Source organism: Eurytemora carolleeae, unplaced genomic scaffold (genome assembly GCF_000591075.1).
Source record: "Eurytemora carolleeae unplaced genomic scaffold, Eaff_2.0 scaffold768, whole genome shotgun sequence".
Lineage (NCBI taxonomy): Eukaryota > Metazoa > Arthropoda > Copepoda > Calanoida > Temoridae > Eurytemora > Eurytemora carolleeae.
The window spans coordinates 1-72,089 of record NW_019396673.1 but is presented as its reverse complement, the minus strand read 5'-3'; the positions used below and the strand labels follow the sequence as shown (position 1 = coordinate 72,089).

At 30.2% G+C, this 72,089-nt stretch overlaps 2 protein-coding genes and 1 long non-coding RNA gene across 3 annotated transcripts; all 3 read right to left on the bottom strand.

Annotated features, from left to right (window-relative positions):
- Nucleotides 1–8,779: 8,779 nt before the first annotated feature.
- LOC111707210 (glycoprotein 3-alpha-L-fucosyltransferase A) lies at nt 8,780–26,863 on the bottom strand. Its single transcript, XM_023480269.1, has 13 exons — nt 26,817–26,863; nt 25,631–25,829; nt 23,630–23,690; nt 22,697–22,753; nt 21,550–21,651; nt 20,573–20,682; nt 18,871–18,934; nt 18,287–18,350; nt 16,776–16,913; nt 15,823–15,900; nt 15,311–15,436; nt 11,214–11,379; nt 8,780–8,842 (listed from the first exon to the last, which is right to left on the bottom strand). Exons 1-13 carry the CDS (start codon nt 26,861–26,863, stop codon nt 8,780–8,782), a joined length of 1,275 nt encoding a protein of 424 aa, XP_023336037.1.
- A 1,069-nt stretch (nt 26,864–27,932) lies between these two features.
- Nucleotides 27,933–31,257, bottom strand: LOC111707211 (uncharacterized). The gene is made up of 3 exons (XR_002766393.1): nt 31,232–31,257; nt 30,712–30,762; nt 27,933–28,003 (listed from the first exon to the last, which is right to left on the bottom strand). It is a non-coding gene; the product is annotated as an uncharacterized LOC111707211 (long non-coding RNA).
- Nucleotides 31,258–38,328: 7,071 nt separating this feature from the next.
- LOC111707216 (uncharacterized) lies at nt 38,329–71,712 on the bottom strand (the record flags this gene model as incomplete). Its single annotated transcript, XM_023480272.1, is given in 39 exon segments — nt 38,329–38,670; nt 38,733–38,815; nt 39,368–39,427; nt 41,306–41,409; nt 42,413–42,557; nt 44,188–44,265; nt 44,546–44,601; nt 44,838–44,898; nt 45,682–45,741; nt 45,800–45,825; nt 46,692–46,766; nt 48,074–48,117; nt 48,174–48,250; nt 49,183–49,271; nt 49,875–49,920; nt 51,714–51,832; nt 52,626–52,717; nt 53,201–53,248; nt 53,362–53,421; nt 54,183–54,255; nt 54,728–54,772; nt 55,237–55,311; nt 56,787–56,854; nt 57,344–57,389; nt 57,443–57,496; nt 57,716–57,789; nt 58,369–58,432; nt 59,827–59,898; nt 61,891–61,948; nt 64,185–64,250; nt 65,863–65,961; nt 66,459–66,535; nt 66,592–66,674; nt 67,537–67,604; nt 68,498–68,586; nt 69,855–69,928; nt 70,477–70,580; nt 71,219–71,305; nt 71,686–71,712. Coding segments are annotated over 39 exon segments (2,772 nt in total), but the record flags the coding sequence as incomplete, so codon positions are not given.
- Between the last annotated feature and the right edge of the window lie 377 nt (nt 71,713–72,089).

The following is a 72,089-nucleotide window of genomic DNA, read 5'->3' as shown; positions in this document are numbered from 1 at the left end:
AAGTTGAATATATGAAGGTTGCTAGACAGGGGGAAAGCTGATAAAACACAGTATTTAATATACAGAGTTATAACTAAACGCTTTCCAATAATAAAATCGTACAATTGTGTCCGTGGGGGGGGGGGGGGTACATTATTAATCTGAGCAATCATATTTTTATCTGGAAAAGTTAAAACTGACAATTTCATTCTTTCTCTCTCTCTCTCTGCATTAATCTGTAATTCACCTTACAAAGAAAAATTTAATAGTTTTAAGATCGAAAAAGAGGTGTAACTCCATCAGTTAAGCTTAGAACAAAGTTTCAATAGTACCTTTGTCAATCGGACATGCCACTCTATATACGGAGTTTCATTTATAATCACTATACAACCCCTTTACAGGAAGGGGGGGCGCATGGAGATCTCCTTTATCTAGTTGTTCAAATTTTCCAATAAGTTCAATCTGTGTATAATTCTTTACGTTGTACATTTGTAAAAATATTTCTTATTTTGTTACTTTTCAGAAAATTATTGAAACGAAACCATTGATAAATAAAAATTGTACAATAATGCTAAAAAGTTTATCGCCTTGTCTTCAATAATAATAAATAATAATCAATAATAAATAAACTTTAGCCAAGGGAAATAGTTATGCATATAATAATTCATATACAATGCTTAAAAAGTTTTGTAAACATACCTTAACAAACGTTGAGTGGCACAAAAACATGTGAGGGATTTATAATTTAGTGTTTAATAGGAAAATTACTCTACATTGTTAATTCATAATTAATGACTAGAAAATGAAGGTTGTACTTTTCCAAAGGAATTAAGTCTTTGCTACAAACAAAAATTTTCAAATCCCTATATCTTAGTTAACTGCTTTGAGAGTAAACCTTTGATATCTCAAACTTAAATTATTTTGTCGACTAGAGTAAATAGTTTCAAATATCTAAGGGTTACGATATTGGATTGCAAAAATATAGGAATTAGAAAATCAGAGTTTGTGGCAAAGATTCAATTCCTTCCTAATTTTTCATATTTTATTGCAGAAATTTAAAAATGTAAGATTTTTTATTTCTTTTAGCGTCTGCCTTCTCCAAGGGAGTTTTGGTCTTCATCTGTTTCTCCTTTCTTGGGGATTTAATTTCTTGGTTTTCTAAGCGCTATTCTCTACTGAAGATTCGCCCACTGAATCTTGTGTTGTAAACCTTTGATGTTTCAAGCTAAAAGTGCATTGTCAGATCTAAAAACGGAAAGTTTAAAATATCAAAGGTTAACACTATACGGTTGCAAATATATAGGGATTCGGAAACTATATTTTGTGTTGAACAGAATTAGTTCTTTTTACAAGATTGAGAGAAATGGGAAGCTGGATGTTCAACTTGATAAATGAAAGTACAACTACAAGTTTGCATGATTTAGTGTTAACAGAAAATTCCTGACGTGGCCTTTTTAGTGATTCATAATTTATGAAAATATATATTTAGTAAAATAGATTAAAGCTTTCCATGGAAAAGTACATTCGTAAATAAATAATTATGTTTACCCAAATTTTTAATCATTTGCCAAATACATGTTTTAGGAACTAAAAATCAGTGATTATTGTATATGCATGTATATCCGTCTACTATTTCAACTTTTAATTGTGACTTTAGCTTTGAGCCTCTTTTCTTTGTACAGTAATAAAACAAAAAAGTTTGCGGACTTCATACTTTTTTCAGAATTTTCAATATTTTACACAAAAAAAACTTTTAAGCAAAAATTTCTGAAAATTCGATCATTCATAAACCTTCCATGGGGTTACACTGTCGAGGTACTACACAAAATTTGGGCCCAATCGGTTCAGCCGTTTTGACGATTATTGAATACAAACAAACACCCAGACAAGCAAAGTATAAATATAGGTGATATAGCTTGTCAGTGTATTTCTAATCTATATATATGTTGCCTATAGCAGGTCAAATTGTTGCACTTAAATCATTTTGGAGGCTATTTTATTTTGGAGGCCATTTTATTTTGGAGGCCATTTTATTTTGTTGATTGTAACAATCTCTAAAAATATTAAATACAAACCAGAATCTCTAATAATATATAAAAATGGTAGTTTAGCTAGTTTATGATAAACTAAAGTTAACATTTTAGCATTTTTCTCATCTAATTTTGTCCCTGCGGAGTAAAGTTTAATGAAAGCTGAACAAACTTAATTTGATTCCATTATATTTTAATTTGATTCCATTATATTTTAATTTGATTCCATTATATTTTAATTTGATTCCATTATATTTTAATTTGTTTTGACAGATTTTCCAAATCATTTCGATTACGACTTTTTCGCGATCAATATAATTATTTCTTTATATATTTGAGGATTGATATATGCTACAGTGGTTGGTGTTTATATCAATACAATGAAGACGACTTTTCTATCTAAGGTTAATTTCTTACAAGCTTTTTTTCAAATTACATGTTTATAAGTAGAAGGATTCATAACTCTGATTGGATAATGAGATAGATAGAAAGATAGATGTTACCTCCATACTATTTCTGTTGGTCCAGATTAGACAACAAACACATGACTGAACCCTGGTTGGATCAGGCGCTAATGGACTCGGCATACTGGAGTGAAACAGAATCTGTTAATTTACAGCTTTTTGAATCGTAATAAGGAAACCTTGTATTCAAAGTAAAGGGGTCAAATATTTAACCGAAATTTTTTATACTTTTTTGTAAAATTAATAACTTTCATTTTTTAAGATAAAATATGATAGTATCGAAAGAAATACCCATTTTTTTCAAAACTCAAAAATAATTGTTCTCACGAAAAACATAATTAATAATATAAAATATAATATAAGGTTTCTGTTTAAAATAAAACAAACGAACAGAGGCCGGATTTAAAGAATTTAAGCCTCGGCTTAAATTTGAGCCAGGGCTCAATTATGCATGGTTCCACTTAAAATTGTATTCAATTTTCCAAGATTGAAGCCGACGCTCAATTGAAACCGGTTTTTGAGGGATTTGAGACCCAGCTTAAATTCATTAAATTCGGCCACAGGGTTGTTAGATTACCTTCACACACAAAACACATATATATATTTATAATCTAATGCTCTTTTAATAAAGTTCTTGAAAAAAGAAGAAAAATTTAAACAATAGTAATCAAAAAGGAAAACTTAGAAATAACATATATGCATCTTTTTTAAATAGTGTTGAGTGGGAAGTACAGAAAGAGAAAAAAGAAAAGAAAAAATACCAAAACTTTGTAGAAACTAATATAAAGCTACAAGCTTATTTGTTCGGCTAAATTTAATAAAATAAAGCAAATGGGATTTTGGTACAGAAAAGTAATCATTTATCTCTCGGTTAACAACAAGAAAGATAAATTTTGCGAATCAATTCGTTCAATTTTTCAGGTTGATCACAATTACACAATTTTTATCCATTTCAAGGAACCGTCCGAAAAGGAATTGAGTCTTTGCCACAAACTAAAGTTTTCTCATTCCTTTATCTTTGAAACCTGATGTTTTAAGCCTTTGATATTTCATACTTATATTTCTCTAGATCCAACAGAATTCGTAGTTTGAAATATCTAAGGTCTACGGCATCATTGCAATTGGGTTGCGAAGATAATGTGGTTAAAAAATCTGAATTTGTGGAAAACACTCATTTCCTTTCAAAAATTATTTTAGCCCATGTTGGTTGTTAGACAGTGAGAATATTTTACCCCCTCTCAATATCTTAGTTTCTTTTAATCTTTTCTCCCATTTTATTTTCTTTAATTACTTTAATCGCTATTTCATGGTTGTTAAAGAAGAAGGGAGAAAAACATTATAACACTCCAGAATAGCTTTACACTGAAACTTAATATTTACATTTCTAAATATCTATTTATAATTTTATATATTTGAATTGTCTGTTTGTTTGTATATAAAAACAGCTGAACCGATTTTTGTGTGTCTTTCTCAGTCTAGAGTCACTATTAAAAACTCTTGACTCCAAAAAAATTGAGTAAATCCGTTAAAATAAAAGCAATAAAATTTTAGACATTTTTTATTTGATAATTTTTCAATTATACAGAAGATCAACAACTAAAAGCTAAGATAATACCTCGGACACAGGGATGCTGAGTGCATTGTGTAAATTAAGTACATATACATAATTTAAGTATTAATGAGACCGCAGCTTGATATTTGCACTATCATATATATATTATGCAAATATTTTGGAATAATTTAAACAAATGCAGTGCTTTGTGAAAGCAAGCAAACCAGTTAACTGCTATACAACTATACAATTGCAGATATTAACATTTAAACTATTTAGTGCAAAAATTGTAAAATTTCTAAAATCCGCTTATATGAACCATAAAACCATTCTTCGGAAAAAAGATTCTTAAAACTTTGATTTTACAATGTAAAAAGTTGGTATAAAACTCTACAGAATTCCAGTAAGCAGATATTATTTTTAATACGAGATTTGCATACAGAATTAAATAGAAATTAAAGGGACTGTAAGCATAATTTCAAGTGGCCCTCCATGTAAAGATTAAAATGCCGGATTTACAAAACCTAAAAGCTTTGTCCGATCAAGTATGAATAAGATGTGGCCATGTTTTTGTTTCTTTAAACTGTTTATTTTCATTTGCGGTTTCTCTGCAAAAGTGACTTGCGCATTTCTTGCTCATAAGAAGCAACGAAGAAATCAGACACTTTTCGAATCTAGAAAACGACGGAATCTTTCACACTTTTGATAAGATTTAGGTTCAAGGGTACCGTTGTAAATCGGGCATTGCCATCTTAACATGGAGGGTAACTTTAAAGTACATTTACAATCGATCTATTTAAACAAAATCATGGGCAAGTCGGTACAAAAAGTTGGTGTACGAAACGATTTCATGTATTATTGACAGCTTATAAGTCTTCTCATTATAGTAGAGTTTTCTAATTACAGGGTCTGTGTCACGTAATCTCTGGTGGTGACCCTCAATTTATAAAGTTTCTTGTACGAATCACATTCGTCTGGTGTATGCAACTTTTACAAAAAAATCAAATCACAAATAAACTAAAAAAAACAAAATTATCTTTTTAATTATTTTCTCAGACTGAGAAAGATAAAGTAGTGTTGTAAATATATCGTTTAATATAGAAACTATTTTCACATTCCCTTTATGGTAAAATATTGTTGTAAATAATCAGCTGTTTGGATGGATACAGATTTGTATTAATCCTCAACTCCTTTGTTTATTTGTTTGTTTGTTGATTTTAAAGTTTTAGTTTTTTAAATTGAACTCTTTTTTGTTTCATTTCAGGATTAAACTTTAAACAATGAGAACATAAAGAAAATAGTTTTAACAATTGTTTATTTAAACTTTTGTTTGAAAAGGAATAAATAAAAACTTTTTAACTTTTTACCACTCAGATAAAAATATTTACAGTTTAACCAGTAGACAGTTGACATTTTTTCTGCACTTTTTGAAAAAAAATTACAAATGGAGGTATAAAAAACAATTCTCAGAAATTAAAACAAGGACTTATGTGTTAAATACATTTATTGTAGACTTTCTTTTGAATAACCCCTTTTCTGTACATCCAGCGAGACAGAGCTCTAGAAAATGTTGAATATATAATGTGAGCTAAAGTTAGTTAGTTCTCTCTAGAATACACTTCTCTTCTATTTTTCTTAAACAAAGTTTCAAGATTTGAGTTTAGTTTCTTAGTTTCCTAATTTGGTAAGTATGTAAGTATTCAACTTTAATTTATTTTTTATTCTAAACAATGTCTAATGTAATTTGTAAAATAGGATGCAAGAAAAATGGTTTCATTACCCGTTGAAAGTTGTCTGTTTTTTTTTGATGTGGAGAATTCCTAATTTTTCTTTCTAAAAATTGACAATGGGGTCGCAACTACCGTGTATCCGTATATTTGATTCATGTTCCAATAAATGCATTTTATATATTTTATATAAATGCATTTAATAACAATTAAGGGGAACACTGATAAAAAATAACAATTAAAGAAACTTCATTTACTTTTATTATTATATGACATATCTAAACCTGCATCAAGTACACCTTTGATATTTCAGTTAATTAATTCTGAAGATCAAGTATTGAAGATGATAAGATAACGATAATTTCATGTCATCAGAATTTGGATAAAACTTTAAACTCTAAAGTTCAACAATGGTCGAACAGACCCGGAACTGAACCAGGAAGGATTGTCTCAGTACGAGCATATAAAGAAAGGGTTCACCCCGAACTAAACAGAGAGAGAAGCATTCGGTTTCTTTTATTTGAAATCAAATGTGTTTTTGTCAATATTTTTACAATCTTTAAACTTCTGGATTTGTTTATTTTATACTTTTTTATTCAAAATGTATATGCAAACAAAAAAAATTATTTAAAATTATGTATAAGGGGATAAATTATGATCGAAGGTCACAGCGTTCAGAAATATTGACAGAACCGCGATAAATCTACGTGGGTTGTGGAAATACACCTTGCGGGGCTTACTTTACTATACAATTAGCTCTATATGTTTTAGTATATATCATCTACAATAAAATATGCAATAGTATCTTTTGTTTAGTTTAGTATGCCAATCTTTTCAGATACTCACAATTCCTCAACTTTTTATGTCTGCACTGTCCACTCAACGCTTCTATATATTCACAATCTCAGATTTTCTTATCCGTATATTTTTGCTGCCAAAGGTTGTAGACCTTTGATATTTCAAACTATTAGTTCCGTTAGATCAGATAATCTAAGTTTGAAATATCAATTGTTTTGAAGAATTGTGATGTATATACATTGTATAATAATAATTTTAAAAGTGAATTTTTAGCTGCAAACGAGAAATACTTTAAAATCTTATTGTATCCAAAACTTAATTTACTTAATTGAACAAAAAAGATTTAGAAAATAAAAACCATAAATTTTATCAATTTTTATTCGACATAAAATGAACTTTTCTATACAATGTTCACAAAAAAATACAGTATTCAACAACAATGGAAATTTGGTGGAAAATTTAAAAGTAAAAATAAAAACAATGTTTGAAAAATTTCCACCAAATTTCCCTAAATCACAGATAAAAGCTTAATTACAGGGATCTTTGTTATATAATTAATGAGAGAAAAGAATAGAATGAATTATTACTGCAACCAGATTTTCTAGTTTTAGTGCTATTAAGCGGCCACATGTCTGCCTTGTTAAAACGCACATTATTTTGTGCAATTATTTAAAGTTTATTTTCTAAACCTACTTATTACAAATAACAAAATATAAAATTTGTAACAAATGCAAAAAAAGATCTAATTGTGTAAAAGGAAATTTTTCTAAATAAATAATTTTATATACATAATTATCATTCTAGTTTTTAATGTGGTTTCATTTGAATAGTATCACAAGTTGTAGGTATGACTAGAGAACGCTAAAAAACTAAAAGAACTCTTCTGCAAAACTGAAATTAGTTGACAAACAATGATACAGATAAATATTATAAAATTTTCTCAAAGATTGTTGTGAATCTCCATTTAAAAGTGCTAAAACCTGTTAAGGTTCCGGCCAGAACTAATTTTAAAATGTTTATCCAAGATTATGTTTATACCTATCGTAATTTATCTATCTATTAAATTTGCTGAAGGTCTTTCCGACATTTATCAATTTGTTTAAAACCCACAACATTTATTCTCTTCAATAGTTTACTAACTTTCTATCTATCAATCTATCATAAAAACGACCGGAATTGGTTTTTTTTTTGCATGGTTACACTGGCAACCATGAAACCTTACACCCCATGTAGTGCAAACAATGAAAAGTTTTGTTAAAAATCTAGAAAAGTTAAAAAATAAAAATTTTAACTTTACAACCAATCTAATTCCTGCGGTTTTTTCATTTTAAGGAACAATAAGTATAAAACACAACTTAAACTATTTACTTGTTGGTAGAGAGTTTAGACTAGGGATTCCAACGCAACAGATTTTACTTTCGAGCAATTGCAAGCCCTAAATAATTCCACGAAATTCCATTAAATTTCACACAATTCCAAACTGCGCGATTCCATGCAATGGAATTCCAGTGCTTTTAATATCTCTAGGACCAAATAAGATCGGGAAATAACGTATTGGAAAAAATATCGGCGCATGGAAAACCTATCATTGTAAAATCTATTAAATATAGACCTATGATCAAGCGGTACATTGTACAATCTATTTAATATAGACCTATGATCTAGCTGTACATTGTAAAGTCTATTTATTATAGACCTATGATCTAGCTGTACATTGTACAATCTATTTAATAGACCTATGATCTAGCTGTACATTGTACAATCTATTTATTATAGACCTATGATCTAGCTGTACATTGTACAATCTATTTAATATAGACCTATGATCTAGCTGTACATTGTACAATCTATTTAATATAGACCTATGATCTAGCTGTAAATTGTACAATCTATTTAATATAGACCTATGATCTAGCAGTACAGTGTACAGTGTACAATCTATTTAAAATGGAAAGATATTTTTTTGCTACGTCTCAGATTCTGAGCAGTCTTCTTTTGAAGATATTTTAATTCATGTCTTTTATTTTTCAGGGTCTTCATTCTTCGATGTCTCAATCAATTTCTAAAAGCAAAAATTGCAAATGAAAAATTTAATTTTTTTTAATTGAAGGTCTGTATTAGGGGCCGGTGGTGCGTATTATAACTACCTTCAGTAATTTTTTTACCCAAAGATTTTATTAAAAACGATTTTTCAAGACATTGTATTGAAAACAAATCTTTAAGTTGATATCATTGGTAGAAGTACACTCTGCAGAAGAATTTAGTATTTACAAACTCCCCTGTTCCCTTCCACTAAAATATTTTTTTAGGTTTTTTGAATATTCAAATCTTTATGTATTTTGCTTGGCTATTTGTTTGTTTGTTTTTAACTAATAAACGTCAAAAAGGCTGAACCGAAAGGGCCCAATTTTTTGCGGGACCCCACACAATCCCAGGGAATGTTCATGGGTTGTTAGAATTTAAAAAAAATGTTGCCTAAAAAAAAATTTCGATTTTTCAAATTCCACAAAAAAAGTGAAAAAGAGCAACAATTAAAAGTAAAAGATGGACGCAAAGCGCCCTGCAAGCATTGTAATTTAAAGTTCTCTGTATGAGAGTGACAAGTGCTTGCATTACACTGTAGGAGAGTGACAAATAGTTGCATTATACTGTATGGGAAAGTGACAAGTGCTTGCATTACACTGTAGGAGAGTGACAAGTGCTTACATTACACTGTAGGAGAGTTACAAGTGATTACATTACACTGTTTGAGAGTGACAAGTGCTTGTATGACACTGAAGGAGAGTGAAAAGTGCTTGCATTACACTGTAGGAGAGTGACAAGTGCTTGCATTACACTAAAGGAGAGTGACAAGTGCTTGAATTACACTATAGGAGAGTGACAAGTGCTAGCATTACACTGTAGGAGAGTGACAAGTGCTTGCATTACATTATAGGAGAGTGACAAGTGCTTGCATTATACTGAAGGAGAGTGACAAGTGCTTGAATTACATTAGGAGAGTGACAAGTGCTTGCATTAAACTGTAGGAGAGTGACAAGTGCTTCCATTACACTGTAGGAGAGTGACAAGTGCTTGAATTACACTGTAATCTGAAGATTATTCATTATTCATGAAAGATCTAGAAACGGGTTAACACATATCACTGGCCCGTTGGATGCTATTTGTAAACATGTTCTAAGAAATAATCTTCTCAGAACAACTTTTTTCCTTTGTTAATGTATGTACTACAAATCAGAGAAGATATTTGGGCGTACATCGAACCGCAGGTAACACTTTAAATGTGATTAAGTTAGGTATTCTGTGTGTGTGTGGCCCTTTCTGACTGACTCTGGGGCTAGTTTGCTTAGATTAATAAAATTTAGGACAACAATAACGTTTAAATTGGGAAAATTTTATGAAATGGAAGTTTTATTATTTTTTTCTTGTTATTCAGTTCATAAGGTTATGCATGATAATATTTATATATATATGCAAATATACATCTGATATGTAAAACACAGATTATTCTTTCATATGAAAATGTACAGATTTGTAATAAGGGACGACTGTACAGTGTACAGTATACTCCTAGATATATGATAGTATATATATGTAAGTGTAGACCACTGTACAGTGTAAATTATACTCCTAGATATATGATAGTATATATATTTTCTAAGTGGGGACCACTGTACAGTGTACAGTATACTTCTAGATATATGATAGTATATATATGTAAGGAGGATTGAGGACAAATACGGATCATTAACTATCCAATCAACAAGAGTCCTACAATACATACAATACATACAATAACAAGAGAACAAGAGAAATCAAGGAAAAGACCGGAAGTAAATTATGCAGAGAAACCCGGAAATGCAATGTACAGCCGATATCACGTTTTTGACAGTTCTTCTTCAACACTCAGGATAAATATAGAAGTAGATTTTGTTTAACGTTTAGTATGCAGTAAAGTAATAGTTCTGTAGAATCATCTAAAGAGGACTTGAAAGTGTAAATGTACACTAAAGGTAATGGTAGGTATGTATTTCCATTTTGATTTAAACATTTTTCATTTTTTAAGTGTGCTTCTTTGTCTCCATGCTGTTTTTGAGAAACTTTTTTCCGTAAGTTTTTGGATAAAAGCCCGAGTAGCCACTTAAAATGTTGTTGTGGAATTTTAATCTTAATATTATAGTTCACATTTTGTGTAAAATATTTGACTATTTGCGAGGAATTTTTATTAAAATTCTTTACAAAGAGTTTAGTCAACTGGTGGTATATGTCTGCATTGTGTGGAGTCGTTTACCATGTTCAAACTTTGCTCTTGGACTTGAAACTTAATACAGAGTATTAATATTAAACCCAGTTTCGGAAACCTGGCTTCTTTAAAGAAGTGAAGTAATTTTTTGTTAAACCAATATTTTCTATTAATAAATGGTACATTCACATTCAGGATTTGCTGACTATTATCTGTTTTATTTTATTGATATCCATACAAACTCAAAACTCAAAACAAACTAAAAGGTTTTGCTCATCGATACTCTTAAATTTCCCTGTATGGTGACGGGTAACAAATTATTTTAACACATGAAAGTATTACAATACACTGTGTGCTTTAAGCTACACTTAACTTCAAGGCAGCAGCTGAATATATTTACTAGGAGGGAAACTATTAATTCACCTGAAAGTATTCATTGTATTTGTCGTCGTCTTTGTCTAGTTGATGAAGGTACGCGGCAAGTGCTTCTGGATCCTTGAACTGATCCACGTGGAGAAATGATTTCTCTGGGGCAGCGCGCAAGTAGTCCTCGTACCGAGCTCCCATTGCAATAGGCAGCACATCATGCCTTTATAATAATACAGTACAGTGCATTACAGTGCGTAATTTATTCATAATTACAAATAGAATTATATAAAACTTGAAAGAGGCTAAGATTACAAATTTGTATAGTAAAAAATCAGTGTCTTTGTCCAAGGGCAGGGGGGTTGGGGATGGGGAGGGGGCAATCCTTACAGCTTTCCATGAGGGGGCTGACCCCAATCACCACCCTCTATATACACTTCTGCAAGGAAGATATTCTAAAAGCACAATATAGATGAAAAAGTTGCTAACTTGCTGGGCATTTTTTGGCAGCAAACAATTCCAGTAAAAGAGTAATACCAACGATTGACATTCAATATATTTCCTCTTTGCTTATTGCATTTTTGCTTTATGTATCTATTTTCATTTTCTGATTATTCTAATGCACTGAAGAGATCTTGAGTGCTTTTAGATTGAGCCTGGTGCTTGCTCGATTAGCTAGATAGATTTATCAAAAAGGAGTAATTTTTATTCACACTATTTTTAATATTATTCCTGTTGACAGAAATTACCTTATTTATCAAGGGAGAATTTGAATATAAATAGAATGTTGTAATATATGTATACAATATTGTTAAAATTAGTATTCTACGACCATATTGGGAAATAATATTAGATGTATTCTGAATACAGTATCTTGTTGCTAAATTTAAATACTTCTAAAATTCTAAACTTTAAACTATTTGTTCAAAATATTAGCAGCAGAGATTCGTGGGATCAGTAATACAAAATTTACAATTTACAATTTACAATTTACATCCAAGTAGAAGATGAAAGGCAAATTACTTTTACTAATTAACCAGCATAATAATCATAGAAAGTAATTATCTTAAAAAGGGGTTGTTCACTGTACAAACATAGAGGTCTTTATCTTTTCTATTTATCTGTATGCATGCTTTGTATGGCGGACATAAAAACGACTAAACCTGACGAGCCCAAATTTGTCATGGCAACTCACATAACCACGGCCAGGGAAGGTTTATGAACAGTCAAAATTGAAAATATTTGCGAGAGTGATAAAATAGGGACATTTAAAGACATTTAATTGCCAAGTTTTCTTGTAATGTCAGAAGATCTGAACTAAATTTTGTTTAGCAACACAAATATATTTGATTACACTTTAAATATTAAGAAAACTAATTTTACACATTGCAAAAATTCTATCTTTTTATCTTTTTAAAATTGATAATATTAAATCAATTTCAATTAATATTATCATTTTAAAAATTGTTTTTGTTGTTAATTATCCTTTTATATTTGCAAAGAAACTTGTATGCCCTAATAAATCCAAAGCGTTTAGTACATTTACTAGAGATAATCTTTTTTAATAAATAACCTTGCTTTATTTATAAATTCAAAATTGTTTTATTAATAAATAAAAAATCGATTTTTTTGTAAAAATTAGTCTTTTCTAGTTTCTGAGAGGGTTCACATCAAATATTCGTTGTTACAACATAAAAAGAGTGTTAAAAAAAAACACTTTACACTTTTCTCTTTCACAGGCTTATTTTTATCAGAATGAAATTAATATGACAATGTCTACAGGATGTTAGGACTACATGGTTTAAAAATTAATATTACAATGTCTACAGGATGTTAGGACTACATGGTTTAAAAATTAATATTACAATGTCTACAGGATGTTGGACTACATGGTTTAAAAATTAATATTACAATGTCTACAGGATGTTAGGACTACATGGTTTAAAAATTAATATTACAATGTCTACAGGATGTTAGGACTACATGGTTTAAAAATTAATATTACAATGTCTACAGGATGTTGGACTACATGGTTTAAAAATTAATATTACAATGCCTACAGGATGTTAGGACTACATGGTTTAAAAATTAATATTACAATGTCTACAGGATGTTAGGACTACATGGTTTAAAAATTAATATGACAATGTCTACAGGATGTTAGGACTACATGGTTTAAAAATTAATATTACAATGCCTACAGGATGTTGGACTACATGGTTTAAAAATTAATATTACAATGCCTACAGGATGTTAGGACTGCATGGTTTAAAAATTAATATGACAATGTCTACAGGATGTTAGGACTACATGGTTTAAAAATTAATATGACAATGTCTACAGGATGTTAGGACTACATGGTTTAAAAATTAATATTACAATGTCTACAGGATGTTGGACTACATGGTTTAAAAATTAATATTACAATGCCTACAGGATGTTAGGACTGCATGGTTTAAAAATTAATATGACAATGTCTACAGGATGTTAGGACTACATGGTTTAAAAATTAGCGGATTTGGTCAACACTGCAGATATTAATTTCATTATGATCATAGAATAATTAAGCCTGTGAGAGAAAAAAGTGTAAGGTTTTTTTTCATACCCTTTAGTTACAAAGATCTTGTATTAAATGCCCCTCTTCTTTTTAAATCCCTCACCCTAGCAAAGTGAGTATTGCAATAATGTAAAAGAAAATGATATTTATTATCTGCGTGATATAAGTATGTTGTTTTCAGATCAATAATGGGATATCCAATATACAATCCTTATACAAGGAAATAGAGAGTAGAGGTAATTAAACTTTTAGTCAATACAAGGGGAATTTAAAACTACATCATGCTCTAACCACTACATTGCTTTACTTCTAGTAAATACAGGAGAAATAGTTAAAAACTACATCATGGTCTAAACCCCTACATTGTTTTTACTTCTAGTAAATACAGGGGAAATAGTTAAAAACTACATCATGATCTAACCACTACATTGTTTTACTTCTAGTAAATACAGGGGAAATAGTTAAAAACTACATCATGATCTAACCACTACATTGCTTTACTTCTAGTAAATAAAGGGGAAATAGTTTAAAACTACATCATGATCTAAACCACTACATTGTTTTACTTCGAGTAAATACAGGGGAAATAGTTTAAAACTACATCATGATCTAACAACTACATTGCTTTACATCTAGTAAATACAGGGGAAATAGTTAAAAACAAGGAAATACAATAAAAAATGGAAAACACGTCCAACAAATTATATAGATTGTCACGTGTTACAGCTCTCCAATCGTGTATAAATATGCCTCAATGTTCGATAGTTTTAAAATATCTATTTTCTGAGGTTTCAGCTTGTTTCCAATATTCAATATTTATTATTTATTAAAGATATAAAGACTAGGGTTTATATGCAGGTATTAAGCTATCCTATAAAATTATCCATTTTCTAATGTCTTGACTGAGTTTGCAGGTTTAAGAAAATTAAATGAAAAAAAAACTTTTACAAATTAATTTTATGTTGCAATTAGAAATTCATAGGTTTATCATTCTACAATCTACATATTTTTTGATAAAGCATGAGTACTCAATTAAAATGGCTTAAATTTAATCCCTCATTGTTTTGACAAAAAAATGGCACCTGATTTAAAGAATTATTTGTACTGTATTTGATTCAAATCTATCTAGACGAGCAATCAACTCAAACTAATCTCTTCAAGGGGGTTTAAAGGTAAAATGAAAGGTAGTTTTGGGCTAAAGCCTCGACATTTTCTGAGAAATTATTACAAAACTGTATCCAAGTTATTCGAAAACTTTAATATACCTTAACAGCCCCTTTAAGTATTTTCTGGAGAGGCTAATATATATATATATTTTGTCTTTTTTTTAATATGTAATAAATAAACCATAAACTTTCTTTTATTGAATTTTCTCTGCAGCGACTATGGACCAGGAATTATATTGGATATTTAAGATTTGTGGTGAGTGAAGTAATTTATCCTTGAATATTTATGTTGTTTAAACATCGAAATTGTAATACTAAAAGTCCATTCATTTATAATTTGACAAATTTGTGGGAAAATGTTGGTTAAAGGGTACATATTGTCAATTATGCCTACAGTTCCTGTAAACTCTCTGATTTCCAAATTTCCTTACCCTAGTCCGTTGACGAAGAACTTCTCTGTGATGTAGTCCTTGCAGTTGCTGTTCTCGAATGCGAGGTAGAACTTGTAATCAGTGTTCAACATGTTAAAACATTTAGAGCTCTCAGCTCGGGGACATCTGCAATATTTATTCATTTATTTAATTTCGGATACAAAAGTTATGGCGTATATAGAGACCGAATTTAATGAACTGCCAAACGCCATTACACATTTTAAACACCGATTCAAACCTTAATTTGAATCGGTGATTCAAATTGGAATCGACAGTAGATGTTACGGCGCCCTATGTTCAATTATTGAATATTTTATAGGAAGTTATTTGTAAAGTTCTTTGCAGGCAACCTTTAACTTTAACAGAATTAGACTAAAGTGAATAAGTTTAAAAGAGAGAATGTATTAATTAGCTCTTTTAAAACGACTGAAACTAGTTTTATTTTAAAAACCTTGATAAATGTAAACATTTAAAAATGACTGGAAGGTTATCTGATTTTTCTTTAATTGTACCTTTCCGTTCCACAGGCTCCGTATATATCTACATTGATATATTTAGATAGTTCTCTGGCATACTGCAGTCTTTCATTCCTAAATTAGGCAAACATGAAGATAATTTAGAATCAGGGGCAATGCTTGTCCCTTCCCTTGATAGGGAAAGAATTGAACACCCTTCCCACAAACTCAAATTTTCTTATTTTCCTGTAATTGAAACGTAATTTCAAATACCTTTTATTAAATTAGAGTTTGTTTATGTTTTCGGTTACTTTGAACCATTTAAATATTCTACCAATCTAACATCGTTAATAATGACAATTAAATTTCCAACAAACATAAATTTTTCCATCTTTATTCCCAAACATGAGGAACATGTATTTGCAAATATTAGAAGTTTTCTATTGTATTATTCGTGCACTTGTTCTAACATTGTTCTAACATTGTTCACATTTAGTGCTTTGAACCGTGTCTGATATTCAATAAAAGTTTTATGAATTGTTCAAATATTTGGACTTTCATTTTATATTTTGCATATTTTGCATAGTTCACAGATTTCAGTTTTGAAGAGAAATAATATATATGTGATTGGTTTTCTGCTTATGTACAGTTATGTCTTTTTTAATGATTCTGGTGTATTGACAATAAATTAATCAAGGGTTGCCAAAAAATGACCTAAGGTTAAGCTTTGATTTTATCGAGGTTGACTTGAGGTTGACTTTTGATTGACCTGAGGTTGACCGTCGATTGACCTCAGGTTGACCTTTGATTGACCAGATGCAGGACTTTGATTGACCTGAGGTTTCCCAAAAATGAACCTAGACTTGCCTTTGATTTCATCGAGGTTAACTTAAATTGAACGAAGACTGACCGTCTAATGACCCAGGTTAACGTTTTATTGACCCGGCCACGTTTGACTTTCGATTGACCTTTGATTGACCCAAGTTTGACTATTGATTGATTGATTTTACCTGGCTCCGCAGTTTGAGACGAACCATGCAACTTGTTTAGTTTTATTGGCTGCATAGTTTCTTTTCTGCTCAATACTTTTCACATTACTGTTATAGTACTGCCATCTTTCATACGGTGCAACAACTGTACTATCAGACCTAATACAAATATAAAATATATATAATTAAATTATACATATTATAAAAGGTAGCAACTCTGTTCGTCTGTTTGTCTGTTTGGATGTCAGAACCATAACTCTGGAGCCCCTTGTCAGATTTGCATCAAATTTTAATTGTGGAATTGAGTAATACCACGGGAATGTTCTTAGGTTGGTTTGAAAATTCTAAGTTGAGAGGGTTGACTTTTATAAGGAAAGCTTATTTTCCAGGGAAAACTGGGTTCCCAAGCTAGTGGGGAAATATATTTGTCTGATAATAACTCATGAACCTCTTGTTCGATATGCCAGAAAATTTGACAGCTTGGGGACTCGTTTGTCAGAAGGAAATGTTCTTCCTTCTTAGCCTGGTTAAAACATTGAAGGGGTGTATTTTTATAAGGAAATTTGTATTTCCAGGCACGGCTGGGTTCTAATATAATATAAAGCAAACTATCTTGGGAACCCAGCTTTGCCCGGAAGGAAAAATTTCCAGATTAAAGTAAACCTGATCCGCTAAGAACCAAGCTAAAAAAAATTCCCCATGGTTCTACCGAGTTTACAACTCAAAAATGGTCAGAGATACAAACAAATTAACAAAAGCACCCAAACAGAGATTACTACATATATGTATATATAGATGAGATTTATATACAAAAAAGATATTCTCTAATATTGATATCAAAAAGAATACACTCAATTGTATGTATGCTTAGCTTACATCGCAAATACATTACTCAGTTATAAAACAATGACAAACATTGAATAAAATCAATTCGAAAACTTAAAGTTTTTATTCTTTGAATAATTTGTCAAACATGTCAAAAACAAGATTGTCAAAGTCCAATTATACATTTTATCTGCATCTATATAGCTATCGAATATATTGAGATGATAAGGCATACAAGTATTGTATTTTGTAATAGTAAACTCATTAAAGGGAGTGGCCGGCTATGTAAGGAAGTTGAACTGAGTATGCAGTGTTGTGGAAAACTTCTTTCGGATTCATTTGAGACATATTAAACTTTTTAAAGATCTGTAAATCCTGAGTTAGAGCGCAAATTCGACGTTCAAAACTCCTACTTTGGAGATGGATACGTTTTCAGAATTAGTTGTTTTACTCTGACTATCTGATCTAGCAAAGTTCTTTGTTTAAAATTATCAAAAAACTACTACATCAGGTTACGAACATGATTAAAAATAAGTACTTTTAAAACATGAAAAGTCTACTTTCAAGAAATTAATGATGAAATAAAGTAAGAGATACAGGAATCTCCCTGGATTTCTTGTGACATATCATTAATATGCAATCAATATACATAACAGTATGATAAATGAACTCCCTCACATGTATATTATAGTGTTAATTATATTTACCTGTAGGTGGCAGTCCAATTAAATATATCCTGTTCCCGAAATATTTGTGTGTGCAGGGGGCATTCTAAAATATATATTTGTAAGGTGGCATACTAAAATATATCTTTGTAAGGGGGCATTCTAAAATATACATTTGTAAGGGGCATTCTAAAATATATATTTGTAAGGAGGCATTCTAAGATATAAATATATATTTGTAAGGGCCCATTCTGAATATATATTTTTAAAGGGGCATTCTAAAATATATGGTTGTCAGGGGTTATTTTTAAATATATTATATTAAAACAAAATATTCACACTTTTTGAAATTTTTCCGATTTTTCGATATTATGGAAAAAATGTTAGAATTATCTTCTTTGAATTTTGAGGTAAATCTAACCTAGTAAGTACAGCATCCATATTTGGTTTGAGGTAAATCTAACCTAGTAAGTATAGTATTCATATTTGGTTTGAGGTAAATCTAACTTAGTAAGTACAACATCCATATTTGGTTTGAGGTAAATCTAACCTAGTAACATATTTGGTTTGAGGTAAATCTAACCTAGTAAGTAAAGCATCCATATTTGGTTTGAGGTAAATCTAACCTAGTAAGTACAACATCCATATTTGGTTTGAGGACCGAAGCATGCTTGGCGTTGAGAAATGATCCTAAATAACAAATTGTTAATAAAAGAAAATATAAAAAGAGATTGCTGAGAGCACAAATAATAAATTCAATTTACAATACAGTAAAAGCATTTTATTTTCTAGATCACTAAAAGCAATATCAATCTCCCACAAAATATTTCATCCAAATTTGGAATTAACAAAGAAATTATTTAAACCTTATATTTCAAACTATGAATACTGTTAGATTAAATAACATAAGTTTAAAAGGTTTACACCACCAGATTCCAAAGATATAGGGACTAAGAAACTTATATTGTGATTTCATTTCGTGATTTTAATTACGCTACAAAAGTAGTTATGACTAGAAAATGTTTACTAGGTAATTTTTATATATTTTTGGATTTAATAGATATGTTCGGCGGCCTTTTTAAAAAAGGTAAAATATTTAAGATTGAACTAATTTATTATTCTTTCAAAGCATAAAATATATTGAAGTTTGATTTAATTAGAAAAGTTGAGGAATCTCTAACAGAATTTATGATCTAAAAAAACACAATAATGGAAAGAACAGATAAAATATTTTTGGAACTTTCTAGAATACCACACGGGCAGCTGTAGTACATTTGAATTTCCGAGCCGGGTCAATTTTTCCGGTCCCAGTTTGTACCGTACCTAGCGCTATGGACAGGACTAGCCGGTGCAACAAGGTTGGCGCGGTCAGACTTTATGCTTCATATAGGTTGAATTTACATGTACTAAAGGGGCAGAGGTGCTTGACCAGAGTACACGGGTTCTATATAGTCTTCCAAAAGGGACTGTAAGAGTATATTCAAGTGCAATATCCATGCAAAGATGGCATTGGCATTACCTGATTTACAATGATACCCTTGAAACTGTAATATAATCTAAATTTGGAAGACTCGAAAAGCGTTTAATTCTGATAATCACCTCATTTTGTCTTATAAACAAGAAATGCTAAAGTCACTTACTTTTGCAGCGAAACCACAAATGAAAGAAAAAAAACTGTTTATAAACAAAAACACGGATCAGAAAAAGCTTTCAAGGATACTGTGGTAAATCGGTCAGTGTAATCTTTACATGGGGGGTCAATTGAAATTACGCTTACAGTCCCTTTAATTTCTTTTTAATTCTGTATTCAAATCTCGTATTAAAAATAATACCTGCTTACTGGAATTCTGTAGTGTTTTATACAAACTTTTTACATTGTATAATCAAAGTTTTAAGAATCTTTCTTCCGTAGAATGGTTTTATGGTTCAATAAAAATGGAAAATCTTAATCTTGAAACTCTGTTGTCGCATTTTGTAAAATCAAACTGACAGACTTTCAGAAATTCAAACTTTCTATTTTCCTCAAACATACAGAAAGGTACGACTTAGAGACCTCGTAGTTCCTTTAGTTTTAATTTTACATACAAGTATGAGAAAATGACCTGCAGGTTACATATAAAATTACAAAATATTCTTTAATAAGATGATTAAAACATCTTTTAAGCAATTTACTTTAGCTTGACATGGTTTAGAGACATTTTTGATAGCTATTTAAATTAAACTTCCTTTATAGTGAACTCCAAATCAGAATCAGAAGCTTAAGGTCCAATTTTTTTTCGCTGAATGAGTTTTCCCGCATTTAAAGTAATTAAGTGTTTTAATGTATACCTTGAAAAGTATGAGATCTGATGAATCTGCTTCAGCTCGATTAGAGGAAATAACACAGGAGGATACAGGACATTTCTCCTTCAAGAATACACCTCTTCCAGGTACTAAACCTAGGATATATGCATATATATATATATATACAGGAGGATACAGGACACTTCTCCTTCAAGAATACACCCCTTCCAGGTATATATATTTATATATATATATATACAGTCAAAACCAGGATAACCCGAAAATAATTGACAATTAACCAGACGACTTTACATATTTATCCTTGGTAATTTTAAACGCACAATAAAGGGAGATCACATTTTGGGATTGGCAGGAGTAGGGTTTTTATTATCGTTTCATTAATCATATTTATAAAGTTATATTGTAAAGTTGTCTGATTAATTATAAATTAATTCCGGATCTTTCTGAATATGACTGTTTATCTATAATTTATGGATATATATTTATGGGTGTGTGTGTGTATTTTTATTAATATATTTAGTGAAAAATTGGTTTAATTACATCTTTTATTTCCAGTCTGTTTTACTTCAACCATCCAATTATATTCTTTGATAACTTATTGCCTTTCTCTACGTTAAGGATATTTTCCAGAACAGAATAAAGACTTTGCAACAAACTCAATTTTTTATATTTCAATTAATATAACATAATGCGTAGTTAGAAATATCAGTTGAGAGATAGATATTAAATTTGTAGCAAAAACTTCATTTCTTTTCAAAACCTCCGATTGTTAAGGAATGGTTGCCCATTCCTACATTATTCGCTACAATCGATAAATTGCAAAATGGTTGAAAATGAAATATTTAACTGATAAATGTAAGCGAGATAATTATTATAATATTAGATAGATGAACATAGGGTTTACATTGAAAACTATGCTTGACTATTTCCCATTTCTGTACAAATATAATCTTTCCTTACAACCCTTCATTGTGCAATCTTGTAGTTTTTTTTATCCTTACCTCCCCAGGACGAGGCTCCGTTCCAGAGCAGTATTTTCTTTAACGGAGTCTCCGTCTCTTCCTGGTTTTCTGGAACGGAGCTTGGCACATACATCAGTTGTTCTAGATAAACATATATTCACAAAATTACAAGATTATGATGCTAAGAAATGTTTGCGATATTTTTGCACATTTTTAAACTTGTAAACAATTAGTAAACAACAGTAAACAATTAGTAAACGTCAGTAAACAATTAGTAAACATCAGTAAACAATTAGTAAACACCAGTAAACAATTAGTAAACATCAGTAAACAATTAGTAAACATCATCAGTAAACAATTAGTAAATATCAGTAAACAATTAGTAAACATCAGTAAACAATTAGTAAACATCAGTAAACAATTAGTAAACATAAGTAAAATTGTTGCGGTTCTAAAATAAATTATTCAGATTCTATATTAAATTTTTACATTAAAACAAGCTTTTAAAACTAAATCTAGGAAAGTTGACGGGTCTGTCTAATCATTATAATAAGAATTGAGCATCGCAAGTGATAAAAATATTAATTTTGAAATACAAAAATCATTAAATAAAACATATATCTTAAAATAATAATTCCTAAATACAACAATCCCTAAACATAACAATTCCTAAATACAACAATCCCTACACATAACAATACCTTAATACAACAATCCCTAAACATAACAATTCCTAAAACAACAATCCCTAAACATAACAATTCCTAATACAGCAATCTCTAAAGATAATGATTCTTAATACAACAATCCCTAAACATAACAATTCCTAATACAACAATCCCTAAACATAACAATTCCTTAATACAACAATCCCTAAACATAACAATTCCTAAATACAAAAATCCCTAAACATAACTATTCTTTAATAAAACAATCGCTAAAGATAACAATTCGTCAATACAACAATCCCTAAACATAACAATTCCTAAATACAACAATCCCTAAGCATAACAATTCCTTAATACAAAAATCTCTAAAGATAACAATTCCTAATACAACAATCCAAAAACATATTAATCCCTGAACATATCAATAACTAAACTTATCAGTGCTTAAACTTATCAATCTCTTAACATACAAATCCCTAAATATTAAAATCCTTTAACATATAAATCCCTAAAAATACCTGGGATTCTATCCTCAAAGGGTAGATTTTCGGGCCAAATAGGTGGATGGATTACATCTAGAATAAGGATTATTAATGGATGGATTACATCTATAATATGAATTATTAATGGATGGATAACATCTAGAATATGGATTATTAATGGATAGATTACATCTAGAATACGGATTATTAATAGATGAATCACATCTAGAATATGAATTATTAATGGATGGATTACATCTAGAATATGAATTATTAATGGATGGATTACATCTAGAATATGAATTATTAATGGATGGATTACATCTAGAATATGAATTATTAATGGATGGATTACATCTAGAATATGAATTATTAATGGATGGATTACATCTAGAATATTATTATTAATGGATGGATTACATCTAGAATATGGATTATTAATTGATGGATCACATCTAGAATATGAATTATTAATGGATGGGTTACATCTAAAATATGGATAATTAATAGATAGATTACATCTAAAATATAGATTATTAATAGATAGATTACATCTAGAATATAGATTATTAATAGATAGATTACAACTATAGATGATTAATGGATAAATGGTACGATGAATAAAAGGATAAATGGTGGAATGAATAAAAGGATGAATGGTAGGATGCATAAAAGGATGAATGGCGGAATGAATAAAAGGATGAATGGTGGAATGCATAAAAGGATGAATGGTGGAATGAAAAAAGGAGAAATGGTGGAATGAATAAAAGAATGATGGAATGAATAAAAGGATGAATGATGGAATGAAGAAAAGGATGAATGGTGGAATGAATAAAAGGATAAATGGTGGAATGAAGGAAAGGATAAATGGTGGAATGAAGGAAAGGATAAATGGTGGAATGAAGGAAAGGATAAATGGTGGAATGAAGGAAAGAACGTGAGGATGAATGGTTGAATAGTATTATTTACCTTCTCCAGGTTTAGTTTTCACAGGCAACAATTCCCCTTTCTTCATATACCAGGCTCTATCCTGTAATAGTAATCCAGGCTTTAAAATCAACCAAGACGGCACAAATGGATTATATATTTACATATACATATTATACATACATATTTATATATATTATATATACATATATATAGCCGAGTATACATATGGTTAACCAGACACACACTTTATTGTAGATTTACCTAGAGCCGTACATACTACATAAATTACATTTGTATACATAAAACATATATATACACGACATACATACACTCATATGTTTCCTATATCCTGATTAGTAATCTAAGCTATGAATGTTTATATATATATATCTGATGGTTCTTCAGAAGTAATACGATCAATAATGTTAATATCAAGATAGCATGATTAATTATGCAGCAAGATCTACATATCTTAATCTACACATTTCTCTTGGACTAGTAAACTCAGAAAATAGAACTAAAAATAGGATTTATGATTTATACAATCTTGTTCTTTTTTCTTGTAAAGAAAAGGAACTAACGAGAAGAAAACAATTTCTTTGTAGATTGTTCAGATTTCTTACAGGTTTAGAGAAACTAGAAAACTTGGTAATCTACTCAGTAAATTTTTTTTATTTAACTCGAGTTCTGTTAACTCATTTTCCAAATTCTCCTAGTTCTCCTAGCTTTCCTAGTTTTCCTAGTTCTCCTAGTTCTCCTAGTTCTCCTAGTTCTCCTAGTTTTCCTAGTTCTCATAGTTCTCATAGGTCTCCTAGTTCTCTTAGTTCTTCTATGTCCCAAGAATGTTCATGAAAGTATGAATGAGACCTGAGTTAAGGAACTGATTAGTGAGTTCTGTAGAATACAGGTTTCTATTCAGTATTAAATAATCAGCTAACAGATTAATATATTAATAACCACATGGACTTATACAAGCTTATTCTTGCCTTCATTCAGTTGTTTGTGTACATTTATTCATTCTTATTTTTCCTTTTCTTATTCCCCTTTTTGCAACATGGTGTAAATATTCCATATTTCTAATTTAGATTATTTCATGTAAACAAATCTTTAGTTTGAAATATCTAAGGTCTACAAATTTGGGGATACAAAGACAAAGGGATAAAAGAATAGAGCTTGGGTCCAGAACTCAACTCCTTGATTTGATTTTTGCCGTTTTTCCTCATTATTCTTGCTTTACATTTATTTCTTCTATTTCAACTTCATTTCTTGCTTAAACTTATCCTTTTCATGTTCGATTTTTCCTTCACTGTACAGCTAGAGTCGAAACTGTGTTTATATTTGCTTTTACAAGTACCCTGTACAGTGTACACATCATGCATGTTAATAATATAGTATTTCCCGTAATATTCCATATCGTTGTATATATTACTAGGCTTACAGAGCGCTGCGCCCCAATCTTCAATTTTAACTTTTAATTGTTGCTCTTTAATCGATTTTTTTCGTGGATTTTAAGAAGTCGATTTTTTTAGTCGTTCAATTCTAACCATTCATAAATCTTCACTAGAATCATCAAATGAGGTTCCATACAAAATTTGGGCCCGATCAGTTGAGACAAGCAAAGTATATATTTAGATGTAATTATGTACCTTCCAAAATCCACTAAACAAAACACAATGAACCATGTTAGAATGTAATGCCTAGTTTAAGTTTAAGTTTGAAAAAAAGTATTTTTTTCACCCGTTTATTTTGTGCACGTTAAAGTCGTCTGTTCTTGGTACTTATTTTTTGTAGCTATCAAATTATCAAAATTTTGTCTTTATTTCAATCTTATTATTTAAGAAATAAACTACATAGAAGATAAAAGTTATCTAGTTTAATACTTTTTAAAAACGTAACTAATACATCTTCACTTTAAGTTAAACTTCAATATGACACAACGGGAAAAGTTTGCGAGGATTTTGAAAAATACTCTTTCAAAAATGATCCTACAAACAAGTGCAATACACAGTTTTTTTGTTTAAGATTGTGGAGTTTTCTAACCTTGTATTCTGGTATATCCATGTCCTCTGGTTTCAGAGGACTCATCCTGTCCAGATGCAGTGGAGGTCGGGTATTCTCTGGAGGATGTTCATCAGGTCCTATATCTATTTTTGGCTGGTCAGCTGGTTCCTCAGGTCGAGGCCGACCTGGAGAAACTTGTTTTTCAGAACTCTCCTCGTCATCTGATAAAGATTCAACACTTCATTTTAAGTTTTTCTTCTATTTTCTACACTTTTTTACATTACCCCCTGGCCTCCCTCCCTCCCCCCGGACCTACTTCCTAAAAGAATTTCTGAGAAAAACAATACAATGAGTCTAAATTGTGTAAAATAATTGAGTTACTCTAGGGAATGAATTGAAAGAAGCAAAAAAGAAAAAAGAAGAAGATAAAACCAACATTTACTCTTGAAATCTTGTACACCGTCCAGGTAAACTTCAAATCTTGTACACCGTCCCAGTAAACTTCAAATCTTGTATACTGTCCCAGTAAACTTGAAATCTTGTACAGGATGTCCCAGTAAACTTAAAATCTTGTACAGGATGTCCCAGTAAACTTCAAATCTTGTACAGGATGTCCCAGTAGACTTCAAATCTTGTACAGGATGTCCCAGTAAACTTCAAATTTCTTACACCGTCCCAATAAACTATAAATCTTGTACAGGATGTCCCAGTAAACTTGAAATCTTGTACACCGTCCCATTAAACTTCAAATCTTGTACACCGTCCCAGTAAACTTCAAATCTTGTACACCGTCCCAGTAAACTTCAAATCTTGTACACCCTCCCAGTAAACTTGAAATCTTGTACAGGATATCCCAGTAAACAACCAAATTGTGTGACGATTTTATGCAAATTGTAAAGGCTGGAAAACTGTATGATGAGCCTGTTACATGTCTGCAAGATGAACAGTGAAGAAGGCAAGGTTGTATAGTAAGGTTAGATACTCTTCAATGTACTAGAAATGTCGTCTTCATAGTATAGGTACTTAAAATCCTCATTTGCCGTAACTGATCATTGGCGGGAAATGAAGTGAAAACGTTACTGGTAAGAGGGGGGAAGAATTTTCTTTTTACAGCTGACAAGCGGAGAAAGTACTTACACACTCACGCCATATGAGGATTTTGAGTGTCCGGATTGCTATGAAGATGACATTTCCAGATACAATGATCGTATTCAGCGTATCTAACCTTACTGTACCACCTTGGAAGAGGGACAACTGTAAATATTTTCTCATTTTTCTACAGAACAACTTAACAGAGTTCAATCAAAGCATATAATTAAATTTATTCTAAACTTCATGGTAAACGAATCATTATAATAATAATTATTCACTTTAATGAAAGTCCCATGGTTAAAGGAAACTTTCCTTGAAATAGATAAATTAAAAACAAGTGAAGTTTAAAAAATCAATAAGAAATTTAAAATATTTAGTTTTACAAAAGATTCAAAGAATTTTTCAATATTCCAAAAATCTAGCTACATTCCATAACCTTTTTTAATGTCGGGTTTTCAAAATAAATAAATTCTTCGGCATATACCACAATTTAACAAAAGAAAATGTATAGATTTTTTTCTGTTAAACATTTTTTAATCTTATTGGTTGCAACAATTTCGAACAGTTTTTAAATCTTATTACGTCAAGTTCTTTTCTGTTGAAGGACTGTAAATTTAATTTGATGCAACAGTTTAAAAAAAAACATTTAAACGTCACGATTTTATAGTTTCTAAAAAAAACTGATTTTAAAATGTTTGAAATTCGTTCTAAGATAAAATATCAATGAAAAACTAAACATTGTCAGAGATGCTAAGCTTTAAGAGAAGCAGCTGAACTGCAAAGACTACATAGACTAACTTGATCCGGCTCACAAGAGAATTTGTCTAACTTTGTCAAACGTAGTTCAACTACTCCTCATTGTTCATAAAATCTAATCCCTGGGTTTGATTGGCTTACTAAAGATTAAATCTGACTCCGGCAGAAATGGTGAAGTGGATTAAAGATATGAGATGTGAGTGTTGAATAACATCATCATCATCATCATCATCATCATCGTCATTATCATCATCATTGACATCATCGTCAACATCATCAACATCATCATCATCATTATTATCATCATCATCATCATCATTAACATCATCGTCAACATCATCAACATCATCATCATCATCATCATCATTATCATCATCATCATTATCATTATTATCATTATTTTATTATCATTCTTATTATTAATATCATTAACATCATCGTCAACATCATCAACATTTTTATAGTTTTTGTCATTATTATTATTATTTTAAAACCTGTGATGTTAAGTAGGAAATACCATTTTTTCAAATTGTATCATCTCATGTCACAGACTTCAGTCTAAAACTAAAATATTTGTTACAAAAGATAAATGTTTATACATTTTTTACATATACAGGGTATGTATTAATTGTTCTAAATGCCATTGCAATTAAAAAAAGATTTACGAAAAAAGATTTGTTTCTACCCCCCTCCCCCCACACATTTTTTTGATTTTATAAAATTTCATGGCTTGAAATAATTAATTCCTCTATTATATTTGTATTCTTGTATTAAAAATACTAAAACACTATTAAGGACAGTTAAACCAAATATGAAAAGATGTATGAATTATATACATAATATATTAATAGGAAAGAAACCGTGTGTAGGAACTCAGGAAATGTAGAAACTGTTTTTAATGTTGTTTTCTATTATTCTCCCAGATTTATGATGCTTAATGAGTAGTTTCCTTGCTCTAATGGAAATCAATAGATTGAGGCTATTAAGAGGGTAAAAATATTATTTTTCTCTTTCAAACTTTTATTGAACAAAATTACAGTAAAATTCTATATATGTGTGATAAAATGTAAACAACCAAAAAATGCTTCTCGCATTGTACTCTCCATTTCATGTTAAATTTAGATTTGACTATTATTTTTCTTGTATTTATTTTTGTGTTTAAATAAAAACTCTTTATTAAAATAATCATACCATGCTTTAAAATTTAGAATATTTGAACATTGTTTTTGATCCCTCTGAACTATTAAAAACAAATACGAGTATTCCTTTCATTTGCCACTTGGTTCCCTCTCCATGTTCAATTTCCATTTTAACTGATTACTCAAACTCTATAATTTTTAATTCCTATAGCTTTGCTACGTTATGTTATAAACCTTTGATTTTAAACTTTCTCTGGATGTGTTCTTTGATTATTAGACAAAACAATGCACATGCAATCAAATATGAAAAAATATTAAATCTTTTCCCTCCAATTAATTTTTGTTACCCTAAAAATATCGTGCAATATTACGTAAAAATGAAGCTTCAGGTGGCAAAAAGTTGATCAAAAGACCTAATTAAGAATTAAAAATCAACAATATTGTTCCGGCTTAAAATCCCCTAATCACAATCTTTTGGGGTGATGGCTATGTCCTCAAAAAAAATAAAATATGACTAGATCATACCAGAAAATGATCAAACAAATGAAACAAAGAATAATGTTTCCGCTCACTGCAAACTACACAGATGGGGAAGGTCAAATTTATCCGACATAACTTGTAGGACTTTGTGACCTCGAAGGTCTTCTATTTTTGATTTTACGCAGAAGTAAAGTTAGTTTCAAATATAAAGAGACATCGAAAGAATTTTTTTAAATGTCGTATTCTTAACTTTCCGATAATGGAATGCTGCAGATGTTTAGTTTTTTACTTGAATGATTATAAATGGAGCTCTTTTAAGCTGTTCCCGCATATTTATGGCTATTTATTTATTTATGGCAATTACTGACATTTACGTATAATATTATAAAACCCATTAAAAAATTGTCAAGACGACATTTCATAAATTCTTTCAAATCTCAAAATCTCCGGGAAACACTGTATGAAAAGGGCAAATTCAAAATAGGAGTTATGATTAAAAACATAAAATTTCAATCTTTACTTTAGTTTGGCGCCGCTGAAATAAGTCCCCCCCCCCTCCAATCTTTAGGAACTGTGTATTAATTATAATAGTATTATCACATGGTAAATATATCTGTTACAATATACTCTATATTATCAGTATTAATTAGAAATGTTTTATTTATACATATTCATTGTTGTATCATTCATACTATGAGAGCTCTTATACGATTAATATCATACAAAGAAAATAAAAACATTTGTATCTTGTAATTTATCTACATTTTCCATTATCCGTACTGTACTGTACTGCCGGCAATATGCTATATATTTGTTTTGATAAAACCCCATAAATAACTGAACACTCCACTATAATTTGATATTTAAACTTAGATAATTCATAGTTTGAAAACAAAGTTTTCTACGAGTATTCGAGTAGAGTGGGTTACTACCAAAAACCCCGAGATTCTAAGCTGTTTAGTCATTAAATAATGGCGGACATTCAGCACATTGTTTAGTAAATCAAATAGATGCAGGGTTTTTGATTCGTGATTTTTACCTATTAACCCTGTAAACTATAAAAAAATTATATTTGTAACTGCTATAACTAGTAATACTATATGTGTAAGCTATATGGAACTGGCAGTTTAAATGTTTGCTTACGGAATGCTTTCTTATCAGCGTATACCAACACAATGATAACACACAAAAAATAAAATTCAAAATATTGAAAAATGACGAATACTCTAAAAGCAAAGAACAACAAGAAATTATCCATCTATACTCTGACTGTCTAGTCTGTATATCTGTGTTACTCAATGTCAGGTTGCAAAGAGATAGGGATTAGAAAAATTTGACTCAAAAGACTCAGTTTCTTTACATACACGTCTCTCGTAAATATATTAAGAAAACGCCTGTAGTGGTTTCTTATTTTAATTATTTTTTAATAATTTGCAGCGGTTTCTTTGAAAAGTATCGTGCTAATAAAGAAAAAAAGGTTGGAAAACTACATTATTTTCTAATGTCTTGTTCAGATTAATGTAGAAAGGGAACCGTTGTGAATCGGAAATGCCTCTCTATAAATGAAAATAAATTGAATTCCGACTCAAGTCCCTTTAAAGATAAGTTTAACCTACCTAGGTTCAAAGTATTTTAAAGATAAGTTTAACCTACCTAGGTCCAAAGTATTTTTCCCAAGTTTTGAAGACGAACAAAAAGACTCGGCTGAAACAAAAACGCTGATATAAATGTTTGGTTAAAAAAAGACATTTTTTCAGACTTAATTAGTCCTAAAATTATTACTACAATTTTGTGCGTACGTTTGTGTTTTTATTTATTTGATATAATGCCTTTTTGCTCATTTGAATAAAAATTCTTTTATTAATAACACTTTCGTAACTATACTCAAAGACTTTAAAAACGGCCTAAACAATCAAGTTTTTCGGCACTTCATTTTGAAATTAAGAATTTAGAATCAACCGAATTTTTTATTAAACATTCCTTTGTAAAGAGCTGGTTTTCACCTGGGCCTGCTTAAATAAGTTTGTAAATTAAAGAAAACAATGAAAATTCCTACATATATACCAAAATACCAGCATTCTATAAAGAAAACCCATTTTTATAATCTGCTTCACAAATTGGTCTTTAAAAATAAACTAAAGAAATAAGTAAATTGTAACACATTTACTTTTACCTTTTTCAATTTCATTTTTTGACGCTGAAAAATCTGAAAATATTCTTTTATTTTATATATACATATTCAATCTCTATTCGGCGAACAGAACAGCTATACGACAATCAAACAAAATGAAAAATTTTAATTTATTTAAAAACATACTTCAGACGGAAATTAACTTATCTGTTAAAATTAATAATTATTATTTTATCTTTTAAATTATAGAAATGCTCTAGCAGCACATATATGTAAATATGTCAATGCCATATTTCTGCTTGTTTTTCTTTTTTCTTTTAAAAGAAATAAAAAAGTTTTTTGGGTTAAAGATCATGGTTTATCATCATTAACATATTTTGATTTAAAAAAAAAGTTTGTGAGATCATTAAAGTTTTGAAATAAATTAAATCCTCCTTCTACTCCTACTCCCTAGATTAGAAATGGAGGTCATTCATATACACAGTACATATTTTTCAGATATAGAGTACACAGTAAATTATCTTTAAGATACAGAGTACACAGTAAATAATCCTTCAGATATAGAGAACACAGTAAATTATCTTTTAGATACAGAGTACACAGTAAATAATCTTTTAGATATAGAGTACACAGTAAATTATCTTTTAGATATAGAGTACACAGTAAATAATCTTTTAGATTTAGAGTACATAGTAAATATTCTTTTAGATTTAGAGTACACAGTAAATAATCTTTCAGATACAGAGTACACAGTATGCATATTCTTTGAGATCTAGAGTGCAGCAGAGTACACAGTACATATTCTTTCAGATATAGAGTACACAGTACATATTCTTTCAGATATAGAGTACATAGTTATAATATTTCAGATATAGAGTACACAGAACATATTTTTTCAGATATAGAGTACACAGTACATATTCTTTCAGATATAGAGTACACAGTACACATCCTTTCCGATATAAAGAGTACACAGTACATATTCTTTCAAAAATAAAGTACACAGTACAGTATAGTACAAAAAGTATATATTCTTTCTGATAGTGTGTACCCAGTAAACTTTCTTTCTGATATAGAGTACACAGTAAATGTTCTTTCCGATATAGAGTACACAGTACATAATCTTTCCGATATAGAGTTCAAAGTACATATTCTTTTGATTATAAAGCAAACAGTAGATATATAATATTAGATAGTACCCGATTTTTTTTCTGGGATTAACAAATATGTAAAGGCTTCCTTTACACCTTCCTTGATGTATACCGTAAAGGTTGTCCACTATAAATTGAGACTTTTTAAAAAGTTTATAAAATAGCAAATCCACCAATATGAAAAATCCGCGATGATCAGCCACCTGTGCCCTGGGAACAAATTGTTGCAGTGTTTTAGAAGATTAAGGACATGAAAGAGGGTGGATGAGAATATTTTTTGGTAGGTTCTACATCCAAAACTACAATACCAATTATATTTCATATTTTCCCCTGAAAGTTAAGGGCCTTATTTGACAAAATATTTTTATACATGCACACAGAGACTGCCTTTGAAGCTAGTGTTTCTCATGAAATTTGCCAAAATCCAATCAACCAGCGTTAATTTAAACCTAAGTGAGTAAAAGCGTTTTTTTCAATTTATAGTGGACACCTTTATGATATATTCAATTATTAAATTGACATAAAAAACTGGAAATATCACAATCACTGTGCATTTATATTTTTATGTACATATATATGTTAATTTCACTATCTTAAAAGAGAAAAAATTTCTTACGTTTTTAAATTTAATTGTTAATAATCTTGATCTTTTAACATTTTTTTCACCCCCCGAACAGCTTTATACCTAATTTGACATATAGCGAAAGTATGCTTCTTCATTAAAAAATCGATTTTTCAGTAAAATTTATCGGTGTTACTTTGTTCAAGTTGATTGAATAAAATTATCTGCACGAAGCGCCAAACAAATTGTATACATTTTTTCTCTTAATGGTAATCATGGGCATGGAGAATGGAGATCAAGTTTCTAAACGGGGATATATATGTCCCCAAGATTCTAGGGGAGGGGCTTACCCCCAATTACGCCCCATATTTACGTCCCTTCCCGTGATTTATTTTTCCCTTTTTCTTTGTCTTACCCCCCCCCCCTTTACTCTTCACGTCCATATCTCTCAGCTTCATCTTTCCTTTTTATCCTTTAAAATGCATTAATTATTCATCCCATCCTGCTTATAAGCTAAGCATCCATAGTTCTTGGAATAAATTATCAAAATTCATCTTTTTTGGAAAAATATTAATTATTTAAAATTCTGCTTAAAGAAATCTAGTGGCTATTCAAAGTTTTTTTCGGTTCGGAAAACTTATTTTCATTGGAAAACAAATTATATTGATTTTCGTTTTATTAAAATTAATCATTTCCACAAAATCAAGCCTAGACATACGATCACGCAATGTATACAAGTGTTGTTACGCATAAAACATATCGTGATATGCACATGTACACAGGGAACTTCACGTCAATTTTATTCTGTGGTGGTTTTTAGTAGACGTATATTTTTGAATTATTTACTCTTTTCCGCGGCCAAAAGCCCGGTTTTCAAAGTATATTGTGACCTGCTTTTATCAATTATTAATCTTTATTTCCAAAAAGAAAAGTCAACATGAAAAATGGAACGCTGGAAACTCTTTTACTGTGGATATCGAGATCCATGCATGATCTTCTAGCTCATTGCTAATCTCCAAATTAAATTAATCTTTATTTAATATCATAAAATGTCTAAAATTCAACCATTCAGAGTGTCGTTTGCAGAAACTGAACAGTCGTTAGAAGAAGCCGGGCAATTTAGCGCGGAACCAATTATCTCCAAAGAATTCTCATTCGTCGGAATCCATCAGGGATATCAAAATTAGGGAGAATTGAGCAGAAAATCAAAAGTGTCCAGAGTGGATATCTAGATTAAGCGATTGGGATTAAGGGTATCCAAAAAAGAGTTTCCAGCTCTGACTGTTTAAATGTTGGTCAGACCTCATTTTATTGATCAAATCCTTCTTGTTTCACTCAATTGGAAACAAGTGAAGATTAACCTCATGTAAGGATTAAATACACAGTTCAGATTAAAGGAGAAGGGAAACGACTTAGTTCTTCAGGAACGAGATTAGCTCGGGTTTCAATGGTTTAAGATTTAAAGCATGCCTTTTGGATTCAAGAGCATATCTTATTAGATGAAAATTCCAATTCAGTTCAAAGGGGAAACAGAAATTTCTGTTCTTGATTGGTAGAATCCCAAATCCTTGGCCAACAAAAGACTAAAGATGGTTAGAAACCGGGGTTAAGAAGGGTTAAATAAACGGATTAGATTAAACCCTTGAGAGGGAACTAAAGATGACCTTCGTTTTTAAAATTGAATTTTTTTTGTAACTTTATGAGGCTTTACAAGAATCCAAGATATTTACTATTTGTAAAAAATGGAATTTTCTAAAAAGTGCTTTTTCAAATTGTTTAACATTTACTTTGACATTTTCTTATCAAATCAATTTATTAAAATGGGGTTAAACCTTAAATATTAAGAAAGGGAAAACAAAGTCCATCTCTGGGGGGGGGGGGGCTAAGATCTGAGAAGGTTGGAGCTTGTTCCGTTTTCTAGAAGTTACTGTCGTCAAGTTATATTGAAAGAAAACTTATTCATATGAAGGAATTGTTGGCAGACATCTTTCTTGTTTCAGGACAGAGTCATGTTTGGCAGATTCAGCTAGGTATAGGTAGAAGCATATTTATATAAATACTAATGTTGAGAGTAATCAAGAGCGTAAAAAAAGTTTTCAGGAATATAATTTAATCTTAAAATAATACCTTTAATTAGTTTAGAATTTTTAAGGAATGTGCACCAATTAGAAAGCGGGAAATTAAAAAGTAAAAATGCAATTTTTAATTTTGATAAATAAATAGTTTCATTTGGTTGTGAATTTATTTTAATGAAATGAAAAGTTCAAATCTTTAAAGAAAACTTATTTTAAGTGATCCTAAGTTTATAAAGTGACGTCCCGATTCACAGCGGTACTTTTCAAACTTTATCTGATCCATTCACAGCGGTACTTTTCAAACTTTATCTGATCGATTCACAGCGGTACTTTTCAAACTATATCTGATCGATCCACAGCGGTACTTTTCAAACTATATCTGATCGATTCACAGCGGTTCTTTTCAAACTTTATCTGATCAATTCACAGCGGTACTTTTCAAACTTTATCTGATCGAGCAACAATAAGTCAGACAACATGGGTTTTCTGTCTAAACAAGAGTTTAATTCTGAAAATGATCTTCCTTTCCTTCAAAAATAAGTTTTAACAGTGAACTACAACTGAAAATAATCAATTTTCAAAGGTAAAAAGAGGGATAACTCGTTTTTTTTTATAAAATTTAAAGGGTACCAGAAATGCTAAAACTGTTAAAAAAAACTGTTTACTATTTATGTGTTTTTTTCCGTGTGATTTAAATTTTTTCTCCGAATAATAAGTTATTCATGATTTCAACCGAAAGGTTGGATTAATAAAAATGTCAACATGAAGTTTATTGTTTAAGTACTCTTCTGCCAACTCCAATGTTTTCAAACTAAATCACTGCAAACAAGTTTAGCATTAAATCTATCAGTAATCTTATTTTGCACACTAGTATTAAAATATCGTATAATAAAATAAGTTTAGTTTGAATGCTGAATCTGTAAGACGGGTTGAGTTGAGTTGTGTGATTGTACCGGAGTCTGAGAAAGAACTGTATATAAACCAGCTGTTATTATTCTTCTACTCAAACCTCCGAACCATCGAGACCAGACTCTAAACCAAACCAAACCAAACCTGAGGCCGTATCCTCACACACACACAAACTCACATTCACGCTCATGCACTTCACACTAGCATGTTTTTATAATTATAAACCCCATTTTCAACGGCCATTTTTAATTTCTGTGAAAAATACCCTTTGTTAACATATCCTAGAATTTTCATTACTAACACTTTTTATCTTAAAAATAATTTTAGAAAAATGTAGCACCCTTATTGCATATTTCTCAACGTTTAGGAGAGCTTTCCGATATAATGAAAATTACGCATTAAATATTTACGTATCTTCAATACCACATTTTTGCGGCCATGTTTATCTACCGACGGGGCCAAACTAAACATCAATGACCGGTAAAATCATAAATGAGAATAAAATTTGGAAACAGTATAATTTTTTATCGCTGATGGGTACAACAGTTGTGTTTTTTTTTACTCCCAAAAAAAAGAGAAATGCCCAAAGAAGAGGAAACATATTTTAGTTTTTCGTAAAAAATAGGTATAATAATGCATCAAACTATATAAATAAAATGGGAATAATAATACATCAAACTATATAAGTAAAATTGGAATAATAATGCATCAAAATATAAAAGTAAAATTGGTATAATAATGCATCAAACTATATAAGTAAAATTGGTATAATAATACATCAAACTATATCAGTAAAATTGGTATAATAATACATCAAACTATTTAAATAAAATTGGTATAATAATGCATCAAATTAAATAAGTAAAATTGGTATAATAATGCATCAAACTATATAAGTAAAATTGGTATAATAATGCATCAAACTNGGGCTGTTAGGACTTCGCCATCTCCCCTCCATGGAAATAAAAAAGTACTTTAATAATGTACAATTGTACACGTACACTATGGTTGCACATATTCGGTAAGATATGTTTTCAAACATGTACCATGTGCTACAGTACAATTTTACTTTAGAACCTGGAGTGGACAATTGCTGTACATTACTGATGCACACAGTACATATGTGTACTGTGTACTGTAGTAAGATTTATTGATATATATTAACTATAGGAAATATGATATCCAACTAGATGTATGGATAGGTGTTTACTGTAAGTATAACGTATAGAATCTGCCAGATTAGAGTTGAATTCAAGTTTCAAGTTACAATTTACAAAGTTTATAGATATCCTTTATTAGAGGTGAAATAAACACATATAGATACATATACAGGGTTACCAACGGCCACAAATTATTATACTTCAGAGCCCAAAACTTAAGACAGGGTATTGTTATGAAAACCGGTTTTGAAACCCGGGTTTCACGAATGGGGTTAGGCAGTTTTGTGGATATCAATATTTTTGTTAAGAAAATTATTTAAATTAGTTTCTTCATATTCTCCATTTTTTTCGAATCTCTCAAATCAAAATCCACACAAATATTAGTCCCCAAAAAGGAAGTTCAGGAGTTTCGTTCAACGATACCCTTTTAAATTTTGTGCTCAGAGCCTGAAATTTAAAAGAGTATCATTGAACGAGACTCCTGAGTTTCCTTTTTGGGGTCTTAACACTTGTGTAGATTTTGTTTTAAGAGATTCGAAAAAAATGGAAAACATAAACAAACTGAATTATATAATATTTCATAACAAAAATATTTATTTTCACAAAACTCCCTAACCCCGTTCATAAAACCCGGGTTTTAGAACTGGTTTTAACAACGATACCCTGTCTTAAGTTTTGGGCTCAGAGACTACTGTACACTGTACAAAATTTATACTGTCCATTTACATATATTTAGGACTCTCTGCAATTGTATATTTTTTTATAAGTTTCATGGGTCGTCTTTACAATCTCATCCTTTTTGGGTAACCATGTATTAAATATTTCTAGATATACAATGAGAACCATAGCGCTGTGGACTAAGAAGATATTGTTTAAGCGATCTTTTGTTGATATGATGTTGTTAAAATGCAAAGGAAGCATAGATGAGCAGAATTCTCAAACGACAAATAGATAAAAACAATGAAGAAGAATGAAACAGACTATTTCTTGTAAAATTTTTTTTAATTTGGGTTTTCAGGATCTTGGGATCCCTGTTCTCAGCCCCCCCCCCCCCTCCAGCTAGAAGGGTCCCGGGGCCCCAAGAGTCCCAAAGTATTTTTTTTACCAATGGGAAATATTGGAATACTGTAATTATTAAAATAATTTTGTACAATTTTGTATTTATCTTTTATAAAAAAAAATAAACTATGTTAAAAAAGATGTTGTCATAAAGCAAATCGTTTTATCATAGCTTGTAAATCAACTTATTAAGCTAAATGGGGATAGCTATCATCATTTTCATATTTTTAGCTTACCCCGCCTAACCAGGCCCAGGTATGGGACGGCTGGGGTGCTTTAACAAAGTTTGCTCAGCTCTTTAAGCATCCTTTTAACTGAAATTTCTTGCAGAAACTGAGAGAGAAACATTTGTTGTTAATTATATATATATATTTAAGATCAACAAATAATATGTAAATAGAGATAATTACGGTAAATTAGTTTTTAAATTTACAGGAAATTACTTATAAAAATGGCCTTTACATGATATTCTAATTCTTCAACTGTGCATCGAACATGTCTAGGTTAACTAGGGCAATATTACAATTTTGATTGATTGATAGGCAGCCCGTCGTCATCATAAAACCTAGATATTAAATCTCAAATTATCATAAAATTAAAAAAACAGTTTTTAAACTTGAAAATAACCTGATTTCTTTGTTAAATGCATGATTTAATGCATATGCCCAGAAAACAAGGGTGAACAGCAGAAATGTGAGAATTAAAAAAACCTGAACATAAAACTAATTAGACAAGGTCAAAACAAGGATATTAAAGCTATTGTCGAAGTAGTTTAAAGTTACCCTCCATTTACAGAGAGGCAGGTCCAATTCAAAATATTTTTTTTCCTACGTGTAAATTTATCATTTTTTTGGTGGGTTAAATATAGGGACTTGTGGATATATTGGCATAAAGTAGGTAGGATAGTCAGATATATTGGCATAAAGTAGGTAGGATATATTAGTCAGATATAACAGTTGAAAGTAGGTAGGATAGTCAGATATAACAGTTGAAAGTAGGTAGGATAGTCAGATATAACAGTTCAAAAGGGTACTCATGTGAATCGGACAGACAACTTTCTAAAAGTCGAAAGTACTTTTTAAATGCGCTCAATAACGTGGNAATTAATGTTCATAACGCTTAAATCTTATTTAATAGATAAAGAACACTTTTCTAAACTAAAAAAAAAATTTTATTTAGACAAAATATAGTTTGATATAAAAGTCGAGGGTTGCACGATTTGTACTAGGTTTAGATTATTTAAAAAGAAAAATCTATTTTACTTGTCCGTAAAAATTAGCTTTCCTAGCCGAAGCGTAGGGATCAATAACCTCCTCGTCATCCTAAAGAATAGTATAGAATATGTAGGTCTTTTTAATAAAATGTTTTCAGATAAAAAAATATTTTGGAAGTATTACAGGAGTAATTATAATTAAAAATCGATTGTAACAATTTTATCCTTTCATTTAATGTTTATAACTTGAGAACATAGACAAAGATAGACACTCAGTCAACTCATCTCACAAAACCTCGATTCCAAGAAGAAGTGGGGTTCATACAGTACATATAACTGCAGGGTCTGCACTGCAGGGTTTTGTTGTAAACTTCGATTTTGGCATTTATTTTTATCATATGTTTAGTAGACATTTTGCCGGCGCACAAATCAATACCAAATTATCTGAGAGATAGATAGATATTTTCCACCTAGAATGTAAACAAAAAAAGAAAGTAAACAATGGAAGCACTGGAAAAATAACTTGTTTTTAAGAATTACAGAGGCGCAACTATAGGGGGGGGGGGCGCCGGGCGGGTGCACTCCCCTAGCACCTGAGAGAGCACAGGAATAAGAAAACCAATAGAGTTATTGTAGAAATTTTATTATACTATTATACTTTAGTTAGTTTAAAAAAAAAAATTTTATCTTTCTCAATTCTCAAGGCTAAAGGCTATTGTAAACATTTATTTGATAACTATTTGATAACTCATATTTGATAACTAACAAGATTTATCTTCTTTGACCGAAGTTCTATAAAATCGAAAATGAATTTAGATTATGAATGTTGGTTAGATCAATCATTAATTCAATAACTTTAAGAGAAAAGGTAACATTATCTGTCCTTTTTCAATGTAGATGATTGAGTTTATTCTTTACCTATGTATTTTTATGTTTTTTTTTCCCAGAAACTATAAATGATTATTTCTTGCAATTTAATCTGTAATTAAACCAGGTACTTAAAAAATACTCTTTTTCGATTCGCACAAATATTCAATGAATTGACTCATATCATTCATTTTATAGCTGTTGGAAGTATAAATTTTGTAAAAACACAAGAACAAAAAATCGATTTGAATTGAACACAGCCAAATCTGCGTGAAACAACTTAAAATTTCCTTTTTTCGACTTCAAACCCTTAAAAAAGCACTTTTGTTTTTGAAAATTTTTTCGAAAAGGGGGGGGGAACCCACCCCTAACCCCCCCACACAGACACCCATAGCAAAAGTCCTAGTTGCGCCTCTGTAAGAATACGTACACAAACAACCCCAATTTTCTAAAACTGTACAGTTTTGCCCAGCTTGCCTGCTGTACATAGTACACTGAATCTCTATCAATATCTACTCTGTACTTGAGATGAAAACCGTTCTACAAGAACCAGGAAACTTTCTGTTTCTGTTTCTTAGCAGGGCAAGAATGTACACTGTATAGTGTACAAAGCGCGAAACTTAAAATAGGGTTTCGTCATGAAACTCAGTATCGGAAACTTAAAACAGGGTCTCTTCATGAAACTCAGTATCGGAAACTTAAAACAGGGTCTCGTCATTAAACTCAGTATTGGAAACTTAAAACAGGGTCTGGTCATGAAACTTAGTATTGGAAACCCTGTTTCATGAATGGAATAGGCTAAGGGAGTTTTGCAGATATTGATATTTTTGTTAAAAAAAAACATATTTTATTTGTTTTCTTTATTTTTTAATTTTTTTTTCTAATTTCTAAATCAAAATCTATAAAAATGCTTATACCCCAAAAGGAAACTCTCGTTTTTTGCTCAGTGTGCACTGTACACTTAATGTGAACACTTGTTAAACGTCTAGATAAAACCTGGGTTTTTAATGCATATATTTCTAGTTCACGGGAAATTGTTTACAGCTTTACAAAAATATAAGAAAAAAATTAGCTTAAAATGTAATTGTAACTTTTCATATTTAATTTGAAAAAAGTATACCTCGGATCCATTAAACATTTTGTTTGCTAGACTTTTAGCACTGGAGAGTCTACCAGAGGGCTCAAATATGTCGTCTTTCATCGGCCTCACTTTTGTGACCCCACCTGAATATTTCAACATCTATTAAAGGGACTGTAGCCGTGGTTTCAAGAGGTCCTTTATTTAACAAGAGGGACATACTCAATTCACAAACCTTTATCCGAACAATAATGTGAAGGATATCGTCGGTTTTATAGCTTGTAAAGTATTTAATTCTGACAAGATCCTTTATTTTCCAGAGAATCCCCAAATCAAAATAGTCATTTTTTTAATTTAAAATCATGGATATAATTTCTATCTTAATCCTATATAACGTTTACAAGGGTACCATTGTGAAATATGTCAAAATGGGTGAACCGATCGGGCCAAAATTTTGTGTGGGACCTCGCGTGACCCCAGGAAAAGGTTCATGAATGATCAAAATTTTAAAAATTTGTGTTTAAAAGTTTTTTTTTTGTAAAATTTTGAAAATGCGCGAAAAAATATTATGAAATCCGCAAACTTTTTTTGTTTTTGATTTATACTGTACAAAGAGAAGATGCTCACTTATAAATCCACATTTAAAAGTTGGAATAGAAGATGTGCGCGAAGCGCCCTAAAAGCCTAGTTCTTTATAATTCTCTCTTTTATTCTATTTTAATGTCTTGGATGAGAATACTGTCTTCAATATATAAATTCTCTATTTTATTCTATTTTAACCTTATGTTTGCAAGAAAACAGATGTTAAATCGTTTAAAGACCTATTTGATTTATTAGTTCGTAAATACATATTTTGAGAAGTTAATTATCTTCCAAACCTCATTTTAAAGAATATATCTAGAATATATCTAGAATATATCTATTTATCTTGTAAACATATTTGCATTTATGGATTAAACAGATTTTAAGAAGAATAGTAAAAATTATTTAATGCAAAGTCCTGGAAATGTTGAAAACCATAATTAAAGGAACTACGGCATTATTTTAACTTTTGTCTATACCCTTGTATTGTAAATTTTTCCAGGAACTCTTTAGATAAAGGGTTATTCGATATTTGGGGGAATTAACCTTTTAAATTTTCCTACTTACTGACAGGTCCTGAGCTCTGAACAATAAGGTTTGTTTTCTCATCCCTGATGATGTTGAGGTTGATGATGGTGTGGATGTGCATAATCAAGATCACGATGTTGAAGGAGTAAATCAACCAAAAATCAATCATTTTGAAGTAGGACGTCTGTTAAAAAAATTGTTTGTTTGTTTGTTGGGTTGTTCATTAAATACGTGCAATTTATGTGTTAGGAAAAAGGGACAACATGTTTATATATATATATCTATATATATATATATGTGTTTTTTCGAGTCCAATAAATTTACTAGTTTTGAAATGTGCAAAGGAATTGAGTCTTTGTCACAAACACAAATTTTCTAATTCCTATATCTTGGCAACCTCATGGTGATATTTCAAACTCAGATTTTGTGATCTAACATAATTTATAGTTTGAAATATCTAAGGTCTGAAACATTAGAATGCGAAAATCAGAGTTTGCGGTAAAGACTTAATTTCCTTTAAACAAATAAATCCGCGAAACACGATTTTCAAAGAAAAATGGATGCTGAAAAATCAACGGTTGCCAGCTAAAAAATCTTAAAAAGACTAGCTCAATGCATAGCGAGAAGTGTTGTTGATCTATGTAGAAGCTGGCAACAATTGTTACACTTTGAATACTTGACCTAGCAGAATTCATCATTTGAAATATCAAAGGTACATAATAAGAAATAAGGATTTTAGTTTGAGGCAAGTTATCAAAAGTTTAAAACTTTAGTATGACGTCAGTAGGTTTTATTTTATAAATCGACTTAAACTAACAAACTTTGAATTTTAATAGGTAGGTTTAAAAACTTTTTGAATTCAATTTACATACATCGTTGGAAACTTTTTCTTCAAAATATTTTCATCGAGTCATGCTTTAATTGAAATTGAAATACAAATTAACTAATATAATAAATACGGGATTCTAGTCTTTCTATCCAGCTAGCATGTAAATATTAAATATTAAATCAAGGGAAGTTGTGAAATAAAAGGGGAAATGTTCTTTGATTTTAAGTTATTATTGTTTTATGACATAGATGGGATAATTTGAAACGTAATTCAACATAAAGAAATTTAGGTTGATTTACTTGTTTCAATTATTAACATTTTTCTTTGTCCTTTTTCGTCACTCCGAAGGAAATTATTTTTAAAATGTTTGTTTGAAAACAAGGAACGAAACAACCCTGACAATTCAATAAATAAAATATTTGAAGATCCATTAAAGTTATTAATTATTTAAAAGTAAAGTGAAGTGCGTTTGGAGGAGGCGCTTGAGTTTGGTAGATATGTTTTGGGCTTAATGAGATCAAAATCAAGGACAACTTTTCCATATATTTTGGAAATAAATTTTAAAAGTAAAAATGGAATAATGTATAATAAATCAAGAACAAAGGAATTGAGTTTTTGCCACAAACTCAAATCTTCTGATCCCAATATCTTTGCAATCTGATGGTTTTAACTTTTGATATTTCAAACTTAGATTATTTTATCTATAAGTATTAATAGTTTGAAATATCTAAGTTCTACCACATTGGGTTACAAAGATATAGAGATTAGAAAATCAGAGTTTGTGGCAAAAACTCTATTCCTTTTTCATATATTTTGGAAATAAATTTAAAAATAAAAATGGAGTAATGTATAATAAAGTCAAGGACAAATTTTTTATATATTTTGGAAATAAATTTTAAAAGTAAAAATGGAATAATGTACAGTTAAATAAAAATTATTTTTAAAAACACCATGAAAAAAAAACTTTACTGATAAAAGTTCTTACCTTTGGTGTAATTCTATCAATTTTTGATTGTATTGTTGAAATAACTAGCATACATGTTATTGATATCATTATTCGATCCTAACAGAATATATGATAAACAAATGAAAGCTGTTAAGACCATTTTGGAAAGACTCTTTGGAGCTATCAGAATATATGTTACATCAAAATCATGGATTTATGCGAGCAGAAAAGTAATCTATTTCTTCACATAAAAACTATAAAGAGGGTATAAATAATTTTTTTAAGGCGTAACAAACTTCTATGATGAATATAGAATCTCTTCTCACTATTAATCAAAATTCAGTAAAAATCAAAAAACACTTTTTAATAAGGTTTTTTTTCAAATATAAACCCTCACCGTAAAATTTGAGAGCCTGAAGAAGAACGTGTAATATGCAACAAGAAGTAAAAAAACTAAACAAACACATTTTTATTTTCAAAATATAGATATTTTTATGTTTTGTTTTATTTTCATAAACCTTTTTATTTCGTTAATCTATTTTCGTTATTCATAATTGTTTTAAAGAATTCATAAGATTTCTTATAATATGCTATAATGGAGAAAAATTAAGGTTTCTAATATTTTTTCATGTCGCGAGTCAACTAAAATATTTAAATTAATTATAAAAAACTAAGGGAAAATATCTAACCTGACTGTAGAAATACGGTAATTAAATGATAAGACCATTTCCGTTGAAATACAATTTGAACCTAAAGGGTGAGCATAGATTTTTCAGGACTCTTGAATATATTCTTATAAAAGCTGAACCACGATGATTAAATCAAGTTTCATTCATAACTTCTTGATTTTAAAGGGACTGTAAATTGGAAAAATTAAATATGAACATGAGAGTTCTATATCTGATGTTCCTGTCCCGAGAAATTGATATAAAACTGTGTCAAATTTATACGAAAATTCGTGTATATAGAATTTTGTATAAAGTTCGTAGGTTTAAACGGATCAAGGTATAATAAGGCAAGAAAAGCTAGTTGAGGTTGCGTATACTCTGCGTACATATTGAAACCAGTTCTCTCTGGGCGGTATTTGTAAACAAGAATAGATGCATCAGTGCTCCTCCAGTATCCGAGGAGGATAAAAGCATTTAATTTTGATAATTCACATGATAGTTTCCTATGACAAGAATATTTCATTGATTTTTTATGTGAAAGATGGATAAGAATATTCCAAAGTCCTGAAAAATTTATGCTCACCTTTTAAATTTAGTTTTTTTCAGTAACTATGCAAATTTTTAAAGATTTGAAGAAAATGCTCTAGTAAAGGAACTGAGTTCTTACGACATACTCGAATTTTCTAATCACTGTATCTTTGCAATCAGATAGTTTTAATCTTTGATTATTTGATCTAACAGAGTAAATAGTTGGAATTACCAAAGCTCTACGACATTGGGTTGCGAAGATATAGAGATTCGAAAATCAGGATGGTTGTAAAAACACAATTCCGTTCTCGACATTTTTGCTAATTTTATAAGTTACCTCCATCATTCCATATTTTTTAGTTGTATTACTCAGATTTTCTATCTTAACATCTCCAACCTTGATAATACAGGGTGTCCCAATAAACATTAGAATTAAATTTATTATAATCACCTACCCTATACTCAAGCAATTCTTTACGACCTGAAAAATAAAAAGCTTATTGTTTCATATAAGTTTAAAGTTTATTAGTTAATAATAAATTAACTGATTCTTAAAATCACAAGTTAATTATTAACTTAAAGGGACCGTTTACTTTTTTTGGGTAATTTGAGGGTAAACTAAATAGACTATAGCTATTCATGGGTATTATTTTTACTTTTCAAAGACAACTGTGGCCTGAGAAAAAGCTGATTTTTCGTTTAAAATTCCAGCACAAAGATATGGTACCTTTGCATTTACACTATTTGATGCTTTTTGTCATAGTCATGGAGTTTTTAAAATTTTCGAATATTAGATTAAATTGTCTTTTTTCAAAATATAATTTATTTTAATCATTTGACGGATTGAAATGTTTTCCCTACTTCCCCAGGAACCCTCGAGTTGGAATCTTGAAACCGATTGGACGAAGAGAGAAGGCCTTTTGTATAAACATTTTACATAATGTTCAAACATGAAAAATGTTAATTTCTTGCTAATTCTAAAATCAAAAGTTTTCATATTTTATTATAAAATGGCTGACACATGATGCAATATTTATCAATTGAATAAGTTAATTGAATAATTAAAGGAACTAAAGGAAAAAGGTACTTAACAATAGAACTAAATTGCTCACCACAAACAATACAGTATACATTTCAAATTCCTATATCTTTGAAATCTGATGGTGTAAACCTTTGATAAGTCAGAGTCAATTTATTACTCTTGACATAACATAACTAAGTTATTGTTTCAAATATATAAAAAGTCTACCATATCAGATTAAAAGAAGAATTTAGAAGAATAGAACTTGAGGGGAGAAATCAGCTTTTTTAAAAATAAGTTTAATTAGTTTCTTAAACAAAACTTTCCTGTATACTCAGCTCCGAGTCCACCTAGGAAATTGTCAATATCCAGAGTTATATATTCCTTCCCAATACCACTCACTAAACACAGGGTTATATATTCCTTCCCAATTAAACTCACTTAACACAGGGTTATATATTCCTTCCTAATTCCACTCACTTAACACAGAGTTATATATTCCTTCCAAATTCCACTCACTAAACACAGGGTTATATATTTCTTCCCAATACCACTCACTAAGCACAGGGTTATATATTCCTTCCCAATTCCACTCACTAAACACAGGGTTATATATTCCTTCCCAATTCTTCTCACTAAACACATGGTTACATATTCCTTCCAAATTCCACTCACTAAACACAGGGTTATATATTCCTTCCCAATACCACTCACTAAACACAGGGTTATATATTCCCAATACCACTCACTAAACACAGGGTTATATATTCCTTCCCAATACCACTCACTAAACACAGGGTTATATATTCCCAATACCACTCACTAAACACAGAGTTATATATTCCTAATACCACTCACTAAACACAGGGATATATATTCCTAATACCACTCACTAAACAGAGGGTTATATATTTCTTCCCAATACCACTCACTTAACACAGGCTTATATATTCCCAATACCACTAATTAAACAAGGGGTTATATATTCCTAATACCACTCATGCTAAACACGGTTATATATTTTTAATACCACTCACTAAACACATGGTTATATATTTCCAATACCACTCAATAAACAAAGGGATATATATTCCTAATACCACTCACTAAACATAGGGTTATATATTCCCAATTCCACTCACTAAACACAGGGTTATATATTCCCAATACCACTCACTAAACACAGGGTTATATATTTCTTCCCAATACCACTCACTTAACACAGGGTTATATATTCCCGATACCATTAATTAAACAAGGGGTTATATATTCCTAATACCACTCACTAAACACAGGGTTATATATTCCCTATACCACTTATTAAACAGAGGGTTATTTATTCCTACTACCACTCATTAAACAAAGTGTTATATATTCCTAATACTACTCATTAAACAAAGGCTTATATATTCCCAATACCACTCATTAAACAAAGGGTTATATATTCCTAATACTACTCATTAAACAAAGGCTTATATATTCCCAATACCACTCATTAAACAAAGGGTTATATGTTCCCAATACCACTCATTAAATATAGGGATACATACATTTCCCACACAATTAAAATCACTAAAGAATTTAGTTTTTGCCACAAACTCTGACTTTCTAATCCCTATGTCTTTACAACTAAAGGTCTTTAATCTTAGATATGGTTACAAAGATTTGGGGGTTACAAAATTTGAGTTTGTGGCAAAGACTCCTTTACCTTCAAATTGAAGTTTACAAATGTTTGAATCGAATGGATACATACTGAAAATACTTGGCGTTATTAAAACTATTTTTAGATTTTCATTAAATAGTCCGACCTGAGTTCAAAATCACAGTTGAATTTAACAAAGTATTCTTTTTTCATAACAATCGGACATTCCTCGCCATTGTACATCTAAACAGATACTAATGCTTTATTTTAAATCTTATCATAATTCATAATTAATTAATCATCAAATATACCCCCCCCCCTCTTTTTTTATTGATAATTTCAAAATTTTCTGTTAGCGGATTTCCTTGGAATTTAACTTAAATTCGTCAAATTTAAAAAGATTATATGGTGGATAAAAAATATCCAATTTCACGAGACAATACTTTAATTCTCTTCTCTTACAGATTTAGTGATAATAAAAGCTTTCCCCGTTTGTGCGTGGGATAAAATGTTGAAAAATCGCAAAAATATCAGAATACCAAATACCAAGTGATCAAAAAAATGTACGCTAAACAGTTATGATAACTATTTTTTCAAAACTATCATACAGTTTTACAATAAAGTTAATTTTAAAGTTTAAGGTATTCTTAAACATATTTTTATGATAAAACGTCTGTAAAATGCAAGCTCTCTCTTTCACGCAATCTATTTTTTCTTCTTTCTCTTCTCTTCTATTTTCTTCTCTTCTCCTTTCTTCTCTTTTTTTTCTTCTATTCTCATTTCTTCTTTCTCTCTTCTATTTTTCTTCTCTTTTTTCTTATCTTTTCTTCTTTTTTTACTCTATTTTTTCTTATTTTTTCTTATTTTTTTCTTATTTTTTTTCTTCACTTTTTCTTATCTTTTCTTCTTTTTTTCGTCTATTTTTCTTCTTTTTTCTTCTCTTCTCTTTTCTTCTCCTCCCTTATCTCTTCTTTGTTTTCTCTTTGTTGTTGACATTTAACAGGTTTTGAGATGAACAATGCAGTACGATCCGTTGCAGTTATGATTTTTCTCTGATTTGTTTACATTTCTAGCTTGTAGACCTAATTGAAACGTATTGCGTTTGTACTCCATATTAGGCATTTGATGTTTTGATATTTTTGGGAAAAATCAAATAAAAAAAAAATAAAAATGACCTTTGCTTCTCTAGCCATGGATAGATCATCTGGTAAACTTGAACCCAGCTTTATTATAAACATTGTAGTACCACTATCCAACACTGTACCTTGGATAGATCATCTGGTAAACTTGAACCCAGCTTTATTATAAACATTGTAGTACCACTATCCAACACTGTACCTTGACCACATTTTCATATAAAGGGACTGTCGGCGTAAGTTCATGGGACCCTCCATTAAAAACGTTCCACAAGGGTACCTTGAGCCCCTGTATCTGATTGGATTTGAATTATCACAAATTCCTTTCTTTTTCTTGTCTCTGGTGCTTAGATCCGCAAGTAGACTTAGTATTGAACTATAATTGAAAATAATCGGGTTTTTTTTTTACAGGGATAAAGATATTTGTTTAAAGATACCATTGTGTATCGAAGGCGTACTTCTTTAAATTGAAAATCACTAGAAATATCGTGGTCCCAGTTTAACTTAATTAAATATAAACATAATTGATAAAAATATACAACAAATGTGATCAATGAAGAGAAAATTTAGTTGTTATTCATAAGATACTTAGATCTTCAGGTAATGTTTTAAATCTTCTAAGCTTTATATTAATGTGGAAATTTTATTTTATTATTATATATATATATATATATATATATATATATATATATATGTACTTGGGAAGAAAAAGATTAATTTAATCTTGAAACCTTCAGCTTGTAATCCATTTGGAAACCCTAATTGTGGAGTCCACATCTAAAAAAAAATTCTTTTTTAATAAAATGTGAAGTTTAAAAACTAAAACATAATTTTTTTATGATATTTTATCAAATAAAAATTAACTCAATCTTGTATATTGAAGAATATATATAGATTCTATTTTGTTTCAGTAAACTTTGGAAGCATAAATTAGAATAAAATATATATTGGTACGGCTTTGGTACCATGATGTAATCTATCTAACACTATCTATCTTTATTCTTTCTTTCAAACATGATTTATTACTTAGGATTTTGTAATCTGTAACTGCTATAAGTTATTTATTTATTTTTTAAAGATGTATGAGTTGCAAAGGAATTAGGTCCTTGGTACATCCTTTGATATTATCTTTGCAACCCAATGTTGTAGACCTTATAATTAAAACTAGGAATTCTGTTAGATCAAAAAATCTAAGATTAAAATATTAAATGTTTTCACCATTTTGTTGCATTATTTACAGAGCTATAGAGATTAGAAAACTTGAGTTTGTAGCAAAGCATAATTCCGTCAGAATCCGTAGAAACTTTTCTATTTAAAGGAACGAGGAAGATAACAATTATTCCATTGTTTTTTTGCTACCACTGTACAAATGTAATCGGTATAAATCGCTCATAATTCATAATTCTATTTTCCTATCTGAATATTCTGTAATTACTAACCTTTTCTATCTGAATAATCTATAATTACCGACCTTTTCCTATCTAAATTATATATAATTACCCACCTTGTCCTATCCAAATAATCTGTAATTACCAACCTTTTCCTATCTGAATAATCTGTAATTACCAACCTTTTCCTATCTGAATAATCTGTAATTACCAACCTTTTCCTATCTGAATAATCTGTAATTACCGACCTTTTCCTATCTGAATAATCTGTAATTACCAACCTTTTCTATCTGAATAATCAGTAATTACCAACCTTCCCCTCACGGGCAGCCGTAGTACATTTGAATTTCCGAGCCGAGTCACCTTTCCGGTCCCAGTCTGTACTGTACCTAGCTCTATGGAGAGGACTAGCCGGTGCAACAAGGTTGACGCGGTCAGACTTTATGCTTCATATAGGTTGAATTTACCTTTACCAAAGGGGCAGATTTGCGTGCCCTATCCAAATAATCTGTATTTACCAAACTTTTCCAATCTGAATAATCTGTATTTACCAACCTCTTCCTATCTGAATAATCTGTAATTTCCAATCTTTTCCTATCCAAATAATCTGTATTTACCAAACTTTTCCAATCTGAATAATCTGTATTTACCAACCTCTTTCTATCTGAATAATCTGTAATTTCCAATCTTTTCCTATCTGAATAATCTGTATTTACCAAACTTTTCCAATCTGAATAATCTGTAATTACCAACCTCTTCCTATCTGAATAATCTGTATTTACCAACCTCTTCCTATCTGAATAATCTGTATTTACCAAACTTTTCCAATCTGAATAATCTGTAATTACCAACCTCTTCCTATCTGAATAATCTGTATTTACCAACCTCTTCCTATCTGAATAATCTGTATTTACCAACCTCTTCCTATCTGAATAATCTGTAATTTCCAATCTTTTCCTATCTGAATAATCTGTATTTACCAACCTCTTCCTATCTGAATAATCAGTATTTACCAACCTTTTCCTATCTGAATAATCTGCATTTACCAACCTTTTCCTACCTGAATAATCTGTATTTACCAACCTCTTCCTATCTGAATAATCTGTATTTACCAACCTCTTCCTATCTGAATAATCTGTAATTACCAACCTCTTCCTATCTGAATAATCTATAATTACCAACCTTCTCCATTATATTCATCGGTAGAGCATTTAAATCATAAAGTTGTTTTAGGTTCCGATAGTTAAGCCTAGGATCATTCCATCTCATTGATAATACAAAATCAACCAAATAGTTCAACTCTAAAAAAGGACAAATTGTAACAACATATTTTTTCATTTTCGTAAAATTTAGAAAATCCACGAAAAATATTAAAAATCATCCGCAAAGTTTTTTATTATTGTTTTATTAAAAATGCTGAAAGATTGAGCAACAATTAAATGTTGAAATAGAAGATGGGTGCATAGTTTAGTAATAGAAAATTTAAAGAAATAAAAATATAAGTATTTTTTAAAATTTATTTGAAAAGAGGTGTTTGTTTTAATAAAACAGTTTGCAACAAATATTAAATATCTTTTTTGAGAGCGAGAACGATTAAAAGATTTGCTGCGTTCAGAGGAAAGACAAACTATGATTTCTACAGATCATGCAATGTTGTGCAGGGTTATATCAAATGTTATAGACTGTGGGCTATGTGGGCCGAGATTTGAGTGATCTGCGTTTTAAACTCTAAAATATTATCGATTTTGATTTGTAAAAGTTTCAGATATTCACAAATTGAGGTCAAAACTTCTAAATATCATCTAATTAACCTTCTGCAACGACGAAGTCTCATAAGTATATTTTTAATTAAGATGACAATTATTTTTAATAAATTAAGTCTTTGCCTTAAACTCTGATTTATAGTCCCTATATCTTTGCAACCCAATATCGTATACCTAAGATGTATCAAACTATGAATTCTCTTAAATCAAATAAGTTTAAAATATCAAAGGTGTACACCATCAAGATGCAATGATATTGGGGTCAGAATATTCTAGTTTGTTGCAAAGACTCAATTCCTTTGCACGGATCAAAATGAAATCTATATTTTACCTAAGGTGTTAACTTCAGGGAAAGCTATGATTGAAATATTTACATAAAGTTTAATTGGTTCTCTAGACTGCTGTACAGGAAACTTCTCTCCTCTAAATAGAGTAAACAAAAGTTTGGTTTTGTTTTTTAGTTTTTTTAGTTTTAAAATCTCCTAAATTAATCAGTCCTCAGAGTGTACAAAGAAATAAAAACCTTTAATTTGGAGAAAACATTTGTTGCGTGATAATTATTTACAGATTTTTCAATTTATTTATAGATAGATAGATAGACAGACACAAAATATATATAAGGTTGTAAAGGGGTTTATTGAAAGGATCATAATAATGGTGTACAATTTAACACTACTATTTATGCAATCTAATGACTTTAAATTATATGCACATAAATAATATAATATGGAATTGTGTTATATCAATTGGCCAAAGTTTGAAATATCAATGGTTTACACCATCAGGTTGCAAGGATAAAGGGATAAGGAAATTTCAATTTTTTAAACAGTGGATTAGAGAAAATGACTTTATTAGAGTTTGAGGCAAAGGGTTCACTTCCTGTCAGAAATAAAAAAATAAAAAAACCTGTATTCTTCCGGTATAAGCAATAGATCACAGTTTTCCTCATCCGTCCTTTAAATAATTCCAATACTTTTGACAACAATTCAATTCATATAATCATTTAAAAATTTTTGTTTTGATGTTTTTCTAAATGTTTTAATAGTAATGGGGGGGGGGGGGTAAACCTGTCTGGGCAGTCCACAACAAGGTTACAAAGAGCATCAATTGGTATACAGGTTCCATCCCTACATAATTTATAGATACTAGTTACTAGATATTAGAGCCATGGATGGATATAGTTCAAATTGTTTGTACGTTGTTGTAACACATTGGATACTGATATGATACATATTTACATTGGATAATGGATATTTGGTTATTTAATGTATTGGATACATATTTTGCGATAGATAATTAGATTTGGATACAGAAATGAATACTGAGCTTGCAATTTTTAATTGTATTTTACATTTTCTTTGAAGTTTAGTTTCCCTGCACATATTAAGTTTAGCAACTCAATTTCCGATACAGGGTGTCCCAATAAACATGGGAATTCAGTGACGAATTCGATATCGTCTTTTTAAATAACTCTTTGATTTAGTATAGTGATACCTACTGAGAAAGCTGTAATCTGTAAGAGTTTCGTCTGCTATGCTCACATTTTGTTTGTTTATGTTTTGACTGCATACAGTTGTAGACTAGTTAGTAAAACAAGAAAATTGCAGTATAAAAACAGAGTAAACTTGCGGACACGGTATAGACACATCTTTACAGTCGTTTGACTTTTTATAAAATAAACTCTAGCAGACATAATGGTATTATGGCTTTTGAAATCAGGTATTAAAATGCTAATTCATAACAAGGACGATATCGAATTCGTCACTGAATTTCCATGTTTTTTGGGGCACCCTGTATCCAAAAATAATCCTATTTATGGACGCATATTTAACATTGTAAAATAGATATTTGGTAAAAAATCGTATACTAGAAACAAATGAATATTTACCTGCAAGTAAAATCTGTTTTGCTTCCATCATTCATTATACAATTTGTTAAAGATAAGAGGTGCTCCTCACCACCTAGACACATAATAATAGAGGTGCTCCTCACCACCTAGACACATAATAATAGAGGTGCTCCTCACCACCTAGACACATAATAATAGAGGTGCTCCTCACCACCTAGACACATAATAATAGAGGTGCTCCTCACCACCTAGACACATAATAATGACATCTATGTAAATTAAGTTCACAAGTTATGTTCAATGACGAACGTCTTAAATACGAATATTTCTTTCAGGATGCAACAAACAACTGTTTATTGTTGTACATTGTACAATGTACATTATCTAGTATTATGATAAAACAAAAGTACTTGATTTAATCAAAATTTTAGGGACAAATGATGGAGTTATCCCGTTTTTTTATTGATTTTGGTTTAGCTGTAAGAGTGACTTGCGCACATATGCAACAGGGGTGAAAGAAATAAAATGTGAGAATAACGTCTCAGTCCTCTTAAATTAGTTTTCTTGTTTACTCTCCAAACTACCTGACTTTGCACAGATTCCAGAATTAATGCTCCAAAGATTTCGTCCTAAGTATCATAGAAAACAATAACAAACAAAAATATGTAAATTCATTTATTAAACAAATCCTATATCACTGAGATTAATGTAATTTGGACATTTTTAGATGAGAGAGATGTGAGGTTGAATGTTTTATCGAATTAGTAGGTTTAATAGTTGTCACGAACAAAATACTCATTTTAACTTTATAATTTATAATTATGATTTTTTTTATTTTGTTGAGAAATTTTATTTTCAATCTTCAAGTAAAAAGAAACTGAGTTTCTGTCACAAACTAGAATATTTTACAACCAAATCAGTAAACCTTTGATATTTCATACATAGAATATTCGATTTAATAGAATATGTTACCATATATATGGAAGATAATGATAAGAAAATATTTGAGTTTGTTGCAAGAACTCATTTCCTTTCCTTGAATTCCTTTTGTGTAAGTAAAAAATTCCATTTTCTTGCTGTGTTCTTGATATTCCTGTAGGATAGTAGGTGTAAGGAGTAGTATCATCAGCAGCAAAAGTAGCAAACTTCGTCACATCATACAAACTTTCTAGATATGCACGCAATGAACATATTTAAAATAATCAAGTTTTGAACTAGGGTAACAATAAATGAACTTGAATACATTATAGAAAGGTATTATTGTTCAATAAATGTTCAATAAAACGGTTTAAAGGGAGTGACCGGCTATGTAAGGTAGTTGAACTGAGTATGCAGTGTTGTGGATAACTTCTTTCGGGTTCATTTGAGACATATAAAACCATTAAAAGATCTGTAAATCCTGAGTTTGAGCGCAAATTCGACGTCTAAAACTCCTATATTGGGAGTGGATACATTTTCAGAATTATTTTTTTTTTTAATTATTAAATAACGACGACATAAAATATAAAAAAGTTCCACAATCAACTACATACGTCGTGTATAGGAACATGTTGAGAAAATCGAATTAATCTTATCTTCGAAAATAAGTAATCTTGTTCAATTAATTATTAGTTTCTATTTCCTCATTATTCTGGTTTCTCATTATTCACAAAGATTTTCTCCTAGATAATCGATTTTAGCATTGATTTATTGACAAATTTCTTTTGAGAAATATGTTCCTAACCATCTAGTTAGATTACTGTATAAGTTTTACTTTATTTTTTTGTCGATATTTTATAATTAAAAAAAAAACTATTCCTGAAAACGTATCCACCCCCAAAGTAGGAGTTTTGAACGTCAAATTTGCGCACAAACTCAGGATTTACAGTCTTTAAAAAGTTTTATATGTCTCAAATGAATCCGAAAGAAGTTTTCCACAACACTGCATACTCAGTTCAACTACCTTACATAGCCGGTCACTCCCTTTAATAATAGAGAAGTTTAAATATTTATTTATTTAGTTTTTATCTAATTTTACCAAGAACCAGAATACACTTGTTGTTTTACCATATTACAATTTACAAATAACTTTTTCAATTATTAAAAATTACATGTTATATATTATAATTACATGTTCTATCTAATCGGGAAAATATTTATGATATCTTTTTTCTTTGGTAAAACTTTTTCTGGATTAGTTTTGATGACTTTGCTCTTTCTTGGGTCCAAAGAAAAGTTTAAAACAGAAATGGAAATTTATAAAAAATTAAATGTTTAACCGATGAAATACAGAAAGCTATTTTAAAAAACAATTTTCACAATATTTTATTACATACACAGTTCTGTACTGTACATCTTCTCTCTCATTAAACTTATCTGCAATCCCTACCCTCCATCCTCTCTTTCATTAAACTTATCTGCAATCCCTACCCTCCATCCTCTCTCTCATTTATCTGCAATCCCTACCCTCCATCCTCTCTCTCATTCAACGTATCTGCAATCCCTTCCCTCCATCCTCTCTCTCATTTATCTTATCTGCAATCCCTACCCTCCATCCTCTCTCTCATTAAACTTATCTGCAATCCCTACCCTCCATCCTCTCTCTCATTCAACGTATCTGCAATCCCTACCCTCCATCCTCTCGACTCATTCAACAAAACTGACCTAACTTCCATTTTACAATTTCAGGAGAGAAGAATATATGAGATTTCCCTCGGCCCCGCCAAACAGGTCTGAATTGAACACAAAATATAAAAAAAATAAAAGAATAAAACTTAATAAAGCAAGTACACAAGTTTAGAGGCACACAAGTTAATATGTACAAAAAATTATGAGAATGCCCAAAACAAAAGTAGAAAGAAAACTTTAAAGAATACTTGTTTAGGAGAATTAAAATTTAGTTTTAAATAAACATAAGTCTAGAAAACCAAAAGTTAAAAAGTGAAATAATTTTTATGCACAAGAGTTTAGAAATACAAAGTTTATATTTCCGAAAGTTTTGAATTGTACAAAGTTTAGGTGTACAAAAGTTTAGAAATATGAAAGTTTAGAAGCACTTTATTTAGAAGTACGAAAGTTTCGGAGTACAAACGTTTAGAAGTCACAAGTTTTAACATTTAAAATTATAAAAAAAGAACAAGCGCAAAAAAGCGTGAAATCATGTAAGTAAAAAGTAGAAAAAGGTAGAAAAAAAACAATTTACTATTTTAAAAAAATCTTACTTTCCATTTCTGAATCCAGATAGGAAATATTCCGTGTCAAAAAAGCCTAAACAATGTGAATATTTATAAAATTCTTTATAAAATTATATTTTCTCCAACCTTCCATTAGGTTTGTTTCTGATGTGCAGAGTCCTCGTATTGTTAAATTCATCCCTGAACACAACAACAACAAATTTTAATCAATAATTTAAAAAATGTCATGTTTTGTTTGCATAGGCCAGGTGGCAAAACTAACTTTTAGCGAAACTAAAGTTTAATTTTTTCAATTATTAATATCTTTAAATACGTATGTAAACAAGAGTTTTTAATTTAACTGTAATATTTTTTAATGGATTGGGTAAGATTTTTTTTCTGATTTTTTTACTATTATACCTTGGGGGAAATGGCAGAGTGCACAGTTTCCTTCCGAACAATCGGAACCAACCCACTTCCGGTCAATGTATGTACTGAATTATGAATTGTCTATTGTACACTATACACTGTAATAATGGTTACCGTACAGTGGTAAGCGATCATATCAATACAATAAAGACGACATTTTGTTTAAGTTTTAATTGTTAACAAGCTTTTTTCAAATTACAATTTTGCAAGTAATCAACGAGATGCATTTTTAATTGACAGTTTCTCTTGACTTCTATGTTTATATGTGTCTTGATATAAATCAAATTGAAATCAAAAGCCGTCTTTATTGTATTGATATAATCGCCTACCACTGTATGCAACCTGAATTTTGCTTCCTGAATTCGCAAATATATACGGATCCACTGATCCGATGGAAGGAACAGAATATTAGCTAAAACATGCTAAACCCCTGTTGCTCTTAAAATACAAATCTCAACTTTAAACTATAATGAGAGATTGATAAAAACTTTCTAACTCTGACTGGTTTATTAAGTTCTAACTTAAAAAAAGAAAAGAAAAAAGAAGAACAATACTTGGCAAAAGTGGAAAAGTTATAAAGATTAGAACTGTTAAAATAAAGTTCAAGATACATTTGTTGACATAAAAAAATTATATTAAAATACCTAGCACAGCTCTCGGTTACGGGTTGAACTCCTCCCTCCCACAATCCATCGAATGGAATAGCGTCTAAATCATAAATAAATTAATATATATAAATGTTCATCATCCTCTCCCCCCTCTATCAAAATCCAGCGAATGGAAGAGCGTCTAAATCATAAATAAATTAATAATTAATTATATTCATCACCTCCCCCCCCCCATAATCCATCGAATGGAAGAGTGTCTAAACCATAAATAAATTAATGATTAAATATGTTCATCACCCCCTATCATAATCCAGCAAATGGAAGAGCGTCTAAATCATAAATAAATTAATACATAAATATGTTCATCACCTCCCCCCCCCCATAATCCAGCGAATGGAAAAGTGTCTAAATCATAAATAAATTGATACATAAATATCTTCATTATTCCCCTCCATAATCCATCGAATGGAAGAGTGCCTAAACCATAAATAAATTAATAAGTAATTATGTTCATCCCCACCCCATAATTCAACGAATGGAAGAGCGTCTAAATCCTAAATAAATTAATAATCAATTAATTATATTCATCTCCCCCCCATAATCCATCGAATGGAAGAGTGTCTAATTGTGTTTATCACCCCCTTCCGCATAATCCATCGAATGGAAGAGCGTCTAAACGATAAATAAATTAATAATTAATTAGTTCATCACCTCCCCCCCCCATAATCCATGGAATGGAAGAGTGTCTAAACCATAAATAAATTAATGATTAAATATGTTCATCACCCCCTATCATAATCCAGCGAATGGAAGAGTGTCTAAATCATAAATAAATTAATACATAAATATGTTCATCACCTCCCCCCCCCCACATAATCCACCGAATGGCAGAGCGTCTAAACCATAAATAAATTAATAATTAATTTGTTCACCACGTCACGTGCAGATTTAACGGTTCTGTCAATATTCCAGAAAGGTGTGGCTTTCGATCACAATTTGACCCATTACACACAACTTTTTAGTCTTTTTTCTTAAATACTTTTTGTCGGCATATACATTTTGAATGAAAAAGTATAAAATAAACAAATCCGTATAGTAAATGATTATTGAATTAAAAACCAAAACACGTTTGATTTCAAATTGAAGAAACCGAATGCTGCTCACTCTGGTTAGTCCGGTGTGACGTGTACCCCCCTATCATCATCGATCGAATGGAATATATAGAGAGTTATTAAATAAATAAATAACAATTACCCACAATGGAAAAGACTTCAGAGACAACTGCACTGAATTTTTGTATTCTTTATATCATACTTAAAGATCCCCAGCAGCTGTAAATTAGTTTTTCTTTGAAAATAATTAAAATTTTATTGGAAGACCATTTTGAGGGCAAAACCACCTAGTTCAATCTTCAGAATTGTCATATTTCAGGTCTCATTCTTTTTGGGTAACCCCATGTTTTACATGATTTGTAAACTGAATTTAAGATTATACCCTTTGTATACGGATTTATCCAGGTTCCATCTCCATAGCTATCTGTATACCCGATCCAGTACAGCAGACTACCTGGAAACATGTTTCTAGAGATAAAAATAGGAAATTAAGACAATTAATATATCTTTAAATTTTAGGTGTCCCTGCATTAGTAGATAATAATAAAACTGGAGCTTATATTTAATTTATATTTAGTTGGTCGTAATTGAAAAATTTACGTAAGATTTTTTAATCATAAATCCTCTTATTGAAGAGATATTGGGAAGAATAGAAATGTTTTAAATGCCGAGTCTGTAACCGGTTAAAGGAACTGAGTTTTTGTCACAAACTCTACTTTTCCAATCTTTATATCTTTGCTACACAATGTCGTAGACTTCTGATATTTCAAAATATGAATTCTGTTAGACCAAATAATCTAAGTTTGAAATATCAAAGTTTTACATCATCAGATTGTAAAGATATAGGGATTAGACAATTTGAGTTTGTGACAAAAACTCATTTCCTTTGCTTTTCTTACACTTATACATAATATGAAAAAATAGATGAGCAAGGAGGTCACAAAATCTTGATAGCCAGACGTTTCACCTTCTTCTCTTGGCGGCAAATTCTTGATTTTACAGTTCTGGTAACTGGCTGAAACTAACGTATTTTATGTTGGAGTAGGGTTTGACGAAACTTGCATATTAAAAAAAAAAAAAAAAATCAATTTAAACATCCGACCCTATGTCAAATAATGTTAAAAATTTGATATGTACTGTATACATCATACACATGTACAGTGTACAGTGGTTGATGTAAACAAACACACATGTCCAGTTTTTCAATAATTGTCATGGAGGAACCTTGCTGTTTTGTTTTTGGGAAACGCGGAAAAAATATTCTCCAGGATGGAGACTTTTTCAAGTTCTTCATGTAATACAAGTTCATGAATCCGTTGTTGTTCCCTTCTGGAAAAAACACAAGTTTCATCAAGGAAAATCAGGAAAACTGCTCGAGTATTTTGAGAACACTTACATTGGAAAGGAAACCAAAAGCTTCAGAAAACCCCCGATGTTTCCTTTAGAAATTTGGAATGTCTGTGATGAAATTTTGAATAATGAACCAACCACAAACAACCAAACTGAACGATGGTTTAGAAGTTTCACAGCTGACCATCCTGGAATACAGACTGCTGGGAAGTCCTTTTTAGGTCTTAGAAGAGAAGACACATTGGCTAAACTACTTTTCAAAGAGCTCAAAGACAAGACCTACATTGATCCGAAGGCAGCTCAATCGGCAAGAATTCTCGAAAGAAATAAACGATTTAAACAAATTGTAAATTCTTTTGATGTATCCAATACAAATTATCTTATGGAAATAATAAATAATTAATTTTTTTGTCAAATTATTAGTGTTCTTCATTACTGTAATTTTAAGTTCATTTCGTATCAACACTAATATTGAAGAAATTATGTTGTATTAAAAAAGCAGCCCTGACTGCAGTTTCAGTAATTTGCCGCCAAGACAAGAAGGTGAAACGTCCGGCTACCAAAATCTTGCCAGTTATATCCCATACTTTTAGTATCTGTTTTTATTTAATCTTGGAAAACATGTCAACTAATGTGAGACAATTTCGTTTTCCTTCTTATATATTGACAATTGTGACGTGGTTTATAATTGGTCCATTTCTCTGTTTCCTCCTATTGTACTTGATAATCTATTTGGGATCTATGCAGTTTTATGTGCACGTATTTTAGCGTTAAAAGGACTTTAAGCGTAACTTCAAGTGACCATCAATGCAAAGACAACAAAGCCTGATTTATAACAGAACCCTTGAAACCTTGATCTGATCAATATATTGAAAGATATTGTCGTTTTTCTAACTCAAAAAGGGTTTAATTCTGCTTTTTACACGCAATAAATGCGCAAGTCACTTTCATAGTGAAACCACAAAGGAAAATAAAAAGTTTGAAGAAACAAAAACATGCATATGCTGGGAATCAGAGGTTGCCATCTTTGCATGGAGGGTCACTTACAAGTATGGTTACGGTCCCTTAAAAGCTATAAGTAATCTTAAATCTGTACCTGAAGAATGAACACATTTCTCATGAATGTCCTGAACCAGGCCTTCAGCTATATCCATCTAACAATCAAAACTTATCGTTATAAATTGAATTTTCTTTTTTTCTAAAAAAGTTTCAATTTCATTATTTTGTTTATTTCCATAATAATACATTTGATGTGCGTAATCATTATAAAACTAAGGTTTACTTCATTCAACAACCTACAGATCACAATTCAACAGCAAACAAATTGCATACGTATATTAGCAAAGTGTACATTTCAAATTGCATACGTATATTAGCAAAGTGTACATTTCAAATTGCATACGTATAGTAGCAAAGTGTACATTTCAAATTGCATACGTATAGTAGCAAAGTGTACATTTCAAATTGCATAAGTATAGTAGCAAAGTGTACATTTCAAATTGCATACGTATAGTAGCAAAGTGTACATTTCAAATTGCATACGTATTGTAGCAAAGTGTACATTTCAAATTGCATATGTATAGTAGCAAAGTGTACATTTCAAATTGCATACGTATAGTAGCAAAGTGTACATTTCAAATTGCATATGTATAGTAGCAAAGTGTACATTTCAAATTGCATACGTATAGTAGCAAAGTGTACATTTCAAATTGCATACGTATAGTAGCAAAGTGTATATTTCAAATTGCATACGTATATTATCAAAGTGTACATTTCAAATTGCATACGTATATTATCAAAGTGTACATTTCAAATTGCATACGTATAGTAGCAAAGTGTACATTTCAAATTGCATACGTATAGTAGCAAAGTGTACATTTCAAATTGCATACGTATATTAGCAAAGTGTACATTTCAAATTGCATACGTATAGTAGCAAAGTGTACATTTCAAATTGCATACGTATAGTAGCAAAGTGTACATTTCAAAATGCATACGTATATTAGCAAAGTGTACATTTCAAATTGCATACGTATATTAGCAAAGTGTACATTTCAAATTGCATACGTATAGTAGCAAAGTGTACATTTCAAATTGCATATGTATAGTAGCAAAGTGTACATTTCAAATTGCATACGTATAGTAGCAAAGTGTACATTTCAAATTGCATACGTATAGTAACAAAGTGTACATTTCAAATTGCATACGTATAGTAGCAAAGTGAATATTTCCTAAATGTTGAAAGGCTAAGTTTCTTTAAATTTTGTCTTCTTATGACTGATAAGTGCAATTAAAAATTTCAAACTCATTTAATAATACTCTTTAAAAATTTTAAATCTTAAGTTTTTAATTGGTTTTGGGCTCAATTTTTTTTGAAATACTCCATGGAATGGGTTCAAATTCGGGAAGCCAAATCTTTTGGGCCTGGGACACAATAGTTTGAAATGATATAAAAAATAAGAATTTTTTGGCATTTTTCTTCGATACAAACTCTGGTTTCGGTGGATATTTATTTGAAGACTAAAATCTGTAAGATCTCAAGACTTAGCAAAACAAATAAAGATCCTATTGTCTCTAGAAAACCAAAATTCACATTTAGATAATCTAAACTAGCAAAAAATAATTTGTGTTAAAACATGTATATTCGTACTTCTAAATAGGAAAACCCAATGAAGTAATGAAATATGAAGATCGATGTGTATGTGCGGATATAAAAATAATATATTGTGCGCATACATAATGATATTCAAATAGTGTATATTTTTTTGCGATTTAAAAACATATGAAGGCTTTATAATTTACCAAACATTTTTGTTTTGTTTTTTATTTTATGCAAGTTCAGGAGAGGAAAATGCGAAACTGTGTTTATCATCCAGACCTAACACTGGTTGTCAGATCTCGTCAAAATCATGGTTTCGAACTTTTCCCCCTGCAGTTAGGGATTGATTGTTCTCACTTTTTGAAAAACTATCGTTTTGTTTTATAAACGAATTTTTTTTTTAGTTTTACTTCGTCGTTTTGTTGAAGAAGAGTAGGTCGTTCCTAATTTTTGACGATTGTTAGCGACCTTTTTTAGACAAAATACATTTTTAGGTCGGAAAACCCTTAGATCAGAAAAACCTTAGAAAACATTCAGGTAATTTTTCTCAACACGCAAAAACATATCTTCCTAAAAAATATTGCATTTAATTGTCATAAAGGTCAACGGGAAACCGTACCGTTTTTTGTTTTTCTTTTTTTAAAAGTTCAAAACGAGTTGTTCGTTCATTGTGATCTTTCGTTTTTAAAAAACGATTAACAAACCTACTTGCAGTCAGAAATCAAATCATAAAGGCCAGCTAGGATTAAAAAGTATTTGCAAATACTTAATTTAATAAAAAGTCTTGTTTCCTGATTATTGTATTCATCTTCAGATTCAGGCACAGATAAGCCACCCCCCATATTATAACACCAGGCCTATAAACATAAAAATGTAACAATATATTATAACACCAGGCCTATAAACATAAAAATGTAACAATATATTAAAACACCAGGCCTATATAAACATAACAGTATAACAATATATTATAACACCAGGCCTATATAAACATAACAGGATAACAATATATTATAACATCAGGCCTATATAAACATAAAAGGATAACAATATATTATAACACCAGGCCTATATAAACATAACAGGATAACAATATATTGTAACACCAGGCCTATATAAACATAACAGGATAACAATATATTATAACACCAGGCCTATATAAACATAACAGGATAACAATATATTATAACACCAGGCCTATTTCAACATAACAGGATAACAATATATTATAACACCAGGCATAGATATAAACATAACAGGATAACAATATATTATAACACCAGGCCTATATAAACATAACAGTGTAACTATATATTATAACCAGGCCTACATAAACATTACAGGATAACAAAATATTATAACACCAGGCCTATACAAACATAACAGGATAACAATATATTATAACACCAGGCCTATATAAACATAACAGTACAACAATATATTATAACACCAGGCCAATATAAACATAACAGTGTAACAATATATTATAACACCAGGCCTACATAAACATAACAGTAAAACAATATATTATAACACCAGGCCTATATAAACATAACAGTATAACAATATATTATAACACCAGGCCTGCATTAACATAACAGTAAAACAATATATTATAACACCAGGCCTAGATATAAACATAACAGTATAAACAATATATTATAACACCAGGCCTACATACACATAACAGTATAACAATATATTATAACACCTGGCCTAGATATAAACAACAGTATAGCAATATATTGTAACACCAGGCCAGATATAGACATAACAGTATAACAAAATATTATAACACCAGGCCTAGATATAAACATAACAGGATAAAAATATATTATAACACCAGGCCTATATATTAACAACAGTATAGCAATATATTATAACACCAGGCCTAGATATAAACATAACAGGATAACAATATATTATAATACCAGGCCTAGATATAAACATAACAGGATAACAATATATTATAACACCAGGCATAGATATAAACATAACAGGATAACAATATAGTATAACACCAGGCATCTCAAGTACAGCAGTATAACAAGATAATGATGTAGGACTGAAAAGATTACAAAAAACCTCCCAAATCCTTGATATTAGGTCGTCTAATCGTTCATGTGATGATGAGTCAGCTCTTCTTGTAAAAGAATTACTTTAGCTAATTTGTATCTATTTTAAATAAGTTCCACAGACTAAAAATTATTTTGAAACAAACGAGATCCTATTAATTTGTTTTGTTATATTTTGTAACTATGTAGCTTGAGAACCCGGCGTTGCCCCACCGTTTACCCGCGCTTGGTAGTAAATTACGACTTTAGCTATTGTTTCCTAAAATTATGGTCCCACTCAACTTAGAGTATAAAATTCCCGTGGTTCTCCCGAGTTCCCCAATCGGACATCCAAACAAAACAAACTGAGATTACTACTTTATATATTAAGATGTATAATGTATACTGTTGTTTCCTTATAGAATGGATAAGACCAAGCATCATTAAATAGAAAATATTTTGAACGCGCTGAATTCTGATCCCCGCACAATTCAAACAGTGGAACCGTCTCAACCTAAACAGATAAATTCATTTATTATAATTATTAAAAATGTATTGTCTGAACCTATCAGGCCAACATTTTTTGGGGGACCTCACATGACCCAGAAAAGTTATAAAATATGGCCGCTAGGTGTCCCTGTTTCAAAATTATGCTTAATAAATGATAAGTTTGTTTTTTACATTATGCTACATTTTTACTCCGACTATGAAGACAATAACCAAAGAGATTTTTTAAAACGAACAACAAAGCCGTTTTGTTCAATCGTTTTGTTCAATCGTTTTGAATAGTCGTTTTGAAAAATCATTTTGTTCAATCGTTTGATTAATATCTTTTGTATAAACTGATAAAAGCAAACTTATCAAGTATAAAAGTCTAAAACAGGATAAACAGGGAGCGCTGCCGCTTTTAAAGTTAATTTATCTTGAATGTTTTAAAACAGACCTTAAGACGACGCCTATCCCTTAAGCCTATAACTTATGAATCATTGTTGTGATTGTGTATAGACCTACCGAGGCATGTTCATTAGAGATGATAAAACTATTTGTTTTTGATGCCACTACATTACCCCAAGCATCAGAGCGACATTCTAAAATAAAAACGGAAAAATTAAAATTAAATTTTTTTAAAATTCTGAATCCTTACCTGCCAGTGTTTCTATTTCATAATCTTGAAGAGCATAGTTCCAGATGTTAAACTGAGATATTAAACCAGAAAAAGATTGTCGACTAAATATAAGAAAAGATTGTCGACTAAATATAAGAAAAAGATTGTCGATTAAATATAAGAAAAAGATTGTCGACTAAAAAAAGATTGTCGACTAAATATAAGAAAAGATTGTCGACTAAATATAAGAAAAGATTGTCGACAAAATATAAGAAAAGATTGTCGACTAAATATAAGAAAAAGATTGTCGACTAAATATAAGAAAAAGAATGTCGACTAAATATAAGAAAAGATTGTCGACTAAATATAAGAAAAAGAATGTCGACTAAATATAAGAAAAAGATTGTCGACTAAATACAAGAAAAAGATTGTCGACTAAATATAAGAAAATATTTTTCAACAAAAAATCTTAATTTTGACATTATCGGCATAAAAAAGTAAATTAAATTATTGTTTTTAAAAAAAAACAAATAGTTTATAAATAATTATTTTTGAATACTTTTTTAGTGCTTAGATAAAATAAAAACTCGACTACAGACTAAAAATTTTAAATTGACAACTGAGAATAAACTAAAATTTAAAAATTTATTTATTTTGTCGACTGAAGATTTAAATTTTAAAAGTGTCAATTGAAATAAATTTTTTAAGTTTTAAACTGAAAACAAATATTGTCGAAATTTTAAATTGTCAAGCATACAGAAATATTTCAACAATTGTCAAAAACAATTTTAAAATTTAAAAACTAAGATAAAAGATTCTCAGAATGTGAATCAATTTTGGAAATTTTGCTTGGAAAAGAAATATTTTTGGATTAATTTGACCAACCCTTAATATCAAAAAATATTATAAAAAAAACATTTTTGAAAAACGACAATATCTTAATAATATTTAAGTCTGATTATTTAAAAAAAAGAATTATATGACCTCTCAAATCCTCCTCCCATGTTGTCCTGGTCCTGACCAAGTATTAGCACACCATCAGGATTTACGGCCTGAAATATTACAAGTTGGAGCAAATTAGAAACTAATAGATCTGGAACGGAATTGAGTCTTTGCCACAAAATCAAATCTTTGAAACCTGAAAATGTAAACCTTTGATATTTCAAACTTAGATCATTTGATTTAACCAAATCAATAGTTTGAAATATCTAAGGCCTACGATTTTGGGTTGCTGAGATATAGCGATTAGAAAATCAGAGTTTGTGGCAAAGACTCAATTCCTTTATTTGGATTCACAGAACTAACTAAAGTAATTACACAATCTAAACTTCAGGAAGATATGTTCAAAATACAATCTGTAATTCATATTTCTAAAAATGATTTGTGGATATAATAAGACTTTTAAAATATAATTAACTAGCTGGAGTGTCCGGTGTTGCCCGGGTTTATGTTTTTATTCATAATTACTCTCGCCGTTTCAAATGTGTGTTAAAATCACCACATTTTATCCGTGTCCCGTCAAAAAATATCAGCCTTTTGGTCCAGCCATGTTGCCTAAAAGAATTAAGTTTTTGCAACAAACTCAAATTTTCTAATCCCTATATCCGCGCAATCTGATGGCGTGAACCTTTGATATTTCTTCAAAATTAGAATGTTAAATTTAACAGAATTAATAGGTTGTAATATCAAAGATCTGCGACATATGGGTTGCACAGAAATAGAGGTTTAAAAATCATAGTTTGTGACAAAGACTCAGTTCTTTTGCAAGCTATATAAATATAGGAGCGAAGAGTTTTACACATATATATATTCTTGCTTCTTTTACGATAACAGACCACATTTGGGAAAGTTGAAAGTTGTACTGTACTAACTTTGTTTTGTTTGATTTTGAGATTACAATAATCTTAAAATTGGTATCTACATCCATGTTTACATAAATTCTTACATTAGGGTTCTCTGACCAGGAGCCTGAGTTGACCTTCTCCCCATCTGCAAATACCTTAAACTGATCCTTAGGCAGGTCATACACTAAACCTAGACAATTGGAACTTAGTTTCATGAACTTATTCTTAGGCAGGTCATACACTAAACCTAGACAATTGGAACTTAGTTTCATAAACTTATTCTTAGGTAGGATATACACTAAACCTAGACAATTGGAACTTAGTTTCATGAACTTATCATTAGGCAGGTCATACACTAAACCTAGACAATTGGAACCAAGTTTCATAAACTTATTCTCAGGCAGGTCATGCACTAAACCTAGGCAATTGGAACTTAGTTTCGTAAACTTATCCTTAGGCAGGTCATACACTAAACCTAGACAATTGGAACTATAGTTTCATAAACTTAACCTTAGGTATGATATATACACTAAACCTAGACAGTTGGAACTTAGTTTCATGAACTTATTCTTAGGCAGGTCATACACTAAACTTAGACCATTGGAACTTAGTTTCGTAAACTTATCCTTAGGCAGGTCATACACTAAACCTAGATAATTGGAACTTAGTTTTGTAAACTTATTCTTAGACAGATCATACATTAAACCTAGACAGTTAGAACTTAGTTTCTTAAACTTATTTATAGGCAGGTAATACACTAAACCTAGACAATTGGAACTTAGTTTCATAAACTTATTCTTAGGCAGGTCATACACTAAACCTAGACAAGTTTCATAAACTTAACCTTAGGCAGGTCATACACTAAACCTAGACAATTGGAACTTAGTTTCATAAACTTATTCTTAGGCAGGTCATAAACTAAACCTAGACAAGTTTCATAAACTTAACCTTAGGCAGGTCATTCACTAAACCTAGACAATTAGAACTTAGTTTCTTAAACTTATTTATAGGCAGGTAATACACTAAACCTAGACAATTGGAACTAAAATTTTGAATATAAAAATTTACAGAACCAGATTGCAAAGATATAGGATTTAGAAAACTTGAGTTTGAGTCTTTCTTTTATGTCAGTGTGTCATAAAAGTCACTTCAACTTACCTTTTCAGTCACTTTAAAAACTAACTTTAGAGAAAGCAGAATTCATTTGGGTTGCATAGCGTTTAGGCAATTTCAAATCCTTCTGCAGACTAGTTTTAAATATTAAATGCCAAATCCACAATTAATTTTCCTTGTGATCAATGATCATGATTCTTAACCTTTTATCTTTAACTGATTGGTTGAAATTTTTGTTTTAAAATCTTCTAATTGCAACATCTTACAATTTATATAGAAATGAAATGATTATATTATCAAGGTGTATTTGGAATTTTTGCATAAAAGATTCTGTTATCTGTTTACATAAATGTCTCCAGGTGTAGAAAGGAGGCATGAATCTATCCCATCCACAGTAAACAGTCCCTTTCTTACAAGCTCTAGGAAAGGTTAAAAAGTGTTTTATGTTTTTTATTATTATTTGTTTCTGTTACAATGTTTTTTTTTTCAAAATTTTTGGTTAAATAAAGGATAACAAATAAAGTTAAGATTTTTCTGAAAGCTAATGAAAATTGAGTCTGAGATTAAATTTTCAAGATTCCGTAAAATTTTTTTCTAGTGAAATGATATGAATAGTTCTGACGTCGTCGAATATCTTAAGACAATGAAGACGACATTTAATTTCAACTTTGATTTCTACCAAGCTTTTAAACACATAAACATACAATGATACAGATAAATATTAAAATAAAGAGAAAATGCCAATTAATGCAGCTTCACTTTTCTTACTTGTAAACTGGTGAAAAAAAAATAGAAAGTCGTCTGCGAACGTATTAATATCAACTCCGACTACTGTAAAATGTGAGTTTTAGATAAAATATAGTCTTCTGACTAACTCATCAAGGGGGTTCGATAATATTGTAAGATTTCTTTACATTAAAGCGTTAAACTGAGTCAGTTTCTTGCGTCAGAATTAAAACTATTCGACCTGAACCCTCTTCTCCCTAGGTGATATTCAGAATAGAGGTCATTGGAGTTCTCATCCGAGGACGCATAAGTAAATACATACATTCGAGGCCGCTCATAGTGGATCTAAATATTAGAGGTCTTCCTTAATGGAACTAATTATTAGAGGTCGTTGTAACAGATCTATATATTTGAGGTATCTCATAATAAATTTTAATATTCGAGGCCGCTCATAATTGATTTTAATATTCGAGGTCCGTAATAGATGTAAGTATTTGAGGCTAGTCATAGTGGATCTAAGTATGTGAGTTTACAAAAATTCATCAAATAATTGATCATGAAGAAATACAAACAGAAAACAGAAATACAAAAAACAAGAATCATAAATACATGAAACACACATTAATGGAATACAACAAATATAAAAGGAATACAGCATACAAGTAAAACATAATAGAACAAAACTAAATTAGTATTTACCTGTATTCTATGGGAAACAATAAATGAATACGAGGAATACATAATAGGACAAAACTAAATTATTACTCTACCTGTATTCTATGGGAAACATTGAATAAATACAAGGAATACATAATAGGACAAAACTAAATTATTACTCTACCTGTATTCTATGGAAAACATTAAATGAATACAAGGAATACATAATAGGACAAAACTAAATTATTAATCTACCTGTATTCTATGGGAAACATTAAATAAATACAAGGAATACATAATAGGACAAAACTAAATTATTACTCTACCTGTATTCTATGGCAGACCGTGAATGAATACAAGGGTTCAGGAATAGTTCCATTAAACCTTGCGTAGGATTTATCAGAAGAATATCCCTGAATAAAGAGATTTAAATCGGAAATTGAAATTGAGTACTTACCACAAAGTCAAGTTATATCTGTGCAACCTTTAGATTATTTATTCTAACAAAATTCATATTTTAAAATATCTAAAGTCAACGACCTTGGGTTGAAAAGATATAGGGATTGAAAAAAACAAAGTTTGTGGCAACGGCTCAATCCCTTTAATATCTGAATGGAGTAATAATATACAAGATTACTAAAATTGCAAATGATTTCAACTGATTAGCCATTTTAAATTGTTAAGTTCTGATCACGTTTTTAACTTAAGATAACATTAGAAGGGTATTTTCTATTATGATTTTTGGCAACATTATTCATTATTGAAACTTATAAAACCTGTTAAAAGAACCCACCTTGGTTTGAAACTTATAGACAGGGATTTTGGTNGATACATTGCTTCTCCTGGATAAGCAGAGAGTAGGATTAAAATGGTATGATAATATCCTGTAACAGGGTTGGATACAAAAAGTTGCTTTAAATCAAACTGATCAGATACATTGCTCCTCCTGGATAAGCAAAGAGTAGGATTAAAATAATATGATAATATCCTAACTCAGGGTTGGATACAAGAAGTTGCTTTAAATCAAACTGATCAGATACATTGCTTCTCCTGGAAAGGGTAGGATTGAAATGATATGATATCATTCTTGATCAGGGATAGGGCGTTATTTGCCATAGCCCGCATAGAACAAGCGACGCTGTTTTAGAGTCTGAAAACGACCCGCACGACCCCAAAAACGGGCGCCGGCCCGACTCT

Coding starts and splice junctions, on each gene's coding strand:
- LOC111707210 (XM_023480269.1), bottom strand. CDS start 26,863: ATGAGAAAATATTTACAGTTGTCCCTCTTCCAAGGTGGTACAGTAAG. Junction 20,683..21,549: donor CGGAGCCTCGTCCTGGGGAG/GTAAGGATAAAA, acceptor CATATATCCTAG/GTTTAGTACCTGGAAGAGGT. Junction 18,351..18,870: donor ATGGATGTTGTACTTACTAG/GTTAGATTTACC, acceptor TATATATTTTAG/AATGCCCCCTGCACACACAA.